Raw genomic sequence first — 72,089 nt, 5'->3', positions numbered from 1 at the left:
TTCTATTGTAATAATATAGTGTAACATGATTTTAGAACTGGAAGATCTGGACAGAGGAGGTAAATGAAATCCAACACAATTAAATGAGACTTGCTCTGGAGTCCCAGAGACTGATAGAAGCCAGACAGGGAATATCCTGGGAGTTGTTTATTTATCCTTTAATTCAGCACAGGCTAGCATGACCTCTTACTTTCCCATGATATTCAGTTCACTATGTCACCCACCATAAATTGCTGCTGCTTGAGCCCTGAAAAACCTAGTCCACCCGTAGGAAGTTGCAGCCTTGAAATGTCATCCAAGAATGTTCAGGCAGTTTTCATGAATCATATTTTTCATCAGGACCTACTGGGTTTCATCCATTAAAATTCAGGCAGTTTTCATGAATCATGTTTTCATTAGGGTCTATGAGGTTATAAAAGACCCTCAGTGATGCTCAGCAGCTCCCCAGTGACCACCTTGGCAATGCACAGGAAGCTCAAAAGCAGCACCAGAGGTGATGACACCTGACATTCTTATGAAAAATGTTTACAGAAACCAGACTTGGCTCAAGAACATGTTGCCATTCAGACTAAACAGGCCCGTAGATTTTTGATATGAGAAGAGCCCAGTCCTTTCCAATTTATTTCTAATACATGGCTGGCATGTTTGCACTGTTTCTGTCAAACACCCAAGTCATCTTTAATAATCTTTAAGGAATTGATATTGTACATTACGTGCAACGTTGTTAGCTTTAATGATCTTTAAGGAATTAATATTGTACATTACTTGCAATGTATAATGTTTATGTGTTTGATACTTTTCAACTACTCAGGACTTGTCACCAAAATACGATAGACAAGATTATGTGCCAGGTGTTATTACGACATTATTTTCTCATATTATGTGAACACTGCTCATTAAAACTTATTTTGAGTACTTGTAGCAGTATTGCTTTCTGGGATGCTGCTAGTTGTATATAATTTCTGTGTGCTCCACTGGCCCTGTGGTGGACACATAAAAATAATTTGTTGCATACATTGATTTTAATTCTTTCTTCTGCTACCATTCACTTTTCACAATTTGTTCCTGATCTTTCAGGATTGATTATCATTGCAAAAGAAATCACTACATGATAGAGACACAAAGTCATTCATATATCTAAGGATTCACTTAGGTTTGTCGTGGCAATATGGGTTAAGTAAAACATGCTTTAGATGTCCAAGGGATTTGGGGTAGTGGTCCACATTCCTGCAGACGAGGGTTGGGAACAATTTCCTTGGAAAAGAGGCTGTCTCTGTTTCCTGTGGCTATTGTAACAAAGTTCCAAAAATTTAGTGGCTTTGGACAGCAGAAATTTATTGCTTCACTTCTGAGGGCCACTGTCTGAAATCAAGGTGTCAGTGGTGCCATGCTTCCTATTCAGGTCCTAAGGTAAGGATCTGTTCAGTTCTCTCCAAGCTTCTGGAAGTTCCCTGGCTTGTGGCAATGTAACTCCACTCTTTCTGTGTCATTTTTCTCCCTGTGTACATCTCCAAATGTTCCCTTTTTCTAAATATACGTGTGCTACCCTTAGGGGCCCACCCTACTCTAAAATGACATCATCTGCAATGAACACCTCTATATGTAACCTCTCTTTCCAAATGAGGCCACATTCTGTGGTACTGCCACTTCAGACATCAACAAAGGGATTTTGGAGAGAATACACTTCAACCCATAACTGAGATGTTATTTCAAAACTATACATATGATTTTTAAAAAAAAAAAAAATTTATTATACTTTAATGTCTAGGGTACATGTGCACAACGTTCAGGTTTGTTACATATGTATATATGGGCCATGTTGGTGTACTGCACCCATTAACTCATCATTTACATTAGGTATATTTCCTAATGCTATCCCTCACGGCTTACCCCACCCCACGACAGGCCCCAGTGTGTGATGTTCCCCTTCCTGTGTCCAAGTGTTCGTATTGTTCAGTTCCCACCTATGAGTGAGAACATGCAGTATCTGGTTTTCTGTTTCTTCGATAGTTTGCTGAGAATGATGGTTTCCAGCTTCATCCATGTCCCTACAAAGGACATGAACTCATCCTTTTTTATGGCTACATAGTATTCCATGGCTTATATGTGCCACATTTTCTTAATCCAGTTTGTCATTGATGGACATTTGGGTTGGTTCCAAGTCTTTGGTATTGTGAATAATGCCATAATAAACATACATGTGCATGTGTCTTTATAGCAGCATGATTTATAATCTTTGGGTATATACCCAATAATGGGATGGCTTGATCAAATGGTATTTCTAGTTCTGGTTCCTTGAGGAATCCCCACACTGTCTTCCACAATGGTTGAACTAGTTTACACTCACACCAACAGTGTAAAAGTGTTCCTATTTCTCCACATCGTCTCCAGCACCTATTGTTTCCTGACTTTTTAAAGATCGCCATTCTAAGTGGTGTGAGATGGTATCTCATTGTGATTTTGATTTGAATTTGTCTGATGGCGAGTGATGATGAGCATTTTCTCATGTGTGTGTTGGCTGCATAAATGTCTTCTTTTGAGAAGTGTCTGTTCATATCCTTTGCCCACTTTTTGATGGGGTTATCTGTTTTTTTCTTGTAAATTTGTTTTAGTTCTTTGTAGGATCTGGAGATTAGCGCTTGTCAGATGAGTAGATTGCAAAGATTTTCTCCCATTCTGTAGGTTGCCTCTTGACTCTGATGGTAGTTTCCTTTGCTTTGCAGAAGTTCTTTAGTTTTATTAGATCACATTTCTCAAATTTGGCTTTTGTTGCTGTTGCTTTTGGTGTCTTAGACCTGAAGTGCTTGCCCATGCCTATGTCCTAAATGGTATTGCCTAGGTTTTCTTCTAGGGTTTTTATGGTTTTAGGTCTAAGATTTAAGTATTTAATCCATCTTGAATTAATTTTTGTGTAAGGTATAAGGAAGAGATCCAGTTTCGGTTTTCTGCATATGGCTAGCCAATTTTCCCAGCACCATTTATTAAATAGGGAATCCTTTCCCCATTTCTTCTGTTTGTCAGGTTTGTCAAAGATCAGATTGTTGTAGATGTGTGGTATTATTTCTGAGGGCTCTGTTCTGTTCCATTGGTCTATATCCCTGTTTGGGTTCCAGTACCATGCTGCTTTGGTTGCTGTAGCCTTGTAGTATAGTTTGAAGTGAGGTAGCGTGATGCCTCCAGCTTTGTTCTTTTGAGTTCGGATTGTCTTGGCAATGTGGGCTCTTTTTTGGTTCCATATGAACTTTAAAGTAGTTTTTTCCAATTCTATGAAGAAAGTCATTGGTAGCTTAATGGGGATGGCATTGCATCTATAAATTACTTTGGGCAGTATGGCCATTTTCATGATATTGATTCTTCCTATCAATGAGCATGCAATGTTCTTCCATTTGTTTGTGTCCTCTTTTATTTCATTGAGCAGTGGTTTGCTCCTTGAATAGGTCCTCCACATCCCTTGTAAGTTGGATTCCTAGGTATGTTATTCTCTTTGAAGCAATTGTGAATGGGACTTAACTCATGATTTGGCTATTTGTCTGTTATTTGTGTGTAAGGATGCTTCTGATTTTTGCACATTGATTTTGTATCCTGAGAATTTGCTGAAGTTGCTTATCAGCTTAAGGAGATTTTGGGCTGAGACAATGGGGTTTTCTAAATATACAGCCATGCATCTGCAAACAGGGACAATTTGACTTCCTCTTTTCCTAATCGAATACCATTTATTTCTTTCTCTTGCCTAAATGCCCTGGCCAGAATTTCCAACACTGTGTTGAATAGGAGTGGTGAGAGACAGCATCCCTGTTTTGTGCCAGTTTTCACAGGGAATGCTTCCAGATTTTGCCCTTTCAGTATGATATTGGTTGTGGGTTTGTCATAAATAGCTATTATTTTGTGATTCGTCCCATCAATACAGAATCTATTGAGCGTTTTTAGCATGAAGGGCTGCTGAATTTTGTCAAAGGCCTTTTCTGCATCTGTTGAGATAATCATGTGGTTTTTGTCTTTGGTTCTGTTTATATGCTGGATTACATTTATTGATTTGCATATATTGAACCAGCCTTGCATCCCAAGGATGAAGCCCACTTGATCATGGTGGATATGCATTTTGATGTGCTCCTGGATTTGATTTGCCAGTATTTTATTGAGGATTTTTGCATCGATGTTCATCAGGGATATTAGTCTAAAATTCTCTTTTTCTGTTGTGTCTCTGCCAGACTTGGTATCAGGAGTTAAATGTATATCAGGTATAAAATGAGTTACGGAGAATTTCCTCTTTTTCTATTGATAGGAATACTTTCAGAAGGAATGGTACCAGCTCCTCCTTGTACCTCTGGTAGAATTTGGCTGTGAATCCATCTGGTCCTGGAGTTTTTTTAGTTGGTAGGCTATTAATTATTGCCTTAATTTCAGAGCCTGTTATTTGTCTATTTAGGGATTCAACTTCTTCCTGGTTTAGACTTGGGAGGTTGTATGTGTCCAGGAATTTGTCCATTTCTTCTAGATTTTCTAGTTTATATGTTTAGAAGTGTTTATAGTATTCTCTGATGGTAGTTTATACTTCTGTGGGATCAGTGGTGATATCTCCTTTATCATTTTTTATTGCATCTATATGATTCTTTTCTCTTTTCTTCTTTTCTAGTCTTGCCAGCTGTCTATCAATTTTTGTTGATCTTGTCAAAAAGCAGCTCCTGGATTCATGGATTTTTTTGAAGAGATTTTTGTGTGTGTCTCTATCTCCTTTAGTTCTGCTCTGATCTTAGTTATTTCTTGCCTTCTGCTAGGTTTTGAATGTGTTGGCTCTTGCTTGTCTAGTTCTTTTAATTAGGATGTTAGGGTGTCAATTATAGATCTCTCCTGCTTTCTCTTGTGGCATTTAGTGCTATAAATTTTCCCCTACACATTGCTTTAAATGTGTCCCAGAGATTCTGGTATGTTGTATCTTTGTTCTCACTGGTTTCAAAGAACATCTTTATTTCTGCCTTCATTTCATTACGTACCCAGTAGTCATTCAGGAGCAGGTTGTTCAGATTCCATGTATTTGAGCAGTTTTGACTTAATTTCTTAATCCTGAGTTCTAGTTTTATTGCACTGTGGTCTGAGAGACTGTTGTAATTTCTATTCTTTTACATTTGCTGAGGAGTACTTTACTTCCAACTATGTGATCAATTTTGTAATACGTGCAATGTAGTGCTGAGAAGAATGTATATTCTGTTGATTTGGTGTTGATTTGGGGTGGAGATTTCTGCAGATATCTGTTAGATCCACTTGGTGCAGAACTGAGTTTAATTCCTGGATATCCTTGTTAACTTTCTGTTTCATAGATCTGTCTAATATTGACAGTGGGGTGTTAATGTCTCCCATTATTATTGTATGGGAGTCTAAGTCTCTTTGTAGGTCTCTAATGACTTGCTTTATGAATCTGGGTGCTCCTGTATTGGGTGTATATATATTCAGGATAGTTAGCTCTTCTTGTTGAATTGACCGCCTTACTATTATTTAATGGCCTTCTTTGTCTCGTTTGATCTTTGTTGGTTTAAAGTCTATTGTATCAGAGAGTAGGGTTTCAACTCCTGCCTTTTTGTTTCAATTTGCTTGGTAGATCTTCCTCCATCCATTTATTTTGATCCTATGTGTGTCTCTGCTCCTGAGACAGGTCTCCTGAGTATAGTATGCTGATGGGTCTTGACTCTATCCAATTTGGCAGTCTGTGCCTTGTAATTGGAGCATTTAGCCCGTTTACATTTAAGGTTAGTATTATTATATGTGAATTTGATCCTGTCATTATGATGTTAGCTGGGTATTTTGCTTGTTAGTTCATGCAGGTTCTTCCTAGCATTGATGGTCTTTACATTTTGGTATACTTTCACAGTGGCTGGTACTGGTTTTTCCTTTTCATGTTTAGTGCTTCCTTCAGGAGCTCTTGCAAGGCAGGCCTGGTAGTGACAAAAATCTCTCAGCATTTGCTTGTCTGCTAAAGGATTTCATTTCTCCTTCACTTCTGAAGCTCCGTTTGTCTGGATATGAAATTCTGGGTTGAAAAATCTTTTCTTTAAGAATGTTGAATATTGGTCCACACTCTCTTCTGGCTTGTAGAGTTTCTGCCAAGAGATCCGCTGTTAGTCTGATGGGCTTCCCTTTGTGGGTAACCTGACCTTTCTCTCTGTCTGCCCTTAACATTTTTTCCTTCATTTAAACTTTGGTGAATCTGATAATTTTGTATCTTGGGGTTGCCCTTCTTGAGGAGTATCTTTGTGGCATTCTCTGTATTTCCTGAATATGAATGTTGGCCTCCCTTGCTAGGTTGGGGAAGTTCTCCTGGATAATCTCCTGCCATGTTTTCCAACTTGGTTCTATTCTCCCCATCACGTTTAGGTACACCAATCACAGATAGATTTGGTCTTTTCACATAGTGCTGTATTTCTTGGAGGCTTTGTTCATTTCTTTTTACTCTGTTTTCTCTGAACTTCTGTTCTCACTTCATTTCATTCATTTGATCTTCAATCACTGATACTCTTTCTTCTAGTTGATCAAGTTGGTTACTTAAGCTTGTGCATTCATCACATAGTTCTCATGCCATGGTTTTCAGCTCCATCAGGTCATTTCGGGACTTCTCTACACTGGTTATTCTAGTTAGCCGTTTATCTATTCTTTTTTCAATGTTTTTAGCTTCTTTGTGTGGGTGTGAACTTCCTCCTTTATCTTAGAGAAGTTTGATCATCTGAAGCCTTCTTCTCTCAACTCATCAAAGTAATTCTCTGTCCAGCTTTGTTTCATTGCTGATGAGCAGCTACACTCCTTTGGAGGGGGAGAGGCACTCTGATTTTCAGAATTTTCAAATTATCTGCTATGTTTTTTTCCCCATCTTTGTTGTTTTATCTCCCTTTGGTCTTTGATGATGATGACGTACAGATGGGGTTTTGGTGTGAATGTCCTTTGTGTTTGTTAAGTTTTCCTTCTAACAGTCAGGACCCTCAGATGCAGGTCTGCTGAAGCTTGCTGGAGGTCCATTCCAGACCCTGTTTGCCTGGGTATCAGCAGCGGAGGCTGCAGAACAGTGAATATTGCTGAACAGAAAATGTTGCTGCCTGATTGTTCCTCTGGAATCTTCCTCTCAGAGGGGTACCTGGTCATGTGAGATGTCAATCTGCCCCTACTGGGGATGACTCCCAGTTAGGCTACTCAGGGGTCAGGGACCCACTTGAAGAGGCAGTCTGTCTGTTCTCAGATCTCAAACTCCTTGCTGGGAGAACCACTACTCTCTTCAAAGCTGTCAGACAGGGACATTTAAGTCTGTAGAGGTTTCTGCTGCCTTTTGTTCAGCTATGCCCTGTCCCCACTGGTGGAGTCTACAGAGGCAGGCCAGCCTCCTTGAGCTGTGGTGGGCTCCACCCAGTTTGAGCTTCCTGGCTGCTTTGTTAACCTACTTAAGCCTCAGTAATGGCGGGTGCCCTTCCCCCAGGCTCACTGCCAGCTTGCAGTTTGATCTCAGACTGCTGTGCTAGCAATGAGAAGTGCTGTCTGCTATGGTTTCCCTTGGCTAGGAAAGGGAATTCCCTGACCCCTTGCACTTCCTGGGTGAGGTGATGCCTCACCCTACTTTGGCTCTCGCTTGTTGCACTGCACCAACTCTTCTGCACCCACTGTCTGACATGCCTCAGTGAGATGAACTCAGTATCTCAGTTGGAAATGCAGAAATCACCCATCTTCTGTGTTGCTTACGCTGGGAGCTGTAGACTAGAGCTGTTCCTATAATTATAAAACTTGTTGTTTACTGCATACATAGCCATGTGTGGGCTACTATACTACCATGATTCTCAGAAATAACTAAAAGGGACTCACTCGTCCCCTTACTCTGGTCACAGTTGACTGTGAAACTAACAATTTAGCCTAAATGTGACATCAAAGCTCTTTTTATGAACAGTGAATCTATGATAAGCCCCTCTCTGCTCACAGCAAGCTCCGCTACAGGTGGTTGGAAATGGACAAGAGACCAAAGTTTGCTTGTTTCTGATAAAGCAAGATTTATACTTTAGGGTGTATATTTATGAGAGATACAATAGAGGTTAGTGTTGGGAGAGCAGAAAACTTTAGAGATATACCTGGGCCTACAAGAAGAACCAGGTTTAAGCTGTGCATGTTGGGCACTTTGGGAGTCTGAGTTGGGTGGATCACTAATTCAAGACCAATCTGAAAACCATACTAATCGCATTTCTACTAAAAACACAAAAATTAGCCAGGTGTGGTGGTGTGCACCTGTAAACTGAGATAGGAGGCTAAGGCAGCAGAATCCCTTGAACCTGGGAGGTGGAGGTTACAGTGAGTCAAGACCATACCCCTTCAATAATAGTAGTAAAAACTTACTTATCAATATTTATCTTGAATTTAAATTAATTAAATTATGCAATTAAAAGACGTACAGTGGGCCCAGCGTGGTGGCTCAAGCCTGTAATCCCAGAACTTTAGGAGGCCAAGACGGGTGGATCACGAGGTCAGGTGATCGAGACCATCCCGGCTGACACGGTGAAACCCCTTCTCTACTGAAAAATACAAATAACTAGCCAGGCAAGGTGGCGGGCGCCTGTAGTCCCAGCTACTTGGGAGGCTGAGGCAGGAGAATGGCGTAAACCCGGGAGGCGGAGCTTGCAGTGAGCTGAGATCCGGCCACTGCACTCCAGCCTGGGCGACAGAGAGAGACTCCATCTCAAAAAAAAAAAAAAAAAAAAAAAAAAAGGCATACAGTGACCGAATGGATTTTGAAAAATGAGATTCAACTACATGTTACCTATGACATCTGCTTAACCTTTAAGGACTAACACAGGCTGAAAGTGAGCAAATAGAAGAAAATAACCTATGCAAATGCTAATAAAAAATTAATGGTGGCTATACTTATGTCTGATAAAGGAGATTTCAAGTCAAAACCTGTCATAAGACTGAGAAGATCATCATTTAATAATAAAGCAATCCATTCATCAAAAGGGCATAGCAGTTATATGTATACACATATGCACTCAACATTGGAGGACCTAAATATTTACAGAAAAGATAAACTGAAATGAAGAAAAAAAGCCAATGAAATTACAGTAGGAAATTTCAGTACCTCAGTTACAAAAATGGAATAGAGAAACTCGACAGAAAATTAGTAAGGAAATGCCAGATTTGAATTCTCTTTTTAAATAAATTGACCCAACAGATATATACAGAACTTTTCATCCTGTAGCAGCAAAATACATTTTGCTGAAACATACATGGAAGATTCTCTAAGATATACCATATGTTAGGCCATAAAACAAATCTTAAGAAAAGTAAGATGGCTAAAAGCATATTTAATATTGTTTGAGATCATCATGGTAGCAAATCAAAAATCAGTAACAGGAGGAATCTTGAAAAAAAATGAATATATGAACATTTTTAAAACATTGCTCCTAAATAATCAATTGATGAAAAGAAAAAGAAAAAGAAAAATCAAAAAGATCTTGAGACAAGTGATAGTGGAAACCCTATATACCTAAACCTATGTTGTGCAGTGAAGCAGCATTATGATGGAAGATTATAGCAACAAATGCATATATTTAAAAAACCATAATGATTCCAAATAAGCAACATCTCATTGTACCTGAGGAAATAGAAGAAAAAACAACTAAATTCAAAATTAGCACAATGAATAAAATAATAATTGAAACAGACACAAATCAAATAGGGAATATAAACATCGTAGAAATAATCAGTAAAATTCAGAGTTGTTTTTTTTGGAAAAAATCAACAAACCCTTTGCTAGACTAAGAAAAAAATAAGTCTGAAAAACAATAAAAAATTAAATTATAGAAGTTGCCACTGGCAAGTTAGAAATATAAAAGAATCAAGGGGAATAATTCTGAACACATATAATAACAACTTTGGAAAACCTAGTGAAATGGATATATTAACAGAAAAATACAACCTGCAAAGATTGAACCAAGAAGAAATAGTCTAAACAAATCAATTACAAATGAAGAATGAAGAGTGGTTTTATAGAGCTTTCCAACAAAGAAAATCTAAACAACAGATGGCTTTATGGATGAATTCTACCACATTTTCAGAAAAAAAAATTAATGTGTTTCAAAGTTTTCAAAAATAGAAAAGAGTCAAATGTGAAGCTTCCAAACTTTTTTTATGAGGCCCTATATCACGTTGATATGAAGGCAAACAAAACTATCATGAGAAGCAAGAACTATATGCCAATCTTTATGATAAATATTTGAACAAAAATTCTCAATAAAATATTAGCAATGTGAATCCAATAACAGGCCAAAAATATTATACATCATGGCCAAGATTATACTTCTCTGGCATGGCCAAGATTATATATATCTGGCATGCAAGGCTGGTTATGTATACAAGTAAATCAATGTGATTCATCACATTAACAGAATAGAAGATTAAAAACATGTACATATCCCAAATAATGTGGAAAAAGAGTTTCAAATTTCCAACATCCTTTGTTAATTAAGAGACCCTAAACATTTTAAGTATAGAAAGTACGTTATTCTTTGTAACAAAAGTCATTTAAGAAATAAAAAAAAGGCCAGGCGCGGTGGCTCACACCTGTAATCCCAGCACTTTGGGAGGCCGAGGCGGGCGGATCACAAGGTCAGGAGATCGAGAGCACGGTGAAACCCCGTTTCTACTAAAAATACAAAAAATTAGCCGGGCGCGGTGGTGGGCGCCTGTAGTCCCAGCTACTCGGGAGGCTGAGGCAGGAGAATGGCGTGAACCCGGGAGGCGGAACTTGCAGTGAGCCGAGATCGCGCCACTGCACTCCAGCCTGGGCGACAGAGCCAGACTCCGTCTCAAAAAAAAAAAACTAACAATGTCATCAAAAGAAAAAATTGAATGCTTTTCAAAAGAGATATGGTATAATACAAAGAGACCCACTCTTTCCACTTGTGTTTAACATAATACTGAAACTATTGGCAAGAGTAATCCAACAAGAAAAAAAAAATGTGGCCAAATTATGAATCAAGAAGTAAAATTACATCTATTTGCAGATGATAGACTCTTATATGTAAAAACAATTCAAACATTCTATTTAAAAAACTGTTAGAACTAACAAATGAATTTAGTAAAGTCATTGTGGACATAATCACCTAACTGAAAAAAAATCATGAAACTCATCTCATTTATAAGCATATCAAAGAAATGGAATTCTTAAGAAAACATTTAACCAGAAAATAAAACATCTCTCCACTGAAAACTATGAAACTTTGATAAAAGCAATTGAAGAAAACACAAATATATGGAAAGATGGTGCATGCTTATGGATTGGGAGAGTTAATATTGATAAAATGTTTATAGTATCCAAAGCAATACACAGATTAAATGCTATCCAATCAAATTTTCAATGACATTCTTCACAGAAATAGAGCACAAAATATAAAATTTGTATAGCAATATAGAAGGCCCTAAATGCTCAAAACAGTTATTGAGAAAGAAATATGAACTAGAGAGAGTCATATTACCTTATTTGAAACTGGCATGAACACAGAAACACGGTCAAAGCAACATAACAGAGAGTCCAAAAATAAGTCCAAGCTTACATAGTCAGTTAATCTTTGAAATGTGCAGCAAAATGGTATCATGAGAATAGTATCATCTCTTCTGTGAGTAGTGCTGGGAAAACTAGGTTCCCACATGCAAAGGACAAAATAGGACCCACATTTTACATCATACACAAAAATATACAGAAGATGAGTTGAAAAATCCTAAATATAAGACCACAAACTCTAAAACACCTAGGAGAAAACACAGAAAAAGCTCTGGAATGTGGGTCTTAATAATAATTATTTTGGATACCATATTAAAAACTCAGTCTACATAAACAAAAATAAATGAGCAAGACTACATCAAATGAAAAAGCTTTTACACAATAATGGAACCAATCAACAAAATTTTCAAGCTATATATCTGATTATGGATCAAGATCTAAAATTTAAAAAGAATATGTACAACTCATTCATAGGAAAACAAATAAACTGATTACAAGACGAGCAGAAGCTCTGAATTGACATTTCTCCAAGGAATACATAAAAATGGGCAACAGGTATTTGAAACATATTTAATCATCAAAAAATTTAAATCAAAGGTATTGTGAGACATTACGTAACTCACATCAGGATGGCTATAATCAAAAACTCAAAAGATCACAAATGTGGGCTAGGATGTAGAGAAAATGAAACTCTTGGAGAATGTTGTTAGTAATGTATAGCCATTATAAAAATTGAGATGGAGTTTTCCAGAAAATTAAAAATAGAACGAACATAAGCCTCACCGACTCTTCCTTTAGACATATTATCAAAGGAAATCACTGCCTCATAGAGATATCTGCACTCTAATGTTCATTACAGTATTATTAACAATAGCTAAGATATGGAAACAACCTTATTGTCCAGTACAATGAAGTATTATTTAGCCCTAAACAAGAATGCAATCTTTCCACTTGCCAAAACGTGGAGGAGCTCATATGAAATTATGCTAAGTGAAATAAAGCAGACACAGAAAGAAAAATATTATATAGTCTCACATATATGCAACAGAAAGGAGGGTAGTGCCAGATGTTTTTTTCAAAATGAGCTCTCAAAAGCTAATAGAACAAGAACTCCCTCCTTATCACAAGGAAGACACAAAGCTCTTCACAAGGGATCCACCCCATGACCCAAGCATCTCCCACTCAACCTCACCTCCAACACTAGTGATCAAATTTCAGCATGAAATTTGAAAAGTCAGATATCTAAACTATAGCTGTAACTATGTGAGATTACAAATATGTTAATTTACTTCAGTATAGTAGCCTTTGAAATATTAAAATGTGTCCCATAGCATCATGTCATATGCATACAATGCACATTATAGGATACATTTTATTTATTTATTTATTTGTTTGTTTGTTTATTAGTAATACTTTAAGTTCTAGGGTATATGTGCACAACGTGCAGGTTTGATATGTAGGTATTCATGTACCATGTTGGTTTGCTGCACCTATCAACTCATCATTTACATTAGGTATTTCTCCTAACACTGTCCCTCCACTAGTCCCCTCCTCCCCAGCAGGCCCCGGTATGTGATATTTCCCCCACTGTGTCCAAGTTATCTACTTGTTCAATTCCCACCTATGAGTGAGAACAGGTTGTGTTTGGTTTCCTGTCCTTGTGATAGTTTGCTGAGATGTATATGCCACATTTTTTTAATCCAGTCTATCACTGATGGACATTTGGGTTGGTTCCAAGTCTTTGCTATAGTGAATAGTGCCACAATAAACATACCTGTGCATGTGTATTATAGTACCATGATTTATAATCCGTTGGGTATACACCCAGTAATGAGATTACTGAGTTAAATGGTAGTTCTAGTTCTAGATCCTTGAAGAATCACTACAGTCTTCCACAGTGGTTGAACTAATTTACACTCCCAACAACAATGTAAAAGTGTTGCCATTTCTCCACATGCTCTCCAGCATCTACTGTTTCCTGTGGTTTTAATGATTGCCATTCTAACTGGCGTGAGATGGTGCTCATGTGGTTTTGATTTGCATTTCTCTGAAGACCAGACATCATGAGCATTTTTTCATGTATCTGTCGGCTGCATAGTTGTTTTCTTTTGAGACGTGTCTGTTCATATCCTTTGCCCACTTTTTGATGAAGTTTTATTATTTTTTTTTCACATTGATTTGTTTGTGTTCTTTGTAGATTCTGGATATTAGCCCTTGTCAGATGGGTAGATTGCAAAAATTGTCTCGCATTCTGTAGGTTGCCTGTTTACTCTGATGGTAGGTTTTTTTGTTTTGTTTTGTTTTGTTTTGTTTTGCCATGCAGAAGCTCTTTAGTTTAATTAGATTTCTTTTATCTATTTTGGCTTTTCTTGTCATTGCTTTTGTTGTCTTAGTCATGAAGTCCTTGGCCATGCCTATGTCCTAAATGGTATTGCCTAGGTTTTCTTCTATGGTTTTATGGTTTCAGGTCTAACAGTTAAGTCTTTAATCCATCTTGAATTAATTTTTGTGTAAGGTGTAAGGAAGGGATCCAGTTTCAGCTTTCTACATATGGCTAGCCAGTTTTCCCAGCACCATTTATTAAATAGGGAATCCTTTCCCCATTTCTTCTTTTTGTCAGGTTTGTCAAAGATCAGATTGTTGTAGATGTGTGGTACTATTTTTGGGGGCTCTGTTCTGTTCCATCATTCTGTATCTCTGTTTTGGTTCCAGTACCATGCTGTTTCGGTTGCTGTAGCCTTGTAGTATAGTTTGAAGTCAGGTAGCGTGATGCCTACAGCTTTGTTCTTTTGGCTTAGGATTGTCTTGGCAATGCGGGCTCTTTTTTGGTTCCATATGAACTGTAAAGTAGTTCTGTAACTTAATGAAGATTGCATTGCATCTGTAAATTACCCTGGACAGTATGGCCATTTTCATGATATTAATTCTTCCTATCCATGAACATGAATTGTTCTTCAATTTGTTTGTGTTTTCTTTTATTTCATTGAGTAGTGGTTTATAGTTCTCCTTGAATAGGTCCTTCACATCCCCTGTAAGTTGAATTCCTAGGTATTTTATTCTCTTTGAAGCAATTGTGAATGGGTGTTTACTCGTGATTTGGCTGTCTGTTTGTCTGTTAATGGTGTATAGGAATGCTTGTGATTTTTGCCCATTTATTTTGTATCCTGAGACTTTCCTGAAGTATCTTATCACCTTAACGAGATTTTGGGCTGAGACAATGGGGTTTTCTAAATATATAATCATGTCATCGGAAAACACAGATAATTTGACTTCCTCATTTCCTAATTGAATACACTTTATTTCTTTTTCTTGCCTGATTGCCCTGGCCAGAACTTCCAACACTATGTTGAATAGGAGTGGTGAGATAGGGCATCCTTTTCTTGTGTTGGCTTTCAGAGGGAATCCTTTCAGTATTTGCCCTCTCAGTATGATATTGGCTGTGGGTTTGTCATAAGTAGTTTTATTATTTTGAGATATGTTCCATCAATACCTAACTTATTGAAAACTTTTATCATGAAAGGCTTTTGAATTTTATCAAAAGCCTTTTCTGCATCTATTGAGATAATATGTGGTTTTTGTCATTGGTTCTGTTTATTTGATGTATTACGTTTATTGATTTGAGTATGTTAAACCATGCTTGCATCCGAGGGATGGAGCTGATGTGATCATGGTGGATAAGCTTTTTGATGTGTTGCTGGATTCAGTTTGCCAGTATTTTATTGAGGATTTTTGCATCAATGATCATCAGGGATATCAGTCTAAAATTCTCTTTTTTTGTTGTGTCTCTGCCAGGCCTTGGTATCAGGATGATATTGGTCTCATAAAATGAGTTAGGGAGAATTCCCTCTTTTTTATTGATTGGAATAATTTCAGAAAGAATGGTACCATCTTCTCTTTGTACATCTGGTAGAATTCAAATGTGAATCCATCTGGTCCTGGACTTTTTTGGGTGGTAGGCTATTAATTATTTCCTCAATTTCAGAGCCTGTTATTTGTCTATTCAGAGACTCAACTTCTTTCTGGTTTAGTTTTAGGGGGGTATATGTGTCCAGAAATTGATCCACTTTTTCTAGATTTTCTAGTTTATTTGTGTAGAAGTGTTTGTGTAATTCTCTGATGTTAATTTATATTTCTGTGGGATTGGTGATGATATCACCTTTATCATTTTTATTGCATCCATTTGATTCTTCTCTCTCTTCTTCTTTATTAGTCTTGCTAGTGGTCTATCAATGTTGCTGATGTTTAAAAAAAAACAACTCCTGGGTTCATTTATTTTTTGAAGAGATTTTTGTGTCTCTATCTCTTTCAGTTCTGCTCTGATCTTAGTTATTTTTTGCCTTCTGCTAGCTTTTGAATTTGTTTATCCTTGCTTCTCTAGCTCATTTAAATGTGATGTTAGGGTGTCAGTTTTAGATATTTCCTCCTTTCTCTTGTGGACATTTAGTGCTATAAATTTCCGTTTACACACCGCTTTAAATGTGTCCCAGAGATACTGGCATGTTGTGTCTTTGGTTTCAAAAAACATATTTATTTCTACTTTCATTTCATTATTTACCTAGCAGTCATTCAGGAGCAAGTTCTTCTGTTTCCACGTAGTTGTGTGGTTTTGAGTGAGTGATTTAATCCTGAGTGCTAATTTGATTGCATTGTGTTCTGAGAGACAGTTTTTTGTGATTTATGTTCTTATACATTTGCTGAGGAGTGCTTTCAATTATGTGGTCAATTTTAGAATAAGTGTGATGTTGTGCTGAGAACAATGTTGTTTGTTGCAGAGCTGAGTTCAATTCCTGGATATCCTTGTTAACTTTCTGTCTAATTGATCTGTCTAATATTGACAATGGGGTGTTAAAGTCTCCCATTATTATTGTGTGGGAATCTAAGTCTCTTTGTAGGTCTGTAAGGACTTGCTTTATGAATCTGTGTACTCATATGTTGGGTATATATATACTTAGGATAGTTAGCTGTTCTTGGTGAATTTATCCCCTTATTATTATGTAATGGCCTTCTTTGTCTCTTGTTCTTTGTTGGTTAAAAGTCTCCTTTATCAGAGACTAGGATTGCAACCCTTGCTTTATTTTTATTTTTTTGCTTTCCAATTGCTTGGTAGATCTTCCATCCCTTTATTTGGAGCCTATATGCATCTTTGCTTGTGAGATGGATCTCCCGATGGGTTTTGATTCTTTATCCAATTTGCCGATTGTGCTTTCTCATTGGGGCATTTAGCCCATTTACATTTAAAGTTCATATTGTTATGTGTGAATTTGATCCTGTTATTATGATGTTCGCTGGGTAGTTTGCCTGTTAATTGAAGCAGTTTCTTCATAGCATTGACGGTCTTTACAATTTGGCATGTTTTCTCAGTGGCTGATACTGATTGTTTCTTTCCATGTTTAGCGCTTCCTTCAGGAGCTCTTGTAAAGCAGGCCTGGTGGTGCCAAAATCTCTCAGCATTTGTTTGTCTTTAAAGGATTTTATTTATCCGTCAATTATAAAGCTTAGTTTGGCTGGATATAAGATTCTGGATTGAAAATTCTTTTCTTTAAGAATGTGGAATATTTTCCCCACTCTCATCTGACTTGTAGGGTTTCTGCTAAGTCATCTGTTGTTAGTCTGATGGGCTTCCCTTCGTGGTTAACTCGACTTTTCTCTCTGGTGTCATTAATATTTTTTCCTTCATTTTAACCTTGGTGAACCTGACAATTATGTGTCTTGGGGCTGCTCTTCTCGAGGAGTATATTTGTGGTGTTCTCTGTATTTCCTGAATTTGAATGTTGGCATGCCTTGCTAGGTTGGGTAAGTTCTCCTGGGTAATATTTTGAGGGTGTTTTCCAACTTTGTACCATTCTTTCCATCATTTTCAGGTACACCAATCAAACATAGATTTGGTCTTTTCACTTAGTCCTGTATTTCTTGGAGGTTTTGTTTGTCTATTTTCACTCTTTTTATCTAAGTGTGTCTTCTCACTTTATTTTATTGATGTGATTTTCAGTCATTGATAGTTTTTATTCCACTTGATCGAATAAGCTATTGAAGCTTGAACCTATGTCAGGAAATTCTCGTGCTGTGGTTTTCAGCTCCATCAGGTCATTTAAATTCTTCTCTACACTGATTATTCTAGTTAGCCATTTGTCAAATCTTTTTTAAGGTTTTTAACTTCCTTGCAGTGGGTTCAGACATGCTTCTTTAGCTCGGATAAGTTTGTTATTACAGATGTTCTGAAGCCTACTTCTGTCAACTCGTCAGTCATTCTCTGTCCAGTTTTTTTCCATTACTTATGAGGAACTGGAATCCTTTGGAGGAGAAGAGGTGCTGTGATTTTTAGAATTTCAGCTTTTCTGTAATGGTTTCTTCCCATCTTTGTGATTTTTATCTACCTTTGATCTTTGATGTTGGTGGCCTACAGATGGGGTTTTGGTGCAGATGACTTTTATATTCACGTTGATGCTATTCCTTTCTGTTTGTTAGTTTTCCTTCTAACACTCAGGTCCCTCAGCTGCACATCTGTTGGAGTTTGGTGAAGTTCTATTCCAGATTCTCTTTGCCTAGGTATTACAAGTGGAGGCTCCAGAACAGCAAATATTGCAGAACAGTAAATATTGCTGCCTGATCCTTCCTTTGGAAGCTTTATCCCAGAGGGGCAGCCACCTATATGAGGTATCTATCTGCCCGTACTGTGAGGTGTCTCTTAGTTAGGCTACATGGGGGTAAGGGACCCATGTAAGGAGGCTGTCTGTCTGTTCTCAGAGTTCAAACGCCATGCTAGAAGAACCACTGCTCTCTTCAAAGCTGTCAGACAGGGACTTTTAAGTCTGCAGAAGTTGTCTGTTCCCTTTTAATTCAGCTATGACCTGCTCACAGAGGTGTAGTCTACAGGCAGTAGGCCTTGTTGAGCTGTGGTGGGCTCCATCCAGTTTGAGCTTCTGACTGCTTTGTTTGCCTACTCAACCCTTTGCAATGGTGGATGCTCCTCCCTCTGCTAGGCTGTCACCTCAGAGCTTGATGTCAGAATGTTGTGCTAGCAGTGAGCAATGCTCCATGGGTGTGGAACCCACCAAGTCAGGCAAGGGAGAAAATCATTTTGTTGACTGGTTGCTGAGACCTTGGGAAAACTGTAGTATTTGGTTGGGAGTGCCGTTTTTCCAGGTAGTCTGTCATGGCTTCCCTTGGGTAGGAAAGGGAAATCTCCCAACCACTTGCACATCCCAGGAGGGGCTATGCGCTGCCCTGCTTCAGCTCACCCTCTGTGGACTGCACCCACTGTCCCATGAGTCCCAATTAGATGAAACAGGTACCTCAGTTGGAAATGCAGAAATCACCCATCTTCTGCATCAATCATGCTGGGAGTTGCATACTGGTGCTCTTCCTATTCAGCCATCTTGGAATGCCACCAGAAAAAAGGTAGGATGCATTTTTATAGGTAATTTTTTTTTTTTTTGAGACAGAGTCTCATTCTGTCCCACAGGGTGGAGTGCAGTGATGTGATTTTGGCTCACTACAAGCTCCACCTCCTGGGTTCACACCATTCTCCTCCCTCAGCCTCCCAAGTAGCAGGAACTACAGGCATATGCCACCACACCCAGCTAATTTTTTGTATTTTTAGTAGAGACAGGTTTTCACCATGTTAACCAGGATGGTCTCAATCTCCTGACCTCATAATCCACCCGTGTCAGCCTCCCAAAATGCTGGGAATACAGTCGTGAGCCACTGCACCTGGCCCAAGGTAAATTTTGGATTTAAGTGCTCATACATATAGTTCTATTAAACACAATTTAAACCTGCGTTACTGAAAAACCTGAATTGCAGGATTTTCTTGCTTCTTCTACCCTGTGCCCGTAGGCTGGCCCATGTCTTGTCTGGCCTTCCCACCATGCGTACATTTGCTCCTCCTTTCTACATACCATTATGATGTTATTATCTTTGTTGACACCTCTTGTGCCTGCTTATATTTAGATCCTGTACTACCCAAGTGTAAGACCCTAGGTGTGTTCATGTGACTTTTCACCTGTAAAATAGAGATGGTGCAGGACCTGCCATGGGGATTGTTGCAAGGTTATATGGAGCTGCTTATCCAAAGCCTAAGAGTACCATTGAGACACAGTGAGCATTCACAAAATACCAATTCTTTGTTATCAACTGCTGTCTTATAGTTCTTCAGGATCAACCATCATTTATTCACATAACTATTACGCTTTTGTTAATTGTTTTCCTATTTTAAATACTGGAAAACAATACTTCATTGAAGGTCATTGTAAATAAAGTGGTTATGTATCATGGGTTTTCAGTAACAGGCTTTATTAAGTGCCTCAAGGGTGCCAGGTCAATCATAACCTGCCCCGAGTCTTTGCAGCCAGAGACAAAATGGTAAAGGCATTGAAATTTGTGATATTCTGGGGCCCACAAGCACCAGTGTCCAAGTTGAAACAGGAACCCACATTCCTGAGCTTGGCTTCAGTTTCTTTCCAAGTCCTACTGCTCTGGCCTGAGAGAGCCTGTGCCCACCAAAATATAGTGTTCTCTGTGTCCCCATGGTCACTGCAGGGTGGCAAGATGTACCAGTAGGGGCCTAACCATGATGTTGCCACCCTCTTCCTCATCTGTCCTGACCCTTTTCTCTGCCTTCTGGCTGCTTGCAGTACCATGTTGGATACTTCTATGGCTGCACCTGAATCATGGCTGATGCCTCTAGCACTGGCATACTCCAGAGAAGTTTCCTTCCAGACTAGGCAGTTGGTCTACAGTTAAAGGCTGGACTTCCTCATGCACAGTGCAGAAACCTTTGTGACTGTATCTATGGATACTCTTTTTGATGCTTACATGTGGATCTGCTTTGGTCAGATCTTGAGTTTCTGAGCTGGATGCAGTGATTACTTAGGTCTTGTTTGAGGGAGTGGAAGTGTGGGTAGAGCCAGAATTTTCTGCTGTAATATGTGGTGTTTAATTAGACTTGGAACCAGTTTAGCTGGAATAGAGTCTCTTTCTAGCCTCTGACACCACAAAGTATTTCTCATATAATATATTTTAAAAATAAAATGTATGCACATGACTGGAAAATAGAGAAGTGTGGTCAGAGTTACAAAGAAAGAGCTGCCACCATGTGAACCTCATCCTAGTCCCCTCAATTACCTGATAACACCAGGTACAACAGGGGAAGGCTGACCTTTTTGACTCCCTACCTTTCTTCCAACCTCAGCCAATTGTAGGAATATCATGATTTTAGTTTCTTTCTTAGTTACCATTGAAGCTGTAAGTAACTGTAGACTATATATATTTAGATATCTATTTTGTCAATCAATACAACAGAATCTTGTGACTTACCTCTTGTAGGGAATATATTGGCACTGTGAGTTCACCTACATTTCTTAGTATGCTATGGGTAAATACATGCTTTTTCTTTAGCTTTCTGTTTTCTTGGAGCTTCTAATGGCCTTTTCTTCTTTCTTTTTAAAAATAATTGTCTCCTTTTATCACATTCTTAGCATCTTCCAGCATGTCTAACTTCCCATCTGAAAAGTCAGTGCTGAACACATTGCTGTTTCCTGTTTCCATCCAACCAACATCTCTCTGTGCCTAGGGTTGAGCTCTCATTCCTAGAGATTTTATAACTACTTCCCTGGGTTTTCACATGTCAAATGCGATTTCACTATTACAACTCTGGGACCAATCTTTGAGAGCGCTAACCACTTTTCTTATGGTTTATTTTTTTAATTGTATGTGCTTTTGAAATTTTTTTTTATTGTGTTTTACATATTCTTGAGAGTTAAACATTTTAAGAAGATTGCAAGCTGTCTTTCCTAATCTCTGAATTTTCCTATCATTTTCCTAAATTTTGTTACTTTCTATGTATGCAATATTTTATACTTCTCTGAGACTGTAGGGAGCATGGGTTCTGAACTTTCCTTGAACAGAAGTCATGGAGCCAGAAGGAAGACGGAACTTAAAGACTTGTTTCTGTGGAAGCAAGTTGTCTGTTTGATCATATTTGTCTTTTATTTTTTGCATTTTTAAAAACTGCGGGATACTCATGTTTGCCTGTGCAGTTAGTAATAAGGCAGAAATGGGGATGGTCACAGGCTAATTTCACATTTGGACAAGAGGAAGTGGCCTTCAAACTAGGGGACTACACATGGGGAGGGTGATTTCCTCTGGGAATCTCTAAGCCAGTGGTTTATCCGTGTGAGTATTCCATTCACCACAAGGCCACAAGTGTGATGAAGGTCATGAAAATGTACCCTCCTCCGAACAATGACGAACTCTCCCTGGCCACCCTAGGACCACAGATTGTTTCACTAAAAATTCACTAAAAATTAGTGGTGTTTCATAGAATTACTTGTAAATATGCTATGTACTTGGGTATTTGTGCATCATTCTGATCTGGCTTCTTTTATTCAGTATAACTACTTTAAGAGTCACTCTGTTCTGAGTGCATCAACAGTCCATTCCTTTTCATGCTGAGCCACATGCCATGGTGTGGATGTGCCACAGCTTGTTCACTCTTCTTCTGTGTGTGGGCATCTGGGGCCTCCTGGTTTGGAACCATTATGCATAAGGATGTCGTTAATGTTTCTTTATTTATCAACCTGTGAACTTGCCTTCATTTCTCATGGTTCATTCCTAGGAGTGCAGTGGCCACATCATGACATGGTAGGTATACATTGACCTTGCTAGGGAACCATGGACCCTTGTCCTAAGTGTTTTGTTCATTCCCTGGTTTCTCTCTTGCTACCTCTAATTTAGTCATATTAACTTCTTATCTCCTTCACCCTACCTGGCAATAACTTCTTAGCATACCGCCCTTCCTATACACTTGGAGTCACCAGCTCCTTCTCCAAGTGCTGACTCTTATGCCCTCACTAAACTTGGCTTCTGTGACCCATGTGTAACACATTCCCTTTGAAACACACCATGTATGAGAGCGTTTTGGGATAAGATTCTGTTCTTGATGAGTATCAAATATCTACAATGGCTCTGAATGGGAGAAAGATGACTGGGTGGGTCTTGTCACCCATTGACTATGGAGCTCATTTTGGTTGATAGAAAGAAGACTGGGTGTGGCCTGGACATATGTTCAAGTGATTCACGAACCTTTTCTAAATGACAACAGGAAACCTTGCCATGGGGTGGAACCTAAGTATTAAGTTACCTGGAAGCTGTGTGATTGAAAGCGAGTCACTCAATTACCTGATCCAGGCCTTTTCCTCTACATGTGGGACTACCCATACCTTGCAGAGTTGCAGTGAGTTCACCTGAGCAAGACACCTGCACGTGGTGATGCTCAGAAAATGTTAATTTTCCTTTATTGAACTGGAACAACCCATGGATATTATGTGTTGAGTAGTGGATTACAATAGAATAAGATATAGACCTTGTAAGCCCCAAGGAGGCATCACTGATCACTGGGTGTCTGGAAAGACAGCAGAGAAAAAGTGACCTGGATCTGGAAATGCCCAGTGGGTCTTTTACAGGTAGTTAAACAGGCCATAGTGGGGCAGAAGAGAGTTTTCCTCATCCACCTACCAGTAATGTCAGGTCGTCGGATGATGGTTGGACAGCTTTCATATTGCTTCTCTAAAAATAATAATTTAGCAGCTGGAGCCCGGGATAGATGAATTTCTACTGATACATAGCTGGTAATATTAAAGTGTTAATTAAACTCACACTCCAGGGAGAAGGAAAAGGGGCTTCCAATAAAATCTCAGATATTAGGTGAGTGAACCCAGGCTTGCACATTAAGAGACGAAATGACAGAGTTTGACTTTCTGGGGTCAATCCACCAATAAAAGGGAGGAAGCGTCAGATGGGCATGCATATAAATGCTCAAACACACTTCCTAAGCTCACTTTCCAAAGGTAAGGAGGGCACTATGCCTGTGGGCAGCCCACACTAAGTGAAGAATCATGGGAGTGTGCACCAGATGCTGGAAGTAGGCCAGTCTAAAAAGTCCTAGAAGGGGCCGGGCGCGGTGGCTCAAGCCTGTAATCCCAGCACTTTGGGAGACCGAGGCGGGTGGATCATGAGGTCAGGAGATCGAGACCATCCCTGGCTAACATGGTGAAACCCCGTCTCTATTAAAAATACAAAAAATTAGCCGGGCGAGGTGGCGGCACCTGTAGTCCCAGCTACTCGGAGGCTGAGGCAGGACAATGGCGTGAACCCAGGAGGCGGAGCTTGCAGTGAGCCGAGATCGCGCCACTGCACTCCAGCCTGGGCGACAGAGTGAGACTCCGTCTCAAAAAAAAAAAAAAAAAAAAAAAAAGTCCTAGAAGGAAAGGTAATGGCCAAACTTGTTCTTCAGTTCACCCATTTGTGTCTCTTCCAAGTGCACTTTTCATTCTTTCCTGCTCTAAAGCTTTTTAATAAATGTCCACTTCTGCTGTGAAACTTGCCTTGGCATTTCTGTTGTTCTTGTTGTTTTTCCTTCTTTATGCCCATCACTTGAATTCTTTCACCTGAGGACAAAAGAATTGACATTGCTAAAGACCTGGATGGATTTGCTGCCAGTAACTCGGATACCTTCCACCAGTAACAGGTCTAGGAGCTGGTGGAAATACTTGCTGGAGTATGTATCCAGCATGTTCTCGCCCAGGTCACAGGGACTCCTGAACTGTGGAGGGACTGGAACCCCAGGCTAAGGGGACACCATGGAAAGAGAGTTCAGCCTGCTGTTGGAATCCTGTGTATAGGATTTTTTTTTTTTTAATTGAGGTATAATTCCCGTAAATGTTAAGTGTTTTTTCTATGTATAATTCAGTGACACAGGAATGTGCATGTTCTACTACCTCTTAATTCAAAGTATTTTCATCATCACAAAAGGAAATCCCATACCTCTTAAGGAGCTACTACCCAATCTGTCTTCATCCTGACCCCTGACAATTATCAATCTTCTTTCTTTCTGTATGAAATTATTTATTCTGGACATTTATATAAATAAAACCATATAGTATGAAATTTTTCTGTTTAGCTTCTTTCAACCCGTTGGTTTTGCATTATCTTCACATTGTAGTATGAGTGTTTCAATCCTTTTTCCAGATAAATATTATGCCATTATATGGATATACTACATTTTGTTTTCCAGTTATTTGTTGGTGGACATTTGGTTTGTTTCCACGTTTAGTCATTGTGAATAATTCTGCTATGAATATATTTGTACACTTTTTTTACTTCCTGCTTTCCACTGTTTTGTGCATGCACCTGGGAGTGGATTTCCGGGCTTCTTTGATAATTCTATGTTTAGCTTTTTGTAGAAACCAAAATATTTTCCAAAGCAGAGGATCTATTTCACCTTTGCGTTTCTCCATTTCCATGTCAATTCTTGTTATGGTTTTTAAATAATAATAATAATAATAATGATGGGTGTGAAGTGGTGTCTTATTCCGACTTTGATTTGCCTTTCCCCGAGGTGAGTGATGTTGTGCTACACTTATGTGGTTTGTGTGTGTGTATTTTTTGAGAAAAGTATTTTCAATTTCTCTAATTTTTTTTATTGTTTGTCTTTTTGTTCTTGAGTTGTAAGAATTCCTTCTATATCCTGGATAATAGACCCTTATTCTTATATATGACTTGCAAATATTTTGTCCAATGCTGTTGGTATTCTATTGACTATCCTGATAGTGTCCTTTGAAGTAAGATAGTTTTTAGTTTTAATAAATTTCAATTTATCTATTTTTTCTGTTGTTGTTTTCTGTGCATTGTCTGTCATACCCAGGAAACCGCTGACAAATTCAATGACAATAAACCCATAAAAATATGTTCGACATCACAAGTTGTTAGGTAAATGAATATCTAAACCACAATGAGATTACTATTTTATACCCACTAGAATGCCTTTTTTTTTTTTTTTTTTTTTGAAAAAGGGAGAGTTGGGGAGTTTGTGGAGAAAATGGAACCCTTTTCATTGCTGGTGAGAACGTGAAATGGTGGTGATGGTTGCACAATAACATAAACATACTTAATGACACTTAACTATACACCTACAAATGTTTAGATTGGTAAATTTTATGTTATGTTTCTTTTACCACCTACAACAAAGGCTTCCTGAGAACTGGTCCTGAAATAGTTTCATATGTAATGAAAGAAGACCCTTCTCTTCTAGAGTGAGTAGGAGCCTTTTTTCCCCCTTCTTGAGATAGAGTCTCACTCTGTCACCTGGCCTGGAGTGCAGTGGCACGATCTCAGTTCACTGCAAGCTCCGCCTCCCAGGTTCATGCCATTCTCCTGCCTCAGCCTCCTGAGTAGCTGGTGATACAGGCGCCCACCACCACGTCTGGCTAATTTTTTTGAATTTTTCAGTAAAGACGGGGTTTCACTGTGTTAACCAAGATGGTCTCTATCTCCTGACCTGGTGATCCACCCACCTCGGCCTCCCAAAGTGCTGGGATTACAGGCATGAGCCATCGTGCCTGGCCAAGTAGGAGACTTTTTATGCATTCTATTACTATACACTGCTGGACCAGAGGGAGCCCAATTCTAACTGACCCATTTGTACCTCTTTCCAATATCCTATTCCTCTATTCAACTCACTCCCAGCTCCCTACAAACAACTGTATATCACAGGTCTGTTTACCTTCTTTGCACACTTTTCTATAATGTCATATAAATGTGATCATAGAATATGTGATATCTTCAGACTGGTGCTTTTTGTTATTTTTTTTCTCATTATTCCATAAGAGCTGCCAAAAGAAGCATGCATGTGTTGAGCCACAGAAAACCAATTGTACTCTGAGCTCTACTTAGTAAAAACAAAAACAAAAACAAAAACAAAAAAACAAAGAAAAAAGAAAAAAAAGTACATATTGTGGCATTTGTCCTCTTTTTAAATTAATGATTTCTACAAAGAGGTAGTAAGCTGTAGCTAATGAGACAATGTGCTGAATTGGTGTGATACTTCACTATGTAGAGATCTCTTTCAACCAAGTGATTCCTTTACAGATGTCTGTGGGGGTCTGTACCAAGAACCTGACCCAATGATGGGTGAATAAAGTACACTGACACACAGATAATTCTGCTTTGCCAGTCCAGCTGAGCATCTGGGCTCCTTACAGACTCCAGGCTGAGGGTTGTAAACAGTTTTGACTGTGGCCCTGGCCAGCTAGTAAGACTGGCATTTATTCAGGAAAGATTAATTGATGAAGGCATGAGTCAGCACCATGAAAGGGTAATTGACAATGTGGATTTCCCGATTAGAAAGCAATTAGGCACCCATGGAAAGTCAAAGATTAGTCTTAAGACCACAGGTGTAAGCACACTAGTTACATAAACACTACACATTCCTTTGTTTCTACTCTAACGTATTTAATTAAAGGGAAAAGGCTGCCTTCAGCCAAGTTTATTATTGGAGCTTATGCCAACCTCCCAGGCATTTAAAGAAGTTTTGCATCTGTTAATTTTCCCACCATCCTGACTGAACCCTAACAGATGTCAAAGTAGCAACAGGAATTTTTAGAGTACAAATTAGTTTCTATGGGAATTGAAAAAAACATTGATTTATCTTTCAGTACATACATTGCAGTGCTTTATACTTGATACAGGATAGGACTCAAAGGTTCTCCTTCTTAAATCTGCTTTTTCAAAAGTGAGCCAAAATGTGAAATCACATGTTTTTGTCCGTTAGGTTTTCTTCACTTTTCACAACATTTCACTGCTTTTGATTGACATTTGAATAGAGAGACTAATTTATTAAAATATTTCTCACTGTTCTTTTCCTTTTTGCTGTTAGAAATTACAAGTGAAACTTCTTGTAATTTCAACAGTGCACACCTTAAATAAGAATTAAGACGTGTGGTCATCTGGCAAGATGGTTGAAAAGGAACAGCTCTGGTCTGCAGCTCACAGAGAGTCCAACGCAAAATACCGATGATTTTTGCATTTCCACCTGAGGTACCTGGTTCATCTCATTGGGACTGGTTAGACACTGAGTGCAGCCCAGAAAAGGCAGCAGAAACAGGGTGGGTGTTACCTTACCAAGGAAGTGCAAGGGGCTGGGAACTTCCTCCCCTTGCCAAAGAAAGCCATCGGGGGCTGTGCTATCAAGGCCATATTCAGCATATCTATCATGGTTTTTGTAAACCGCAGACCAGGATATTCCCTACTGCCTCCACAACCAAAACCCTGTGTTTCAAGCACAAAACTGGGTGGCTTTTTAGGCAGATGCTGAGATAGCTGCGAAAGATTTTTTTGTATTCCAGTGGCACCTGGATACCAGTGAGACAGAACCATTCATACTTCTGGAAAGGGGGCTGAAGCTAGGGAGCCAAGTCATCTCACTCAGCAGGTCCCACTCTCATGTAACACAGCAAGCAGAGATCCACTGCATTCAAATTTTCTCTACCAGCATAGAAGTCTGAAGTCCACCTGGAATGATCAAGCTTGGTGGGGAGAGGGTCGACCACCATTACTGAGACTTGAGTATAAGGGTTTCCCTTCACAGCGTTAAGAAAGCTGCCAGGAAGTTTGGACTGCTTGGAACTCACAGAAGCATGCAAAGCAGCTGTGGCCAGCTTGGTTGTCTAGATTCCTCCTCACTAAGTAGGGCATCTCTGAAAGAAAGGCAGCAACTCCAGTCAGGGGCTTATATGTAAAACTCCCATCTCCCTGGGACAGACCACCTGGGAAAAAGGATGGCTGTGAGTGCAACTTCAGCAAACTTAAACATTCCTGCCTGCCTGCTCTGAAGACAGCAGTATATTTCCCAGAAGAGTGCTCAAGCTCTGCTCAGGAACAGACTGCCTTTTCATGTGTGCCCCTGACCATGTGCCTCCAAACTAAGAGACACCTCCCAGTGAGGGTTAACAGAAACTTCATACAGAAACACTCTCGCTGACACCAGTAAGGTACCACCCTGGGACAAACCTTCTAATTATTGCTGTTCTGCAACCTCAGATGGTGGTACCCAGGCAAACAGCATCTGAAGTAGACCTCCAGCAAACTCCAGCAGACCTGCAGAAGAGATGCATGACTGTTAGAAGAAAAACTAACAAACAGAAAACAGTAACATCAACATTAACAAAAAGGACACACAAAAACCCAATTCAAAGACCATCATCATCAAAGATCCCAGGTAGATAAATCCATGAAAAATGAGGAATGACCAGCTCAGAAGTGCTGAAAATTCAAAAAACTAGAATGCTTCTTCTCGAAAAGACTGCAACTCCTCTCCAGCAAGGGCACAAAAATGGATGTAGAATGAGGTTGATGAAATCCAGAAGTAGGCGTCAGAAGGTTGGTAATAACAAAATTCCCTGAGCTATAGGAGTATGTTCTAACCCAATACAAGGAAGCTAAGAACCTGATACAATATTACAGGAACTGCTAGACTAAAATCACAAGTTTAGAGAAGAACATATATGACCTCATGGAGCTGAAAAACACAGCACAAGAAACTGTGAACCAAAAACAAATATCAACAGCTGAATCAATTAAGAGGAAGAAAGGATATCAGAGATTGAAGATCAGCTTAATGAAATAAAGCATGAAGACAAGATTGGAGAAAAATGAATGAAAAGGAACAAACAAAGCCTCCAAGAAATATTGGACTATGTCAAAAGACCAAACCTAAAATTCATTAGTGTACCTGAAAATGATAGGGATAATGGAACCAAGTTTGAAAACACACATCAAGGCATTATCCAGGAGAACTTTCCCAACCGAACAAGACAGGCCAACATTTAAATTCAGGAAATACAGACAACACCACTAAGATATTCCTCGGGAAGAGCACCATCAAGACATATAACTGTCAGATTCTCCAAGGTTGAACGACAAAAAAAAATTTAGGCCAATATCCCTGATGAACATCAGTGGGAATATCCACAATAAAATACTGGCAAACTGAATCCAGCAACACATCAAAAACTTATCCATCACTATCAAGTCAGCTCCATCCTTAGATTGCAAGGCTGGTATCAACATATGCGAAGCAATAAACGTAATCCATCACATAAAGAGAACCAATGACAAAAACCACATAATTATCTCTATAGATGTAGAAAAGGACTTTGACAAAATTCAACATCTCTTTGTTGCTAAAAACACTCAATAAACTGGGTATTGATGGAATGCATCAGAAACTACTAAGAATTATTTGTGACAAACCCATAGGCAATATTATACTGATTGGGCAAAAGCTGGAAATATGCCCTTTCAAAACTTAAAACACAAGGCACAAGACAAGGATGGCCTCTCTCACCACTCATATTGAACATAATACTGAAAGTTCTGGTCAGAACACTCAGGTAGGAGAAAGAAAGAAAGGGTATTCAAATAAAAATAAAGGAAATCAAATTGTCCCTGTTTGCAGATGACATAGTTGTATATTTAGAATACCCCATTGTCTCAGCTCTAATACTCCTTAACAATACACAAGGAACTTGTCTATTGTTTATGTTGCTTAAGCTTATAAGGAACTCCAGCGATCTCAGGCTACAAAATCAATGTGGAAATATTACAAGCATTTCTATACACCAATAACAGATATACAGAGAGCCAAATCATGAGTAAACTCAATTTCACAATTGCTCCAAAGAAAATAATATAACTAGGAATACAACTTACAAGGCATGTGAAGGACTTCTTTAAGGATAACTACAAACCACTGCTGAAAGAAATAAGAGAGGACTCAAAAATATGGAAAAAAATTCATGTTCATGGAAAAGAAGAATCAGTATCATGAAAATGACCATACTACTTAAAGTAATTCACACATCTACAACGATCTGATCTTCAACAAGCCTGACAAAAGCAAGCACTGGGGAAGGATTCCCTGGTAGTGGGAAAGCTGGATAGTCACATGCAGAAAGCTGAAACTGGAACCCTTTCTTATAGCACATAAAAAAATAACTCAAGATGAATTAAAATCCTTAAATGTAAAACCTAACACCATAAAAATCCTAGAATAAAACCTAGACAATACTATTCAGTCTATAGGCATGGACAAGACCTCATGACATAAACACCAAAAAAACTGCAACAAAATCTAAAATTGACAAAGAAACCTACCTAAATTAAAGACTTTCTCCACAGCAAAAGAAACTATCGTCAGAGTGAACAGGCAACATATAGTATGAGAGAACATTTTTTCAACTTATTCATCTGACAAAGTTTGATATCTCAAATCTCCAAGGAACTTAAAAAATTTACAAGAAAATAACAAATAAACCCTGTCGAAAAGTGTGCAAAAGATATGAACAGACACTTCTAAAACTAAGACATTTAATCAGAAAACACACATAGACAAAAAAGCTCAGCATCACTGGTCATTAGAGAAATGCACATCAAAACCACAATGAGATATCATCTCACACCACTCAGAATGGTGACCATTAAAAAGTCAATGAACAAGAAATGCTGGTGAAGATGTGGAGAAATAGGAATGCTATATACTGCTGTTGGACGTGTAAGTTAGTTCAATCATTGTGAAAGACAGTGTGGTGATTCCTCAAGGATCTATAACCAGAAATACCATTTGACCCAGGAATCACATTACACACCCAGAGGGTTATAAATCATCCTACTCTAAGGAAATATGTACATGTATGTTTATTACAGCCCTATTCACAGACAAAAAAAAGACATGGAACAAACCCAAATGCGTATCAATGATAGACTGGATAAAGAAAATGTGGCACATATACACCATGGAATACTATGCAGCCATTTAAAAGAGTAAGTTCATGTCCTTTTTCAGGGACACGAATGAAACTGTAAACCAGCATTCTCAGCAAGCTAACACAGGAACAAAAAAGCAAACCCTACCTGCTCTCACTCATAAGTGGGAATTGAACAATGAGGACACAGGGAGGGAAATATCACACAATGGGGCCTGTCAGGGAGTAGAGGGCAAGTGGAAGGAGATCATTAGGACAAATACCTAATTCATGCAGGGCTTAAAACTTAGATGATAGGCCGGGCGCGGTGGCTCACGCCTGTAATCCCAGCACTTTGGGAGGCCGAGGCGGGCGGATCACAAGGTCAGGAGATCGAGACCACGGTGAAACCCCGTCTCTACTAAAAATACAAAAAATTAGCCGGGCGCGGTTGTGGGCGCCTGTAGTCCCAGCTACTCGGGAGGCTGAGGCAGGAGAATGGCGTGAACCCGGGAGGCGGAGCTTGCAGTGAGCCGAGATCGCGCCACTGCACTCCAGCCTGGGCTGGGCGACAGAGCCAGACTCCGTCTCAAAAAAAAACAAAAAAAAAAAAACAAAAAAACTTAGATGATAGGTTGATGGGTGCAGCAAAACACCATGACACATGTACACCTAGGTAACAAATCTGCACTTTCTGCACATGTATCCTCGAACTTAAAGTGTAATTTAAAAAACAGTCAGGATAAATGACAGACTAAATAGTGTCCATGAATTTATGATGACTCCCTTTTTGGTTTTTACTAAATATTTTTTCTGCGTTTTGTGTCTTGAAGAAAGCAAAGTAACAATGCATTGTACCAAACATTTTAAAAGAATTCATCAAAATGCAATTGGAGTCAATTCTTTTATCTCTTTGTGAAAACAGGTGTGGGATAAAAACCAGCTCTTCTAATGCTTGCCAGTGCCTCAAGGTGCTTAGGATAAAAATAAAATTTCCAATCTAAGGATATGTGGCAGCCTCCAGAACTTTAAGAATAGCCGAGAAATAAAGTACCCAGCTTCCAGCTCTTTCTGGGAGATCATGCCCAGTCCTCTGGGACCCATGGACCTCGGAGGAGGGGCGAAGGTGGTGTAGGTGAGGGTGGTCTTTGGAGCCACTGCTACTGCCTATGGGATGGCTTGGAGTCTCAACGTTCAGTGGAAGCAGCAGGCTTTATGCAAGCAGTGTTTGATGTGCCTGCCTGTTTTCCATCTCTGTATCTTCCTTAGTAATGTGGCTCCTCAGGTTTTTATCTTGGAACTGGGTTGCTTATCCTTTTGAGTTTCAGAGTTTCTGTGAATTTTCTGCATACAAGTCAGTTTTTTAGATGAGTTTACTAAATTTTTCTAACTGTGGCTGGTTTCTTTATTCTCTTAACTGGATTTTATTTTATTATGATTTATTTTATTTTATTTTTACTTTTTGAGGTGGAGGTTCATCCTGTTGCTGAGGCTGGAGTGCAGTGACGCTTTATAGGATCACTGCAATCCATGCCTCACTAGTTCAAAGGATTCTCCTGAGGCTCCTGAGCAGCTGAGTTTACAAGCACATGCCAGAACTCCTAGTTAATTTTTTGCATTTTTAGTAGAGGTAGATTTTCATCATGTTTACCAGGCTGATCTGGAACACCTGACCTCAGGTGACCCACTTGCTTCGATCTCCAGAAGTGCTGAGATTACAGGCTTGAACTGCCATTCCCAACTGTAACAGGGTGTTTTACAGAGTAGACATTTCAGCTTTCAATAAAGTCCATATTATCCATTTTTTTCATGGACTTGCTCATAACTCATTACAAAACCCAAACCCACAAAGATATTTTCCAATTACAACTTTGCATTGAAAAATGTATGGGTATTTTTGACTTTTTTTTTTTTTTTGCTATGAAATTTGTGTCTATGTTCATTTGTTTCCATATAGTTTCCAGCTGTTTTCTTGCCACTTGTGGAATAGACTTATCATTTCCAAAGCATATTCTTTGCATTTTTGACAAAATCAGTTGACTGGGTCTGTTTTGGGACTGTCTATTCTGTGCCACTTATCTATTTGTCTATTAAATCATCAATGCCACACTCTTGTTTATTAAGCTAGCTTTAGTGTAAGTATTCATATCCATATGTGTAAGTCCTTTAACTTTGTTCTTCTTCAGTATTATTTCATCTATTCTAGGTATAGGAAGAGTTTGTTGATATATTTGCCTGGAATTTGATTGGGATATGGCTGAAATAGTAATAAATACACTTCTCCAGAAGAAGAAATGTCTCTTCCTGTATTTATATATTGAGAAAGAGTCTCCCTGTGTCACCCAGGTTGGAGTTCAGTGGCACGATCTCAGCTCACTAAGATTCTCCCACCTCAATGTGCCAAGCCGTACCTGAGACCACAGGCATGCACCGCCAAGTTCAGCCTTTTTTTTTTTTTCTTTTGTATTTTTAGTAGAGATGGTGTTTCACCCTATGTTACCCAGGCTGGTCCCCAATTCATGGGCTCAAGTGATCTGCCTGGTGCAGCGTGACAAAATGCTGGGATTACATGCACGTTCCACTGTGCCTAGCCTGTCTGCATTTACTAATATTTCTTTTGATTTCTCTCAATGGTAACTGATTGTTTTCTGAATTAATTTTGCATATTTTGTTACATTTATACTTAATGGATTCAGTTTTGCTGATACTATTGTATATGGTGTTTTAATATTTCAAATTCCAATTATTTTTATTTGTATTCATTATTGCTGATATAGATAAAATCAATTAAGTTTTGTCTATTGACCATCTTCTTTGTTTCTTTTTATCTCCATTCAAGGTATGGGAAGGTTGACTCTATTTCACTTCCACTTCCTGAGATTACCACCTGGATTAACCCACCCCGAATTTCACAGCTTTTCCAGGGCTACCACCAGGGGATGCACGGAGCTGACTCACTGAGCACGCAAGCCAACTCTCTGAGGAGCAGGGTGTCCTCACAGTGCCTCAGACAGAGCTTCCTTCCCTCAGGACACACCAGGGAGAAGCCATGTTTTCAGGGCAGCTGACACGTATGGCCACGTTTATGTTGAAGACTAAGCCTACTTCATCTGAGGATCCGCCCAAGAGTGGCTGTGGCTTTGGGACACCTGGGGTCACATCCACCATGAGGACGAAGCCTCTTTCTCTTCTGGACCTGCCCAGGACTGGCCATTGCTACAAGATACCTGGTGCTATGTCCAGGGTGAGAATAAAGATGTCTCCTCAGGACCCTCCCAGGAGAGGACATGGCATTTAGACATCTAGTGGCCAAGTGAGGAAAAGTCACCCTGTCTGCAGCACCCAGAACTGAGTAGGGGCACTACTCTGTACCTTACTTCCCAGTCCTGTCCTCCAATTCTGTTTTTACTAAAGTGTTCCTTGAGTGAGGCAATGACGACGCATTGTCACAATTGCCAAAGCGTGGTTTGCAGATTTTCTGGGCTTGTTTCTCTGGGGAGATTTTGGTACAGAGAAAGGAGAGGCACTGAGTGGAGCCACCTTGACAGGCTGAGGCCAGGGGAAACATCACAACCTCATTAACGCTGTTTTTCACACTTTAATGACTCATTTTACTTAGAGAACTAAAGCAGTTGAAACAATGTAGAAAAACTTTTAAGTAGACATATTAGAACTTTATTATTTAAGTTTAAATATATGATGGTTAGCAACACTTTTTTCTTTTCCTGAGACAGTCACAGTTTAATTGACAGTGCATTTGTAATGGTAATGAAAATGTGTTTTATATAGATTGACATCCTACATTAGCTGAGATACACTAACAATATCAAATTTTAATATTACACCATAAAACTAATTGAAGACTTTTGAGCCAAATATGAGTGAGAAATTACCCATTACACAGCCCTACTCAGGAGATCCTGAGAACATGTGCCCTAGGTTGTGTATTCACAGCCTACATTTATGCATTTTAGGGAGACATGAGACATCCATCAAACACATGTAAGATGTACATTGGTTTGGTCCAGAAAGGATGGTCGACTTGAAAATAGTGATTGTGCAGGTCTACGCTTTCAAGTTATAGGTAGATTTAAATATGTTTTAATTGGCAGTTGGCTGAAAGAGTTGTTATTATCTGAAAACATGGAATCAATAGATAGGAATGACTTGGTTACAATAAATAATAAGGGCTGCGGAGACCAAAGTTTTATCATGATGATGAAGCCTCCATTTAACAGGCTTGAGAGAATAGGAGGTAAATATTTCTTATCAGACTTAAGATATGTCTGGCTGTTAATGATGGTCAACTTTTACTAAAGTTCAAAAGGGAGGACCATGTAATGCAGCATGTTTGTCCCTCTTTCCTGTCAGGACTTGAACAAATTTTAGAATGCCGTTAGTCAAAAAGAGGGGTCCATTCAGATTGCTGTGGTGGGTTGCGGGGTGGGAGAGTTAATTTTTTTTTACAAGTGTTTCACCTCTATTTATAAAAATATAACCTACTAATTTGTTATAAATTATAATTAGTCTAAGAGATAAATGGGATTTCTTAAATCAAAAAAAAGAAAAAAAAAAGAATATTAGCAAACCTAAGCCATAATACCTTGCCGGATTTTCTTTTTCTTTCTATTTTGAAAGTTGCCAAGGATGCTTTGCTTGTAAGTCATATAGTTAACTCGTTGATCATCTGGGTATAGTTCTGTTGCTTCTTCAAAAATTGTACTCAGTAACCTTCCAAAATTGTTTTGAAGTAAAGTTCTTAAATTGTAGAAACAAACAATACTCGGGTTAATCAAAGGACATAAAAAATTTCACCTCTTCTTTCTTTTTTTTTGAGACAGGGTCTCACTTTGTTGCCCAGCCTGGAGTGCAGAAATGCCATCGTGGCTCAATGCAGCCTCTTGACTGCTGAGTTCAGTTGTTCCTCCGCCTTAGCCTCAGCCACCTTTTCATATTTTTTGGTAGAGACAAAGGTTTGCCATGTTGCCTGGGCACGTCTCAAACACCTGAACTCACATGATCTGCCTGCCTTGGCCTCTGAAAGTGCTGAGATTATAGGCTTTGAGAAAACATTTACATTATGGTTACATAAAAATCAATCTTTTAGTTAAGTTATGAACATATGTATAATGCATTTATTCATTTATGCCTAATTTTCATCATTTCCTTTGTCAACATTATGCATTTTAATAGTCATATTCAAGGGATGAGGCAAAACCACCTATGAATTAGCATATTTATTTATTTCTCTGTTTGTGAAAATGGCCTTAATTTCTTCACAATACAAACAAATTTCAACTCTTTTATGCAAAAAACAGAAGATAATATTTTTTAAATTGATTTTCTAGTTACCTTGCATACAGGGAATATGTTATCTATAAAAAATACTAACTGAACTACAGGTCTTAAACACTGAACAAATTATCAGTATATTATAGTTTATTTTATCCTATAAATCAATTGTATTTATATACAATCTAGAAAGTTCACAGCTGTCAACAGTTCTGGTGCAGTTTCAGGTGAAATGGGAATTTAGGAATCATTGTGGAGCTGTAGGTGTTGTGAAACATTTAGGTACAATATGTGCATACTTTTGGCAGCACTTGTGAAGGGATGTCTCTCAAATTGACCTCAATGCTTTCCTTCTCAGTAAAATGACCTGGGCCACTCCAAATGGCTTTCACTGTTACTGCTGCCTGCTCCCGTGGGCTCCAGGGAGGTTGGAGGACAGGCAGCTTGTTGTTTTTACAAATAAAATTGTTGTATCAAATTCATTTTCATATGGTTTATTGCTATGAATAAAAATAGATTTTAGTGTATTAATATTTTCTATTGTATGTTTAATTTGTTTACTAGAATTTGTTATTCCTTTTTGGTTTCTTATGATTTTCTGTGTATGAGACTGTGAGATCCAAAAAAATAGTTTTACTTTTATTTTTCCACATCCAAATAGCTTTGTATATATTTTTCTTTCCTAATTGTTTTGGATGGAACTTCTAGTACAATATTGAATACAATGATGAAAGTGAGCATCAATGCTGTGATCCTCACCTTAAAGCTTTGATTCCCAACAATTCAGATGCTGATTGTTGTGGATTTTGCATAAAGACATCTTACCAGGTGAAAGAAATTTGAAGCACAGTTTATTGGATGTTGTTATCATTAAATATGTTGACTAACTTGAAGTATTTTCTGTAACTGTTGAGATAAACATGTACTGTTTTCCCATCATTTAACTTACATGTTATATTGAAAAGGGATGGCTTCAGAATGTTGAAAAACCCTCAATTTTCTAAAAAAAGGAATTTAATCAACTTAATCATTGAGGTTCGTAAGGTCTTCCCCATGTAGCAAATTCCAGGTACTATTATTTGGTTAAAAATTATAATGTCCCTAATTATCAGATTTTTTTAACATTTAGTGTTTTTTTTTTCCCAGTTATATCATCTGTTTAATTCAATTTTCAATTGGAGTAAAAGAGAGGTAAGGTTTAGTGTACTCTTACGGGCATTAGGCGTTAGAGGTTAGAGTCATAGAGGATATATTTAAAATTCTTTTGTAGGATAATAGGATAATATTAAGAATGAGAGAGAAGATTGGGATTAGGGATAGGGGTTTATAATTGCAGAAAAATGGTTAGATTGAGGGTTAGGTCTGACGTTGGCTTAGAGGTTAGTGTTGTGGTAGGATTAGGGTTATTGTTAGGATTAGGATTTCAGTCAGGTGTCAAGGTTACAGTTATGTTTAGGGCTAGAGTTAGAATCAAGATTAGATGTTAGGTTTGGGGTCAAGTTATGCTTAGTTTTATGGTAATAAATAGTCTTACAGTTAGAGGTTGGGGTTAGTTTAGGGTTAGGTTCTGGGTTAACGTCATGGTAAGGGTTAGGGTTAGTACTAAGGGTGAGAGTTAAGGTGACAGTGAGGGTTAGGATAAGAGGGTTAGTCCATTAGTGTTAGGGTTTGGGTTTAGGGTTAGTGTTAGGATAAGAATAAGGATTTGGTTTAGGGTTTAGGGCTTGGGTCCTGGTTAGGGTTTCAGGTTAGCATTAGGGTTAGTGTTTAGGGTTCAGTATTATTTTTCAGGGTTATTGTTTAGCATTTAGGTTTAGGGTTAGTGTTAGTAGATGGTTAGGATAAGGGTTTAGGGTTTTGCCTAATGTTAGGGTGGGGTTAGGTTAAGGGTCAGAGTTTAGGGCTAAAGTTGGGATTGGGTTTATTGTATAGGATTATAGTTAGGGTTTAGATTTTAGTGTTAGAGTTAGAGTAAGATTAGGGTTAGGGTTACATGTTTGGTTTAAGGTTTATGATAGGCTAAGATCAAGATTGAGTGGTTTAGTGTTAGGGTTTAGGGTTTGGTCTAGGGTTAGTGTTAAGGGTTATTTGGGTTAGGGTTAGTGTTAGGGTTTTTTGGGGGTTAAGGTTAGTATTAGGGGTTACATTTAGGTTTCAGATTAGTGTTTGTTTTATGGTTATGGGTAGTTGTTAAAATTAGGGGAAGGTTTAACATTTCGGGTTCTGTTTAGGTTTAGGTTTAGTGGTAGACGTTTATCCTTAGGGTTAGTGTTAATTGTTAGTGTTAGGTTTAGGGTTTAGTGTGTATGGATAGGTGTAATATTAGGTTTTGTGTTAGCATTAATTCCTACTTTTAGTTTCAGGATTATGGTTATGATTATGTGAAGATTATGGTCAGGTTTATTGTTTAAGCAAGTGGTTTTGGTTATGGATAGTGTTAGGTTTTGGGTTGAGTTAAGGTTGGTGTATGGATGGGGTTGGGGTTAGTGTTAGTGTTATGGGTTAGGGATATCATTAGCGATTAGGGTTAGGGTTAGAGGGTTAGGGTTATGGCATACAGTTTATGTTTATCTTAGTAGTTAGGGTTAGTCTTAGATTTAGGCTTTAATTCGTGTTAGGATCAGTGTCTGGGTTTAGCATTAGAAGTTAGACTTTAGGGTTAGAGTTTTTTGTTATGGGTTATTCTGTAGGGTTTTTATTAGCTTTTGGGATTTGCAATTAGTGGTGTTTGCTTTGTGATTGGTGTTGTATTTGCAGCTAGAGTCAAGGGCAGTATTAGAGCTTAGGGTTAGCGTTAGAATTAGGGTTGGGTTAAGGGTCAAGATTACAAATTAGTATTTACAGTTAGAGTTTGGGTTGGGTTAGTGTTAGTGTTTGGTTTCAGTGTTTAGAGTTACGGCTGGCATTGCAGATACTTTAAGGTTAGAGTTAACGTTTTCGGGTTGAGGTTAGGAATAGGATTTACCGTTGGGGTATGGTTAAGGGGTAGCCTTGTGGTTAGGATTGTGGTAAGGTTGGAGTAAATTATGGTTAGGATTATGGCTTATTACTAGTATTCAGGTTAGGGTTTCTGAGTTTGGGTTAAATTTAGTGTTTGGGTTATTTTATAGTGTTACAGTTAGAATTATAGGGCTAGTTTTAGGGTTAGGATTTGGATGAGTGGTAGTGGTAGTGGCCGGGTTAGAGTTTAGCATTAGAGTTAGGACTTTTGTGTTAAGGTTTGAGTTTATTTTTCTGTTTGGGTTAAGATTGGCTCAGGGTTATGTTCAGCATCAGTGTCAGTGTCAGGTTTAGGGTTACGGGTTAGCGTTGGGTTTAGGGTTACGACTTAAGGTCTGGGTTGGATTTGGCATTGGGGTTAAAGTTAGGGTTATGGCTGGGGTTGTGTCTGAGGTTGTGGGTTACAATTAAAGTAGTGTTAGTATCAGTGTTTTAAGATTAGGGGTTTGGTTAGAATTAGGGTTTGGGGTAGAACTTTGGATTAGGGATATTGGTTAGGTGTTAGGCTTACATTTTTAAGGTTAGAGTTTTAGTTTTAGGGTTAGAGTTAAGTATACTTTTAGGGTTACATTTGAAGTTAGCTTTAGGGGTTAGATTTAGAGCTGAGGTTAGGGTTCACTGTTTAGAGTTAGTTTTAGATTTAGGATTTGGTTTAATATTTAGGTTAGGGTTTTGGTGAGTGTTAGGGTTTAGGGTAGATTTAGGCTTTGCATAGGTTTAGGGTTACAGTAGGTGTAGGGATAGTTTTAGGGTTATGGGTAGGGGTAGGATTACATTTAGGGTTAGTGATACATTTTGTTAATGGTTCAGGTTGAGTTTATGTGAGGATTAGGGTTTGGCCTTGACGGTTATTGTTAGTGTTTCAGCATTAGTATTATGTGTTATTTTTAGGGTTAGATGTCTTTTTCCTTTTCACTCATTCATATATATTTATATTTTTATGTATTTATTTTATTTTATGGTGACAATGTTTTGCTGTTGTTGCCATGGCTGGAATACTATGGTGTGACCTCGGCTCACTGCAACCTTCACCTCCCAGGTTCAAGCGATTGTCTTGTCTCCACTCCCCAGTAGCAGGGATTAAAGGAACGCACCATCACACCTGGGTGATTTTGTATTTTTATTATAAGAGATGATGTTACTCCATGTTTGTCAGGCTGGTCTCAAAACTTAAACCTCAAGTGATTCATCTGCCTTGGCCTCACAAAGTGCTAGGATTATAGACATGAGTCGCCATGCCCAGCATCAGATTTTGAAATAGCCTGACTTAAAGTGGATTTACCAACCATGTGCCACCTCTCCGCTGTGAGTTGTGCCCTTATTGGCATTACACAGATGCAAATAGATAGGTCTCCTCCAAACTTAACGCTGCAGGTACATCTCAACAACCTTCCTGCAGATAGAAGCTACCCACTCTGAAACTTCTCTCCACTGAGGGCTTCAGAGATGTTTTAACAACTTACTTTTCCACTGAAACTGGTCACTCTTGGTCCTGTTATCACTGAGTGTTACACGAATGTAGGTATATCCTGTTTTTGAAATGGAGTTTCCCACTTTCTGTCTCCTAAGAGCTGTACATTCAGTCAATAAAGCATCTATTTACATTGGTTATTCTCCTGTGATCCACATACCTCACTGTCCCTGGATATATGTCAAAAACTCAGGACCCACTCAGTAGTGAACCTGAAAGATTAGTAACAGAAACAGGGTTGAAACACACAAACTCACACTTACCATCTTGTTGTTCACAGGGATTTAAAAAAAAAGGATAGAAGAGTTTCAGGTAAATTATAGGTGACTTATCAATCTAGTTTTGATAAAATCATCTGTACACTAAATTTTTTAATATATCTTTAAAATACATAATTTATTTAATGTGTAATATTTAAACAACAGTAATATTCTAGCTGTCTTTCTTGGTCACTTTTATTATTATTATCCTAATAGATAAAGGTAAAAATTGTGACAGCAAAGACAGGCACTATATTATTTCATCTCTTAAGGTATAATTAACTTCTTATTACAAGAAGATTTATAATACATATAATCAAAATATAAAAATGAAGTCATCTCCTTGATTTAACAGTTCTTGAATGAAGCAAATGTCAAGTATATATTTTTAGCTGTATAGCTATTTTAATGCATCTCTAAAGATTTTTAAAAAATATATGACTAGGGCACTGTTATCACACATAATACAAATTATTTTACAAGCTTGGGAGAAGAGGCAAAACCCTGTCTCTACAAAAAAAAAATATATATATATATATATATGCAAAAATTATTCAGGTGTGGTGATATGAGCCTGTATTATCAGCTACTTGGAAATATAAAATACCATTCCGTTTACTGACTTTTGATATTTGTTTACAGTTTCTTCATCCTACTCTTCAAGTTAGATTAATGCATCAGTGATGTGTTTTATTTTCCATAGCAGCGTTTATTCTTGAGATTTTGTATAATAATCACCTCAAAAATCAACATTATTCATATCAAACCTTTTTATTATTGAATGAATATTTTAATCACTGAAAAAAGGTACTGCTTCGTAGTCCTTCAAAATATATATATACACACTTATATATAAATATATAATATGTAACTTTATATAATACATAATTTTTGCAACCTGAATGTAATCTTATAGTTTTTGAGCCTCTTACAAAAGTGACCAATAACACTTGGTCAGTTTTTAGATCTGGAAAATCTAAAAATCTCAGTTAGGTAGACCAGACCCTATCATGCCCACTGACAGCCTTAACACTTTGGGAAGCCAAGGCAGGCCGATTACTTGATTTCAGGCATTCAAAAACAGCCTGAGCAAAATGGTGATATCCCGTCTTTACTAAGATGCAATAAAGTAGCTGAGCGTAACAGTCTGCACAGGTAGTCCAATCTACCTGGGACACTGAGGTGAAAACATCACCTGAGCTGATATTGTGTTTCTGCTCTTCAAACTGAAGAGAAGCCATGCCACACACACACACACACACACAGGCACACACACACACATGCATACATGCATACATGCACAAACAACCACACATGCACACACAACTATACATGCACACAAGAGAGAAAGAGAGAGAGACAGAGACAGAGAGAAAAAAAATAGCTTAATGACATCATGATTTTGTTTTCTTTGTTTCACTCTTCTTCAAGGCCAAATTTGTTACATATATGGTAATAAAACACTCAGGCACAAGTTTTCACTATATACTCCAGTATATCGCTCTTTCTAGTTTGTAGAAGCTGCACCCCTTCGTAAGAGTTTATTGTTCTTTCAAGAAGGTACTTCATAGATAGCTCAGAGGTAGGAAGAAAAAAGGATCTTCTGGTTTCTGTGCTGCCTTCTGTTTCACTCATTGCAGTTCCCCTTCTGTGTATTAGCATATCAATTAGATTTCTTTTAAAAGTCAGTAGTGCACCTGTAATGCACTGATTCCCCATTATATCTTTTAGTATAAGTTGAGAAATTTCATAGCTAAACTGTAGCCTACGTTATAAATATGATCTGCATATATAATTCTAATTCACCTATTTCCATTCTCTATCCTCACATATCCCTCACTCTCATTTTTTGTGTCAACAATTTATTATCATTAGGTTTCTCTACTCAAAACATTTTATTTTCTGCAATCTAGTTAACACTTCTGTTCTTGTTCCTTGAAATTATGATAACACTTTGAACTCTGTCTTCAGAACTTTCACTCAAGTATTTATGTGTTCATGCACCTATGTATGACCATTTGCAACCATTTGGTACTAGGGCCAAGTTTCGTGAAAGACAAGATTTTCATGAACTGGGATTTTGGGGACAGTTTTGGAAATATTCGAATGCCCTACATTGATTTTGCACTGTATTTATGTTATTATTACATTATAATATTTAATGAAATAATTATACAACTCACCATAACGCAGAATCAGTGAGAGAACGCAGAATCAGTGAGAGACCTGAACTTCTTTTCCTGGAAGCTAGATGGTTCTATCTGTGGGTGATGGCAGATATTTACGGGTGATCAGTTTTTTGTTTTTTGTTTATTCTTCTAAGTAGTGCAAGAGCTAAATTTCTCACATGTGTAGTTTACAGTTGGGCCCTCGCTTCTATACAAATCTGATGCTGCCACTGATCTTACAGAAAGCGGATCTCCCACAGTAATGTTAACCATACATAGTGTTTTAAATAGAGATAGAGCTTCTGTGCTTGGTCACTGCTCACCTGCTGATGTGTAGCCCAGTTCATTAACAAGACACAGAGGAATAATGATTGGGGAAAACCCAGCTCAAGCCAAAGAGTTTGAGACCACAGTGAACTGGAATTGTGCCACTGCATTTTAGCTTCAGTGACAAAGAAAGAATCAGTTTTCACAGGAAAAATGTGTAGAATATATTTTATAATCTCTATTTTAAATAATGTCTTTTGATGCAAATGTGAGAAATCAAATGAACAGTCATTAAAATCTTGATTCTTTGGAACAGTATATCAAATGGAAAGTGCATATGCGTATCATTGTAAAATGTGCTAATAAGTATGTTTTGTTCAGTTTTGAAAAAAAATAATTATCTCATTGAATAGAACCAAAAGACATTAGAAGTGTTTGTGCTCAACCACAAAATGAACTTCTGCTTTATCCTTACTGTTTTAGTGGTATCAGAGAGGTAGTCAAGATGATAACTGGATTAAAGGGAAATGTTATTGACAAAATATAGTGACTGACTAGGAAAACATAGTTAGTCCTTTTAGGTGAATAATTTGGAATGTAAAAGAATCTCCCAGAATTTTTTTTCATCCCTACTCTAAAACAAATTGCAATTTACTGACTGAATCTTGAAGAGTTGATAGAAGAAAGACTTACACTTTTTCTACTATAGATATCTTTTGAAGCAAAATGTTTCTTTAATTTTATGGGGTTACAACAGATTTTAATAATCACTTGTAGTTTCACAAACAGATTGCTTTCTTTAGGCCTAACCAGATAATTTTATTTGTTTGAAATTTGATTGGGAGATGTAATGATAAAATGTCTTTGAAGGTCTTATGTGTTAAATAATATGTCTTTCTTGACCTTCATAATGTCTCACATCCAAGCTGGCTGCATTATTTTGCACCTGTCATTTAAATTGTGGTTTATTTTTAATATCATTCTGCTGCTATTTATACCTCTGAGACTTGGAAAAATTTAATCCACCTGCTACTCTTAATCCACACCTTTTAAAGTAATTATATATAGGTTTTACCTATTTATAAGACAGAGAGACCAGCCTTGCCAACAGGGTGAAGCCCCATCTCTACTGAAAGTATAAAAATTAGCCAGGTGTGGTGGCAGATGCCTGTAATACTAGCTGCTGGGGAGGCTGAGACAGGTGAATCGCTTGAATCTGAGAGGCATAGATTGAGGGAGCCAAGACCCTGCCATTGCACTGCAGCCTAGGTGAAGTGCATGAAACTCTGTCACACAAAAATAATGGGTGGTGACAACGAAATTTATTAACATGTGTGCAGCTCTTAATGTATTACCTAGTCTTTAAGCACTGTAAGTATTAGCTGCTACACTTATAGCATACTATGTATCTTTAGTTTACTCACACTAAATTCTGCTTAATCACATAACAGAATATATTAGAGAAGTAACACAGATAGTAGTGGCTATATGGAACCACACAGCCATCAGTGTCTGTGTCAGTAATGTTTTCTGATTTGCAACAAATAAGAGACCTTTTACATACACAGGTTCTGCAAACACAGATTTTTTCTAAACATGTATTAAATATGTGAAAACAAAAAAAATAACAATACTACAGTAAAATGTAACAAATGAAAAAGCTGTTAGAGTATAATATCTGTCTATATACCATTTACATTTTATTAATGAATTATGTACAGATAAAGTAAACTGCACAGGAGGATGGGTGTGCATTATATTTATGTACTGCACCATTGTAAATCAGAAGCTTGACCAGACACAAATTACAGTATTTAAGATGGTTCTGGAGCCAATCCCCTATCCATACCAAAAGATTACTGTATCTAATTATTGTAAGCTTTCATAAGAAAGTAATGCTTAATTTAGTCATAGCATAATTACCCCAATGATGTTAAAAATTATTTACTTATCTTTTTATAAATAATTTTAAAAAGATTATAAACTTTAAATTGTCACTAAATTGTTGTAATATTTGCTCAGGAAATGAAGACATTTGTACATGTTCTCTGTTTATGGTATGTTAACACAATTCAGCACTTGCTATTTAAATAATTTTCTTTTGTTTTGGTCAACACAAATGATGTGAGTATGACTAAAAAATATGCAATTACTCAGTGATTATTTTGAATTTCCTTGGAAGCTGGACATGGGACCTTACACAGTAGCAGGCGTTGCAAAGCTGGAACAATATAACATCAGATCAGAAAATCTGATTCATCAGAAAGAGTAACCTGAAAATAAAACTACAGAGATCACAAAATACAGACTTGTAGATGTGTTTGCACACAGTGGTCAGGCAAGCAGTGTGTATTATTATTCTTACATTATTCAAAAAATGGTAGGATAATGACTAAGATTCCTGATATAAATTTGATGATGAAGATTTAACAGAATTTAAAATGGATGATAAATAAATTTTAAAAATCAGTGTTTTGGTGGAGAGTACATAAATATATTTGATCACACGCTGAAGTGTATGTCATATATATAGCAGGAGAGGTGGTAAAATGCTTATATACTTAGTAAACAATAAACAAATGGACATGATAGATAAAGATGATGAGATGATAAGATATATATATTATGGCTAACTCTTGCAAGACCGCATCACATCATCATGTCACCAGCCTTTGAAAAAAGTGTATAGTAACAAAATGTGACATTTATGCATAAATGAAAGTAATAAAGTTGAGAATATTTGCAGTTTGTGAAAGAACTGCTTATATGTAATGGTGTTTATTTAAACCTTGCTCATGGAAATCTTTTAGATTAGCTTCTTTTTTTATTATTTTATTTTATTTTATTTATTTATTTATTTTTTGAGACGGAGTCTCGCTCTCTCACCCAGGCTGGAGTGCAGTGGCCGGATCTCAGCTCACTGCAAGCTCCGCCTCCCAGGTTCCCGCCATTCTCCTGCCTCAGCCTCCTGAGTAGCTGGGACTACAGGCGCCCGCCACCATGCCTGGCTAATGTTTTATTTATGTATTTATTTATTTATTTATTTTTAATTTTTAGTACAGACGGGATTTCACCATGTTAGCCAGGATGCTCTCGATTTCCTGACCTCATGATCCGCCCGCCTCGGCCTCCCAACGTGTTGGGATTACAGACCTAGGCCACCGTGCCTGGTCTAGATTAGCTTCTTAGTAATAAAAATAATGTGCGCTTGGCTTGTAGGATTCTTTACAAGGCATCAACATGTATTCCATACTTTTCTTCAGTCTTTTACCTATTTTCATGGAATCATTAGCCTTAATATATGTGAATGTGTTGCCTTTCTGGTTTAGTTGTTTTGAAGAATAAATAAATTGTTTTAAGATATCTATACCTTAGAATAATGGATTTAATATATGGAAATATGAAGAGCTTTTATTTATTACACAAATTACTATTTTTTACTTAAAGATTAGTTTGAAATATGGGTTAGTGAAGTGGCAAGATAATCACTAAAAATTATTCTTACCCAACAAAAATTTTAAGACAGAGCTTGAAAATACAAGTCTTTACTGTGTATGTGCTTTTTATTTAAAGAGGAGAATTATTTTTCTGCCTGATTCAAAATAAATGGCTATCATTAGTATACAGATTGCTGCTATATTCCTCACTAGCACAGGATTTTACATTAAGAAAAAAGTAGTTTGTGTTGCTGCCAGTGACTGGTATATGGCTTTAGATTTTATTCATGGGGAACTTATAATTGGTTTGGTTATCTATTATCCTGCCTTACATTTTCCTAACCATAAAAATATTATTTCAAATTTTAAATATACAATAAACTTTTTTTGTAGTAATTTTGTGAGAGAATTCTTAGTAAACTTAAAATTGTCTAATCTAAATGTGTGTTTATTGTTTTAAAATTGGCTCAAACTCCAATAAATTTGTATCACAACTTATTCCACTCTATCATTAAATATGATGCTTTACCTTGACTAGATAAAATATTAAGTGATAATTAAGAAGGTAAGGCATATTTTAGATTATGTTTTTTGGCTCATATTCACAATTCCAATAATTCTGAAAGCCAAGGCAGAAGAATGCTTGAGGCCAAGAATTTTGAACCTGGTTTGGCAAAATAGTGACCACCATCTCTACAAAAAGTTTTTTAAAATTAGGAAGATATGGTGGCTCATACTGGTAACCTTAACAATTTATATGTCCAAGGTGGGTGGATCACTTCAGGCCTATAATTTGAAGCCAGCCTGAACAACATAGCAAGATTCTGTCTCTAAAAATAGAAATTAAAATAATTAAAGAAATTGAATAATTGTCTCAGCCTGCTGGCCTTTTCCTGGAGAGCCAGCTAAATGGGAGGCTGAAGAAGAACATGGGTACCACAAGCTGTCACTAAGGAGATCAGACAAACATCTCATTTTTTTACGTAGCTAAGTGGATACAGCCTACTTTACATTTACGTTTTTTATATGAAATTGCTTATTTTATTGCCTTTTTATGACTAAAGGTACCCTTTCAGTTTGGAGGCAGGGATCAGCTTTAGCAGAGCCATCTGCCCCTGAAATGGTGAGCCATCTCACCAAAGCATTCTTTCTCCCTAAACAGTCACGCATCTTAGCTATGCAAAATGCTCAGCCATAATTTGACTTAGATTGTCCTGCATTAAATGTGATTTTGTCTTCTGATCCTCCCATTAACTCCCTCTTATCTCCACACCCATGTCCCATCTTTTGCTGCTGACAGTAATCATTCATCTGCTCCCATCACAAAAGAAGCCTGCACTCCCTTCAGATAGAGCAACATAAAAATTCCCCAGAAAAGAACAAAAAATTAAAAGATATTTTAATTTTGCACTTTGTAAATTTAAAAAACTGTCAAAATTGAGGAACCACAAGCATTTGATAGGAGCACCTGTTTTATCTTCTCAAAGAGTTTAATGATGTGAACATTTTTGTTATATAATGCTAATACGGAAAATTCTGAATTAAGCAAGCACAAAAAAACCCCACAAAACCTAAACTATATTAAATTAAGACAATCTTCTCACAATGATACCTCTTTCTAGTAGGAGAGAACTGCCCTCTACAGTATGAGAAATATCAATATTATATTTCTTTCTTCTACACATATTCAACACTTATCAATGCCAAGGAGTTCGAATGTTAATATATCAACTTTCAACCATGAACATATAAAAACTCTTACTGAAAATTAGGCATGGTTATTTTATTCAATACTAAAATTAGTTCATAAATTCAAGTCCTGTTTAATGATGATACCTTTATTTGTAGGACACAAAGATTATTCCTTACAAAACCTTTTTATCTGATAGAGATTTGGCCCTTGGAGCCAAATAAAAAACAATTTGCTGCTTGGACACACATACGTATTTACTTTTCTTAAAATATTTTCTTGTTTTTATTACTGTTATTGTTATTGCTATTTTTTCACATCTCCCACTCTTTGGGATCTCCTTACAAGAAAATCACCTGCTTTTAAAACTCTTTAATCATGACCATTTGTCAGATATTTACAGATATACCAAATAAAGTCAATATTTTTCTGATGTGACTAAAAAATGTTTTGAAGAGATATACATATAAATAACTTTTTATTCTGAAAGTAATCAGTTTTATTCACATTTGTTTTCTCCTTAATTTTTCAAGGTAAGTTTCACATAATACAAAATTAAGTTTGAGTGTACAATTCAATGGAAGATAATATGTTTTTGATGCTGTACAATCATCATCTATCTCTAGTTCCTAAATATTTCTATCGCCTAGCAGGAGACTCCATATCTACTAAACAGTTCTTTATTTTCCAGCCCCTAACAACCAGTAACCTAACTTTTATCTCTATGACTATGTCTTTTTACCACACAGGTTTACACTGCATCAGTTTTCAATCCAACATGCCAAAGTGATAGAGGTTTTAAAATTATTCATTTTTTCTTTCTCTTTCCTTTTTTTTTTTCTTCATTGTGCAATTACCAGGCCTTATGCTCCTCCAACGAATCTAGTAAGAGTGTATATGTCAGGGAGAAAATTACATTTATTTCGGGGATTAGGGACATTATTTTCTTATGTATTTAAATGATGCTGCAGGGATGAGATTTTTGCAGCTTAGAGTGTGTAAGTGAGCAGTCTAAATTTTATTTTCACTGGATACATTTCTCAGACTGGGAAGGAAACCCTTTTGGCCAGATTTCTGTTGGTTGCTAGGAGACCAAAGTCCTCTTGTGATGTCATTGCTACTTAGCTTGGGAACCAGTGTGATGGTCTAGATTACTTTACCTGCCTAGGCCTTCTGAAGCAGCATTTGAAGCTGCAATCTTGAAAACCATGCAGCCTGGAAGAGTAGCTCAGGAAATATTTACTTGAGATGGAACATGTTTCTTCAGAAACTCAAGATGTTTCTCCAGAAGATGAATTAACTGATTCAGAAGCTTCCAATAGGTCTCCATTGTGTGAACATACATTTCCTGAGGACTCAGACTTGAGGTCAATGATTGAAGAAAATGCTTTTCAGGTTTTGTCACAAGGATCCTCTTTAAAAAGGCCACGTTACACAGCTTGTGACTCTGAGCCAGATAAAGATAATGGTTTTTTTTCTCTGACCTTTCCCAGGAAACTTTGGAAAATAGTTGAAAGTGACCAATTCAAGTCTATTTCATGGGATGAGAATGGAACTTGCATAATGATTAATGAAGAACTCTTCAAGAAAGAAATTTTGGAAAGAAAGGCTCCTTACAGAATATTTCAAACTGACAGTATCAAAAGTTTTATTCGACAGCTCAATCTTTATGGATTTAGTAAAATTCAACAGAATTTTCAAAGATCTGCGTTTGTAGCCACCTTTCTGGCAGAAGAGAAAGAATCCTTCGTCTTAAGCAAGGTATTAACACATTTCAATTACCACTTTATGTAGAGTATATATATAATTTTACTTTGTACATCAGTAAATACGTTAATACAGGAAGCAATACCAGATTTTGAAAATTATATAAAATATTAAGGTAAAAATTATTTAATTTTTTGAAATTATTGAGTTCAGCTTGAGCATTAACCTTTCGGAGTTTTAACAAATTTTGCTAATAACTTTGAATCTTACCAATGAACTCCAAATAAATGTACCAAAGTCACCTAATGCAATGTTACTATTAATATATAACATGTTTTCAGTTGAAGGCTTAACAACTTGAGTGCTTTTTTCCCAAGAAGCACATTCTTAAAAATAGTAAACAATGTTTGTGAATTATTTTATGACATTAAGTTTCTGTGATGAAACTGAAATCTGCAATTTATTGTGTTATGTTTGTTATTGTCACTTGTCTCTTGGTTTAAAATGACACTAACGTTTTTCTTTGGTTTTAGTTAAAGTTCTATTATAATCCACATTTCAAACGTGGCTGTCCCCAACTTTTAGTAAGAGTGAAAAGAAGAATTGGTGTTAAAAATACTTCACTTATATCCACTTTATTCAATGAAGATTTCAACAGGAAGCATTTTAGAGCAGGGGCTAACATGGACAATCATAATTCTGCCTTAGCTGCTAAAGCTAGTGAAGAAAGTTTATTTTCGACCTCTAAAAATTTAAATATGCCTCTAACAAGGGAATCTTCAGTCAGACAGATGACTGCTAATTCATCTGGCCCAATTAGAAGTGGTTTCCCTCATCCTTCACCTTCAACCTCAGTTGGACCATCAGACGAAATTGCAACAAATCAACATTCTATTTTAAATCAGTTGACCACTATTCATATGCACTCTTATAGCACCTATATGCAAGCAAGGGGCCATATTGTGAATTTTATTACAACCACAACTTCTCATTACCACATCATATCTCCCTTACAAAACCGTTATTTGAGGCTGCTAGTGGAACCATCTGCTATTCCAAGAAGATGTCATGTGGTGTCAGTCAATGAGGCTCCATATCCTAACCTGCTACCAGCAGGCAACCCATGGTTGCAAATGCCTGTGAGAGCTGATACATTAACTGCCCCTTGTTCCAGGCCAGCTCTTCAACCATCACTACTGGACAAATATCACCCTAATTACAACTGATCTTCCATTAAAAGAGTACCAGATTATACATGACAACAGAAACTAACATTTACATTGACAAAAAAAAAAAAAAAACCTAAAAATTTCTGCAATTATCTTATTGAAAAATAAAATTGCATGTTTACCTTTATGTTTGCTTTTTCTTTATTCTAAAAGTGTGGTTAAGAGCAAAATGGTCTTTTATTTCAGTGGCAGTCTATTGTACGACTTTTTATAAAAATATATATGGGCTTTCTGATCATTTGAAAGGAAATTTGACATGTGCCTTTGTAAGTTAACTAATTTAGTTGTCTAAAGAGGAACAAGTAAAGTGTTTGGGTCCATTTGTTGCTGACCTGGGTAATTTGTAAAATGATTTATTTTGCTCATGATTCTGGAGGTGGGGAAGTCCGAAGGGCTGCCTTTGGTGAGATCCTCTTTCTATGTTACAACATGGCAGGATGGCCTCATGTGGTGAAGGGCATGCGATGAAAAGAAAATCGGGGCCAAACTCCTTCTTTTATCCAAAGTCCACTCACACAATAACTAACTTGTTCTCCAGATAATACCATCAATTCAGTCGTAACGTTGCACCCACATGGCTAATGACCTCTTAAAAGTCCTGCCTCCCAACACTATCACAGTGGACACAGGATGTCAATGTGAAATTTGGAGGGGACATATCAAACAATGTCAGCTGGCAAGGGAAAAGAAGTGACTGGAGTTAGGAAAAAGTAATAACTGACTTCTCAATTATATCTGCCATAAATCAAATGAGGGCATAAATTTGGATGGCACAAAGGGAATAGATGCTCACATAAACACACACAGAAAAACACACTGAGAAAATCTAGAGAAAGGTTAACACACAACATATACTTCAGTATTTTCTCAATCACATTTCCCCAGTTATTTTAAACTCGGATTTTAGTTGGCAAAGATTTTCTTCATTGCAGTTCTTGAGTCATCTCTTGAGTAATAAAGTAGATGGACCAGATTTACTTTCCCACTTGCATAAATACAATATCCCTGCCTGATAGATATAAAAAAAGATAAGACTGAAGGATGGAGCAAGAAGATAAACTACTGAGGAAATTTAAGACACAACAAGGGATAAGATGGGCGAGTTCCCTGCATTCTTTTTACCTGGTGTTATCACAGACTTGATCCTGAAGGAATTGGTACCCAAAAAATGTAAATAGGTAGGAACAAAAAAGTCCCCCTGAAGCCCAAATTCTATAGTCACAGGGCTAGGAAAAGAACACCTTACTAAGAAAAAAATCTTTTTACAATAGCCATTCTACATTAGTCAAACATTACCACACAAAACGAAGCAATCAAAAAAGCCAGCCAGGACAACAAAGTTTAAGTTAGAACATAGCACCAGACAGTAATGAAGCACCCCAACCCTCTGCTGGAGTGGAATCAGAGAAGGTAAAGTAGAGAGCTAGAGTTTTCATCCCTGCCATGTGGTAACAAGACACCCTTCCAATTCTATCCAGGAAGGTAAAAGTAATGCCCAGGTTGAAGCTGGAATCTCCATATTTATTTATCAGTAAAGAGGAGCACTGTCTTGGGTGTCAAATGAAGTGAAGAAGAGGATTTGGAATTGTGTCTCTACTTGACAAGCATACACTTTCCTCTGTTAGGGTGGTATCAGACAAAGCTAGGTACAACTGAACTAATAGGACATCATGATATGGTCCAGAGTCTCCTAATAGTCTTCCAAATGTTTTATTTTCAAATAACAGTCTCACACAGAAATGTTAGTGCTACTGCTAAGGAATTATTGTGGTGTCAATTTTTCTTGCCAGAAACCTCTGTGGCCATGACACCTTTCCTTGAGTTCTTGTCCTGTGTGCAGGAAGAATGAGGTGCACAGACAGGTGAAGGGTAAAGAAGAAGAGTTATACTTAGTGTTAAAATGGTTCAAAGTGCTGGGGTTCACTCAGGATAGTGGCAGAAATATTAAAGGGAACTATTAGGAAAAGATATAGAGAATAGTCACCAACCTTTTGGAAGGCTGTTACATAGCTTGTAATAATTGAACAGGCTGAAAGCAGCCAGTTCTCACCTTAGAGCATTAGGTCATAGGATAAATACTAGGTACAATAAAAGCAGCCCAGTTAAGCCTGTTTGCCCTACTTCCATTAAATTACCTTTAAGCCAGATTGCTCTCATGGCTTAAAGGTAATTTGAGGTTGACCAAAGTTATTGCCACTTAATGGAATTTACTTTTGACCACAGTACCTGAACTTTAATCTTTCATAGAAATACTCTCTTAGCCATGTTAATTATCCACAAGTGTGCTGACTCAGAGCTTCTGTTGTTAACTGTATACTAAATAAATGTCTGGAGTGTGAGCTGCTCAGAGTCAGCCGTGGTAACACTTTTCTTGGCATGCAGGTGCTCTACACTCAGCTGGACTGGCAAAGGAGAATATCTATGCGTCAGTTTATGCTTTATTCATCTGTCATTTGGGTCAGGGTCTGTCATCAGACCCCTACAGCTAGTGTCCTCTTTTGAGGAAGAATACCTCACAAAGGAGTGGGTAGCTCTTCTCTATAGGCAGGTCTTCCCATGGTATATTCACTCTAGAGAGGGAGGCTCCTCTCTGTAGGCGAGTAACTTTGCTTAGTCTGCAAAAATTCTTGCTGAGATATTGATAGGAATTGCATCAAATATGTAGATCAAACAGGGGAAAATTAACACGATATATTACATTTTCATATCCATGAACACAGTTCATCTCTCATTATTTCTGTTTTATTTCTTTTACTAGTGTTTTATATGTTTCAGCATACAGATCTTATACCTGTTTTCTTTTGTTTAAGTGCATATCAAAACGTTTGATATTCTTTGGAGCAGTTGTAGATGGTACGGGTGCTAATTTGGGGTCCTGCTGACCTGTAGTGTGGGGAAATAACAGAGTGATAACTAGTTTAGATTTACTTCAACTGTTCAGTTCCTAGGAGGGTGGGTGGTGGTAGACGTCTAACTCCCCACTGAAGCCTTCTGACAGGATAGGGTAGACGAGGGTAGTGAAGAGGGCAGGCAAGGGAGGTGCAGATTGCATACCATTGCACTACAGCCTGGCGAACAAAAGAGAAACTCCACGTCAAAAAAACAAAAAACAAAAATCAAAAAAAGAAAAAGATCTGTGGCCTTGTTTGACTTTACAGGGAATCACAGCATCCCTGACGTGTGAGACGATTGTCTCTGTACATCTCTCCACAGAAATGACAATACTAGTGTTTTTTGTTTTGTTTTCTGGTAGTGTTTGTCTGGAATAGCTTCATTATTACCCTTAGTTTTGTGCATTCGTGTGTGGTTAGGTCATCCTCTCCTGGTCCTTTGGCCGAGAAAGAATAGAATTTCCTTTATGACCTTTTTATTTGTGCCTATTGGAGATTCTGAATTAGAAGCTTCTACAGTCCATCATCTATCTAGGATATATGGAAGACACTAGGAAAACCCAGTAAACTGACCATGTTATCACTCTTCAAGGCCTAAATTCCCTAGAGAAACTGTCTTCCTCTTTCTACCTATCAAAGCCTGTCCTTGTTTTTTGTCATTACATCTGTGGTGTTTTAGTTGTTCAGAGGAAACACTGGGGTGTTGCATTGTTACTAGAAATCCTAGGAAGTGAACGTTTGAGAATGGCTTTTAAAGTACCATGCAAACCAAATCTCATAATGCAAAACATGGGAAGATATGATTACAGAGAATGACATGATCTAATTTATCTATAATAAAGTGACTTTTATAAAATAAAATATTCACCAAAATTAAATATTCTCAAAGAATTCTTCTGAGATCAGCTTGGTCATGGAGACCCTAACTCAGTGGCACTAGAGGAATTAAAGACACACACACACACACACACACACACACACAAATATCAACCGCAGAGTGGGAATCAGCTGCTTGACAGACTTCAGAGCTGAGAGCCATGAACACAGTTTACCCACATATTTATTGACAGCAAGCCAGTGATAAACATTGTTTCTATAGACTGTAGATTCAGTAAACTAGAAGACAAAGGGAAGGGTTCTCACTAGTTATCTGCAGAATACCTTTATTATATGATTTTATGTTTGATGTTAAAATCAATCTGACTTACACAGGTGTGACTTGGGCCAAGTTTACATGTTGATGACATGTACTAGTATCATACTGGAACTGGCAAGGAACAATACTCACTGGATCTTGCATTGGTTTTTCAGAGCTGGCCTGTGGTTTTCAAACTTCTCTTGCTCAGCTATGATAGCATTTTCTGCTTTCTGCAGTTCTTTGTGAAATAGCACAATTTCATGAGCCAGCTGAGCTAGACCTAAGAAGGTCAAAAGAAATCCTAGTCATTATCTACCTTAAGTTTTCTTATTTCATTTAACTAACATATTTAAAGCAGTTTTACATTGTTGTTTCTTTTCTTGGTACTGATGAAATAAATGTAATATTAATTCTATTTAATGAACTCAGAGTAATCCTGGAAATCAAATTTCAGAACAAACGAATTTAGTGCTTTTTAATGCAAATGTTATTACTCTTGGAGTCCTACTCCAAGTGAAAGAACTCTTTCAAATCCCAAATTAACCTAAAAGGCTGTTTCTCTCCTCTACCATGCACAGAAGGAGATCTCTATCTGGTCTACCTGTTGATGACATCCCCAAGATCCAATATAATCTGTGCATCTGTCAGCAGCAGTTGGAATCTTAGCAGAAAGCAGATGGTTCCCACAGTCAAAGTCATCTAAGGATCCTCTAATAAAGAGGGACTTATGCAGCATGCCCACAAATGATGGTGAAGTTCCCTGAGATAGTAACAGGGTAACTCTATTAGCATTCCTTGTGCCAGGAGAATCAGAGGAGGGAGAAATTCTCAGCACTAGAGAGAGAGGTGGTACAGAACACTGGGAAGAGGTCATCGCAGGCACGATGAACTCGCTTGGCTATGATGTACAATGGCCAATCTTGGGTCAGCGTACGTGGAGGCTGCTGTCCTCACTGGCTAAACCCAATCAGCAAGCAGAGGGCAAAGGATGCCTTGATGCCATCTAGAGGCATGTTTGCAAAGTTTAATCCAAGATTCTTAATTACATAAATCTTACAATTTTAACCCTCCCCTTACAGTTACAAAGCATAATTTTTTAAAACCACCTTAATATAAATTACTGAAACATAAAAATCAGGAAAAAAGATACATAGTTTAAGAAATGTAAGTTTTCATTTCTACTCTCTTTTAAGTAGTGAATAATCACTCATCTCTAATCTTTTCATTGAGCATAAGGTTTTGTTTTGTTATTGGCAATACTGGGCTTTGACACACTGGAACTCAATCTGAAATTTAAAAAGGAATATTTACAATTGAATAATGACTTTACAGTGCTGCAAAACTAGAATCTGGCATGCTCCTTTAAACATAGTGTCACAATTTAATAAAAGTCACTAAAGAGATGTCTGAATCTCTGCAATAAGGTCCTAACTATACTAACGAAAATTATCTTCTGCCCTGGAGTTGAGGCAGATAAAACTGACAGACCATATCCCATGAAGCAAGTTCCTTCCATGATTATCACCCCATTTTCCGAGACAACGAGGAACCAAACAACAATCATACATTATGGCAATATGTATTTTTTAAATATGAAAAGGTAAGTTTAAAATGGCCAGGCATGGTGGTCATCGTTGCTAATCCCAGTGATTTCAGAGTCTGAAGTGGGAGAACTGACTGAGCTCAGGATTTCAAGATCAGCCTGGGCAACATGGCAAAGCACCATCTCTACAAAAAAGATAGCCATACACGGTGGTTAGTGCCTGTCATTCCTGTACTTTGAGAGGCTGAGGCAGGAGGATCACTTGAGGTCAGAAATTCGAGAGCATCCTGGACAACATGGTGAAATCCCATCTCTACTAAAAATACAAAAATTAGCATGGCATGGTTCCAGGTACCTGTTACCTCAGCTACTTTGGAGGCTGAATCAGGAGAATCACTTGAAACCAAAAGGCAGAGTTTACAGTGAGCTGAGACCATGCCATTACACTCCAGCCTGGGTGACACAATGAGACTTCATCTCCTGCCTATGGGTAGGAGCGGGGAGAATACAAAAATTACCTGGTGTGGTGACACATGATTGTAACCTAAGCTACTTGGGAGAATGAGACACAATAATCAAGTGAAGCCAGGATGTGGAGGTTGCAGTGAGCTGAGATCATGCTGGTACACTCTAGCCTGGGTGACAGAATAACACTACCTTGTAAGACAGAAAAAAATAAAATATGAACATGTAAAGTACCTCCATTTTCTTAATATACTATATCTCATATTTGAGTATGAAAGCCTACAAAGTTCTCACATAAGTCAAAGTTGCAAAAATAAATTTTATATATGAAATATGTTGTAAGTACCTAAAGTTCTAGCTTAAAACAGCAAGCACAGGAAGGATGAGAAAGGGAAAGAAGCAATGGCATGTGAAAAATTCCCCTCATTTTGTTTTAATCTATAGGACAAAATGCAATGACAGAATTTTTACCTACTGCTGATGGAAAGAGTGAACAGGCTGACACAGAAAATAATAGTGTTGGCCACCTGCTTTGAACTATGCATGTCAGTTAGCTCACCAAATTCCCTCAACAACCCTATAATGTTCAAAACTTCCTAGAGTTTACAGCTCAGGAACCTAGAGTCACAGAATCTGCCCCAAATCACACAAGCAATTAGACACACAGGTAGATTTAAAGCAGGACTTCAGGACCCAAAGCACTACCTCTATATTTGTTTGTGACATTAATTGAATGTAAATATTTCTAAATTTACTTCAGCTATCATCCTCTTAACCATACAAATAGAAATCCAAACATCTCTAGGAGATGACTTAAGATAAATTATCAGTAAAATTTCATATATTGCTTAAAATCAATTTCAAAAACAATTAATTCTTCCTTTTACCTTCAATTAGTTGATTAGTACTAATGAGGTAGTCATTCTTTAGTTCAAGTTGTCACCTGAGAATCAGAATGAGTTTCTCAGTTATCTTTCTAGAAAGCCCAGTATCAATGCAGGAGCTTACATATGGCACAGCTGTAGTTGAGAGCACGTAACCTGACATTATGTGAACTTCAAAGTCCCTCAGTACTAAAGCCATGAATAAAAAGTACACTAAAACCCTGCTCCCATGCTATAAAACTCAAACACACAAAATGAATGGTAGTGTTGTCACAACGTTACTGAAATAGTCACTTTTCAGTTGGTCTCAACCGACACAAAGAGCAAAGAAGAAAATAAAATTTACACAGCATACAATAGACTCAATTGCAAATGATACATAGACAGTCACTTCCAGTCCTCCTGTCCTATCTGCCCACACACAACCAACATAAGAATTTTTGTGTGAAGGGAATAAGAACGATCTTGAGATGCAAGTGCCAACAGCATTATATTTGAATTAGAAATACCCAAAGACACATTTTTTCAGTTTTGCTTCTCTTTCGCCACTGTTATAAGCTGTCCTTTTGCTTCCAAAGGGAAAAAGAAACTCTTGTGGTGAGCAGCCTCCAAACTCTAATGCTTGCTAAAATGATATGAAGATTCCCAAAACCAGTCAGACAGCATGCAACCTGTGGAAGCTGTCACAATGGTACCAAATAATTCACTAGCTCCATAACTATGTAAAATTGACACATACTTTATTCATTTCTTAATATTTAGTAACTACAGCAACTTACATGTTAGTTATTCTAGTATAAGAATCAACATAGAAGATGTGGGTAAAATACATCATTTAAAAATCAATTTAAAGAAAGTTGATGTATTTTTTTAAAAAATAGAGTTTGTTTAAAGAACAACCTTAAGAAACCTTTGCACCTACTATGAAATATAATATTTTTTTATTGTCAAATCATTTCTGGAAGACAATAAAAACAGGCCAAATAAATGCTCAAAAACCTGAGTTGATTCACTTCCTCGTGGCACATATTCAACCAATATTAACTGGGCAATTTTTATGTGTCAGATCCTTCTCCACCCACTGAAATGTTCCCATATGGGTACCATGTCTTACTCCTGTGATATTATCACTGATACACAAAACTTAAAGAGAAGCCAAAGAAACTGTAGTTGCCCTTATTTTCCTTTCCCTATATCACATTTCCCTCACATAGTTAATTTTAGCTCTTTTCTTTTCATTCCTGCTTTGCAGAATCATGAAGGAATAAAAGGCACATGCTCCCTGACAAATACTATGATCACTAATATAATTTTTATATTGTTAGATATCTCCTTCTTTGTGGCAGTATGAGTGCAGAGGAGAAAAGAAAAGTCACTAAAAGTGACTGTAATCCCAATTTTACAGCTTATCAGCTGGGCAAGCTGAGTTAGTAACAAGGTGCCCTGAAAACTAAAGCAAATCACAGCTCTCAATAAATGTATTTTTAGTAGAGAGGTAGTTTTGCTTTTTTGTGTGTGTGTGTGTGTATGTGTGTGTGTGTGTGTGTGTGTGTGTGTTTTTATTAGAGACATAAGCCTACTACATGTCTGCTACATGTCAATCAGGCTTGTCTGGAACTCCTGACCTCAAGTGATTCACCTGCCTCAGCCTCCCAATATTCTGGAATTACACGCATGAGCCACAATGTCTAGCCCAGATAGGTTGCTCTTAATGTAACAACCCAAAAATCAATGTCACAGTCTAGATCTGGTAGACAGATTCAAAACAATAATATTCTGCAGTTGGGAACAAAATATGATAGTATGTATATTTACATTACCTTGTTTATACATTCAAAGATGCTATAAAATATGTAGCAGGATACACAGCAGTACTCAAGAAGCCAAAAACACACTTGCGCAGTGCTTAATGTCACATGTCTGCCTCTGCCAATAGCTAGGAACAGTGGTCCTGCTATCTTGTGAGAATCTAGATCCATGTTTGTAAAATAGGAGGCTGTGAGCAGTTGTAGGCCACAGTGAAGTGTGCTGCATCTGTCATTTTATATTCTATTTCCTTTCCCTCAGACAGTAAACTGTTGATACTCATACTTGTGAAATGTTGTAAGGCAATTTTTAGGATAGTTGTCAAATAAAAAGTTGGATTACATTGACATTTGTACTCAGGCTTTTAGATGCTTCAAAGGAGCCATTTAAGGCAGAGAAAAAATTAAGCAGACCATGAATAGGCACTGATGCCAACACAGGTACTTTGGTTATGGCAGTTGCATTATTTGTATTATATATTGGAATTCTAATTAATACTTGTTTTGTAAGTGAAGGAAAGCGGGAGAAAGTGGCAGTAGCTTTATAAAACATTTGGAATATGCCTGGACATGGTGGCTCATGCCTGTAATGTCAGCACTTTTAGAGGCTGTGACAATAAAACAGAAAGGGATGAGAATGATTTCTTTTTTCTTATGATAAGATCTTATTATAAATTCATTAATGTTCATTGAAAAGCAGGTAATACCACCTGTGATATTGATGAGAACTTGAAAAATTTAGTTCCAATCTGAATTGCCTTTCAGCAAGTAGTTCTAAGCTTTTTCTTGTGTACTTGTGTTAAATTGCTACCATCATTTTTACTTAATTTATTTGATTTCTTCAATAAAGATATTTGTTCAAGATTGTGGTAGTTTAATATCCGTTTTTGCTTGTTTGTTTGTTTTGTAATGGAGTCTCACTCTGTCACTCAGGCCGAATAAATAAAAGTGCAGTGGCATGATCTCAGTTCACTGCAACCTCCTCCTCTCAAGTAAAAGCGATTCTTTTGACTCAGTCTCTAAGTAGCTGAAAATATGGGTGCCTGCCACCAAGCTCAGCTAACTTTTGTATTTATAGGAGAGAAAATGTTTTACCATATTGTCCAGGCTGGTTGCGAACTCCTGGCCTTGTGATCCACCTGTCTTGGCCTCCCAAACCACTGGGATTACAGGCATGAGCCACCGCATTCGGCCTTATATATATGTGTGTGTGTGTGTGTGTGTGTGTATGTGTGTGTGTGCCCCATATAGATATACAGAATATATAATATAGTGTGTGTGTATATATATTTGTATACCTCAAAAAATGTCTTTTTCACACCAATATTTTAATCTTCTCTCAATTTTCTATTTCTACAAAATAAAAAACTATTTCTATAAAAACATATACACTCTTAATTCTCATTCCTAAACATGTCTATCCCATGGATTTCACAAGGACTTCACTCGCAGAATTGGTGTCAAATTCTGGAATTTTGTGAAAGGTTTATATTTGCTGGCTTAATCATCCCCTCAGTGAATATTTATTGAGAGTTATTCTGTATCAAGCACTGTGCAACATGCTAAAGATACAGCATTTAAAAAGCCAACATTAATGTGGCTAAAGAGGTAAGTGGAGTCTATGAGGCAAGGAGGCAGGTCAACAGGTAGTGATAATTCAGTGAGATAAATTAATGCCATCAACAAACAACACAGTACACAATGGTCTTGTGGTAACCTCATTTATACAAACTGGGAGAGGTACTGGGGTTATCCTGGTCAAATTTTTTAATTTAATGTGTTAAAAAATCCTGTAACATAAAAATAAATTATGTGGCCTCACACATCTGCTCTAAAAACAAAACTCCAGAATATTTGGCAATGTCTAAAGAATTCTTGGTAAAAAATATGGCATGAACCAAAATTTCATATATCTAAATTTTTAACCTTGTGGAAAATTAGTGGAAGGACAACTTTACATATACCAGAGGTTGGAAAGTGTATCCCATGCTACCCCATGGAAAAAAAAGTTAATATAAAAGCACATTGCCATTGAACCAGAGATTGACTAAAATAATGAATAGAAAGATTGGATTATAAAAAGATGTGATTCAAAAGAAATTATAGTTCACAAACAAAAGTAATACACATACACACATACACACACACACACACACGTATGCTGCACATGGTTATGTGTGCCTGTAATTCCAGCCCAAGCATTTGAACCCAGGAGTTCAAGCCTGCAGTGAGCTATGATGATGTCAATGAAATCCAGTGTGGACAACAAAGTGAGACACTATCTCAAAAAAAAGAAAAAGAAAAAAAAAGAAACAGAAAAATGATAACTGCCTTAATTGAAGGATCCCATGTCTATTATTTATATATTTGTTTATTTTTATATTTCTTTTTGAGTTGAAGTCTCACTCTGTCACCCAGGCTAGGGTGCATAGTGAAATCTCAGCTCACTGCAGACTCAGCCTTCCAGGTTCAAATGATTCTCTTGCCTCGGCCTCTCAAGTAACTGTAAGGTACTACAGGCATGCACCATCATGTCCATTAATTTTCTTATTTTTGGTAGAGACAGGTTTTCCTGGCTTTGGTTAGGCTGGTCTCGACCTTCTAGCCTAAAGTGATCTGACTTTCTTGGCCTCCAAAAGTGCTGGGGGGGGTTACAAACTTGACACAGCTCCCGACCTTTGTTTATTTTGTAGAGTGGCAAATGACTTTGTGCTGGAGATTTTGCCGTGAAGACTGCTTTCTTCATCACTTGAGAACTGGGCAATGTTTACTTGTTTTATTTCGCACTTTATATTCTCTAACTGTCCTGTTTATATTAAACATGTACAAGTGTACCTGCATGTAGCTGCGTGACTATCAACATAAAGTCCACACTTAACAATTTTCCTTGTACATTATGAAAGTGGACATGCAGAAGAGTTATCTGAAACAATATTTAATGGCAAAATGTAAGAAATCACCTAAGTGTGCACATACAAAAAAACGGCCAACAGAAAAAAGAGCACCCATAGGCTATGCCATTAATACTAATGTTAAATTTAAACTATTTACATTAAATTGCATATAAATGTAGTAAAAGTATATGGACACTCACAGTATTAAAGATGACCAAATTTTACTTAGCTTTACTTTGAAATTTAGAAGCCAATGTGGTATTTTTCTTCTTTTTAAATTGTCTTATAGTATAAACAAGCAAGTACAGCCTTGTTACTGGAAATAGCAGTAATACTGAGATAAGTAAATTCTAACAGGTTAGAAAATAAAACAAAGCTGAAAAGATTAAAATCCACCATCTCAATCCATCACACTAAGGGGAGAAGAACTGAAAAGCCAGCTCCTGACTTAATGGAAATCAATATTTCTGCAAAGTCTGGGTATAGCTATGAAGGGTCACAAAAATTATTATATCTGAATGACTTCTGCTTTCTTACTCACTGAGAAACTTTACGTTCTAAAATTATAAACAGAGTATTTGCTGTTTGAAATGTTATCCCCATAAAACTTAGCACTTTTGACCAGCTGATTTATATCACTTTCCACAGAAGAAAAACTGATTTCCAGTCTAGGTGCACAGCTTCAAATAACAAGCATTTGCACTCAAAATTATACACAAATGTCAACTTGTGATCTACAAAGCATAAAGACACTGGGTTCTCTCACAGCCTAAACATGATGTTTTGGCCTTTCACACACAGGTGTACTTTACCTTGAACCTGTAGAAATTCTGCTCTGTTTAAATATCTATTCACTACCTTTCCCATAAATCCAATAGCACCTAGTTTTATTACTGTAGTTGCCCCAGAGGCATGGTCTACCTTACTCTACCAAGTCAATGCAATTTTATCAGACTGTGGATTTGTCCCATGTAGTCGTAGACTAGCTGGATTAAGTCACAGAATTTGTCTGTCTAGTTCTTTTCCCCATAGTAAATGCAACTGGAAAAAATGCCTAATAGGCCTAGAATCCCCAAAAATAAAACACATTTTCTGATTTGACGAAGTTGATTCCTGTATAAAATACTCATTTGAGAGAAGAGTCATTTTTTCAAGTGACTGATATAAAAATGGTAAAGTCCATAATAATTTCTATTCTATTTTAATTTAAAATGTGGATTGTTTATTATTTATTTATTTATTTATTTTTATTTTTTCCAGGCAAGGTGGCTTACGTCTGTAATCCCAGCACTTTGGGAGGCTGAGACAGGTGTATCTCAAATGAGACCAGCCTGGCCAACATAGTGAAAGCCCATCTTTACTAAAAATATAAAAATCTTTGCCAAGTCTGGTGTCATATGCTGGTAGTCCCAGCTACTCAGGAGGCAGGAGAATCACCTCCAGGAGGCAGAGGTTGCAGAGAGTCAAGGTCATGCCATTGCACTCCAGCATGGCCCAGAGAACTGGACTCTGTTTCAAAAAAGTAAAATACAATAAAATAAATGTGGATTTTTTGGAAAATATAATAAGCCAGTTTTTTAATGTTCTTTCTCAAATTATTATCTACATATATTATTTTGGCACAGAAAGTAGTATATAGACAAGCTTATACAAATATTTCAACTGTATTTTAATTTATTTGCACAACTAACTGAATAATTTTCATACCCCAGATTAAAGTTAGAAAATGTATATTTTACCATTTGTTCTGTGTTTTTTTTTTAATTCCTTTTAAGTCTGAACATAATAACTCACTAAAAAGATTTCTGTAGGGCCTGGTTTCTGCTAACATTATTTTCTTGGCAGTATTATTTTCTTGGCTGTATTTTATCTAAGTTCACTGCAAACAGAGTTCAAATTCAAACAGAATTTGCGTTGTGTCTTCAAAAATGATGTCTGAAAGACTTCCATGGCCCCTGTTATGCCACTAACAGTAATAGGGTAATAGGGACCACATTTACCCTCCCTGGTTAAGTAACTTATAAAACTAGACCAAAATATGAAACAAAGATTTTTCTACATTCAGTTATAGGCAGCAACAAACAATAATTTCTCAGAAAAGATGAACAAAGACAGTGTTAGGATGAACCCAGCTTATCACCAGGCCATAACTTAGAGGGTGTTATTAGATTGAGAAGACTAAACTCAGAGTTCAAATATACCAAGAAAGCTAGAATTTGTAGAGCAAAATGCCAGAAAACAAAGAGGACTTACACAAAAAGAAAACCCCAGAGAAGCAAAAGAGTTCATGCAGGTCTTCTGCTGGCTGTTATTCTGCATATTCATGTAAGATAATTATCTGAAGTTTAAAAGAAAGCCCTGGAAGAAAATTATTCCATGTACGTGCATCTATAATGCTGACTGGGCAGAGTACTTTGACTTTGGTTCTGGGTAAATAGCATAGCATGGTCTTTCTATAATTTCTTACCTATACTCAATATCAGAAATGTATGAGAGTACCTTAAAGGCTTATGTAGTAGTTGTTTTAAGAGCCTGTGGTGAGACTTGGCTGGGGTTTAGTATACTGGGCCGGTCTGTACTCAGGTTCCTGGGGTAGCATCAGAAAACACCATGAGCTGTGGCAGCTGCATTGGGCGGGTCAGTCCTATGGGTCCCAGGCAGCATGGAAGGGCCCCACTGTGATGGTTGTGGGGCTAGGTGGGCCAGTTTTGGACCCCATGTGGTATATGTGGTATATGTGGGTGGTAGTATATGTGGTATATGTGGGGCTAGGTGGGCCAGTTTTGGACCCCAGGTGGTATATGTGGTATATGTGGGTGGTAGTATCAGCTTAGGTTCTGGGTTGTGGGTACTGACGTGACACTCACTGGTGTGTGGTTGTCTTGCTGCTGAGGGGTTGGGAGGAGTTGGTGCCTCAGTGGCAGTATCCTCAGGCAGGTATTTCCCATGCTTTATGGATCTCGCATTTTTGTTCCCAATGTTTTCGAGCAGCCTCTCAAATATGCTGGAATGCCAATTCCCTGGGGTATAGGATGTTGCATGATTTCCGTTACCATGGAAATCATGCCACATCGCTGCATCCAGCTGACATTGTGACACTGAGGCCTCTGGGTAGACAACAGGGCATGTCAGCAAGCAAACAGGATATGGAGATGCAGGGGATATTGGACCCCTGGGCAGAAGACTCTCTGATGTAGGTTCTAGACAGTCTTTTCCCTATATCACCCTCAATATTGGGCCATGCACCAGCAGTGTGGGCCTCTGTGGGCATGGGGTCTTGCATGAGTTCCCTCTCTGGGACAATGTAGTTGTGTGGGCATCAGGCAGGTCTCTGTATTTGGCTTAGGATCTGTCCTCACAGGGTCAAAAGGATTCTCTACATCTAGGATTGCAAATGTAGTCTTGCTTTCTCCCACAGTGGAGAATTCCTTTTGGTTTTAAGCCAGTTCCAACTGGCTGCTTTGGTACCTCTCTATACTGCTGCCATCCCCAGTTTTCATGCCTCAGAGAGTCACAGTCACTTCCCTGCTGAATTTCAGCATTCTCCCAAAGATGTTCAATTCAACGCATTGTTATCTATTTGCTATTTTGGACCTTCTTTGTAGAAGAGGTGAGTCTTCATTGACTCTAGCAGCCATCTTTACCCTTTTGTTGTTGTTGTTTTATATTTTATTATTTATTTATTTATTTATTGAGATGGAGTCTTTATCTGTTGCCCAGGTTGGAGTGCAGTGGTGTGATCTCAGCCCACCTCCACCTTCCAGGTTCAAGCAATTCTCCTCTCTCAGCCTCCCAAGTAGCTAGGATTACAGGCCCATACCACCAAGCCTGGCTAACTTTTTGTAATTTTGGTAGAGATTGGGTTTCACATATTGGCCAGGCTGTTCTCAAACTCCTGACCTCAGGTGATCCACCAGCCTCAGCCTCCAAAAGTACTCAGATTATAGGCTTGACCCACTGTGCCCAGCTTTTTATTTTGCATTTGTTTAAAAATACATGTTATTTTCCTGTCCTTTTATCTTTGTCATATCCTTATAGTATTCCATACATTATCATCCCGCTTCATAACGTTCCATAAGTTCCTTAGGCAGTCTTCATGATTCCTTATTTTTCTCTTTCATTTTTATCCTCCATTTTGATTATTTTCAATGACTTGGCTTAGTTTTGCTTATCCTTTGTTCTCCTTGATTCAGTTTAATATTCGGCCCCTTTAATTTTTGACTTAGGTTCCTGTATTTTTTACTTCTTTGATTTCTGTTTGATACCTTGAAATATTTTCTACCACTTTGTTAAACTTCTCCGTATTTAAATGCGTTGCTTTCCTGACTTCTGTTAATATGTTAGTGCTTTTTGTTTTGATTTCCCTGTCAGGGACATTACATACTTTCATCTTATCAGAGTCCAATTCTATTTATTTCTTTTGTTCTTTACCTCTGAACATATTTTCATCTTCACTGCAGTCCCTTCCCACCCTGCCCTCCTCCCTCTACCACCAACCCAATTTTTCTTGATGATGATTTGGTTTCTGCAAGTCAGTGAAAACAACTATCTTTCTCTGTTTTCCTTAACCTATCTTATGTAGGAAATTTCATTTCCTTATCAGTGCGACCAGATATTCCAAGTGCTTCTCATTTCTGTGATTGCCCACCTAACTGTCTTTCTTCCTATGCCCCCCGGGATTGTACGATGTGCGAAATCACACTATTCCTTTGGCATAGTCAAGATAGTAGCCAGCCCTATGATATGCAGCTAAAAGGTCTTGGGATTAGATGTATATTACTTGTGGAGAAGCTTAGATTCAGAGTTTATGTACAACAGTTCTGTCCTATGCCAAGAATAGTGTCCATGACTGACACCTGTACAGTCATTCATTATGCTCACTCTGAATCTGGAAAGATAGCCACTGAATATTTACAACTTAGACAATCTTGTTCTCTGTGATATAGGAGACTCAGGAATACAGAGTCCCTTTCACTTCCAGAAGCAGATAATTTAGGACTAGTCCCTTAGGTACAGACTGTAAAATTTGTGACACATGATGTATGCAGAAGCTACTTCAAAGGAGGGTCTACAGACCTTGATTTCTCACCAGAGAAAGCCAGGGAGGAGATCTTGTAGATTGCCTGCTTCCTCATTCTGCATTGCAGAAGTCACACAAGTTTCTTCTTCTCTGCAAGACAAAGAAGAAGGACAGAAGGCCTGAGAGGTGTTCACTCTCACATTTATACTTTACCGAAAATGTGTCCGGGGAGAGTAGCAGGTGGGATTTGTTGCTAGAACAAGCCTGTGAAGCAAGAATGCTATATCTGGTGACAGAAGGGAAGTGCTCTCTCTTCCATTCAGGAGTTCACAGATCTAACTCCCTGATTTTTTCTGGCAAGTGATGGCAGAAATTTGCTATTAGAGCAAGCCAGGGAAGTGAGTGTGGGAAGTTATTTTCTTCTCATTTGTACTTGGAAGTATTCTGACTCTCTGCCTCCTTCCAGACACAGACTGCAGGAAATTTTGCTGGAGCAAGTCAGGGAAAATGTCTTAGGGAGAGCTGTCTCTCTGTGTTTGGCTCATAGAGGTCTGTCTCTACCCTACTTTGAGAAAATAATTGCAGGGATCACTGAAGGAAGTGAAAGAAGGCACAGTGATTGCCATTATTCTCGTTTAGGCTTTCAGTAGTATTTGTTGTGGCCTCCTTCCAAAAACAGATTTCAGAGATATATTACTAAAGTAAGCTAGGGAAGAAGGAATTAAAAGTGCTGAGACTTTTATTCCTGCTCCTGAAGACTTTAAACCTCTTTCCAGGGAGAGAAAAAAGGCTTTCCTCATCACTGAAGGAAGCCAGGGAAGAAGTCTCTGGGGTTCCATGCCCTTCCCATTAGGCTCAACAAAGTTTATTGTTTGTTTGTTTGTTTTGAGTAGAGATTACAACCTTGGTTACAACTCCCTTGGGTTGTAATTCTCTTCACCCTGATACTCTTTTTTGAGAGAGAAATATATTCTTCAGTGTGAAATGTTTCTTCCTAGCCTGGTGTGAGAGTCAGCTCTATTTAACTCTTTTGTTCTGTTTTGGTTTGGTTTGGTTTTAGTAAACATTAGTCCTTTACTCCTGATCTGAAACTCTCTTCTTCATGGCTGTCTTTCTTTATAGGACACCCATTTCCTTGTGTGTAGGTTGGATATCTATTCTTCCTGACTCCCCTACTAGCAGAAATTATTTTCTGGCTTACTGGAATTAAGTCAGGAATTCCTGACTTCCTGATATCCCCGAGTAGGGAACTATTTTCTTACTTCATAGGATAAAATGATTTTTCTTTAGATTTGCTTTCACAATAGAGATTATTCCCTAACTTTCTGAGCTTAAAGCATCTTTTTTTGTTATCACCTCTTGGTAGGAATTATTCCCTGACTCCTTGAGTGAAGGTCTCTTCTACCTTTTCTGTCCTTACCTACTAGGGATTGTTCTCTGACTCTGTGCTAAACATCAAATCTTTTCATTGTTGTTGTTTTACTGGTGATTAATACCAGACTTTATGGGATAGAGGTATCTTTTTAGTGGATATCTTATCTAAACAGAAATTCTTCCCTGATTTCTGCCATAGTACTTTTTTCTCGCTATTTTACTTCAATGGGAGGTATTCCCTGCCTCCTGGGGTAGAAAACTCTTGTTCTTGATTGTTTTTCTGATGGAAAACTTTTCCCTGGACTCCTAGTTTGGAAATTTCTGGACTTCTTTGCTGAGTAGGAAAAAAAAATCCTGGTTCTATTTCCTGTGTAGAAATGTCCTGACTCCTGGAGTGAAAACCTGTTTTTCCTGGCTCTGTTTCACAAGAGAAATTATTTTCCTGATTGGACATCATGTCTTTCCAGTCCTCTCCCTTTAGCAAAAATTATTCTCTCTCACTTCTTCCTTTGAAAGACCTTCCTCCTGGCTCTTTTATCATATGGAATTTATTCCCTGGAACCAGAGCTGTAAGTCACTTCTTATCAGCTCTCTTTTCTGACTCTCTGGCTAGATAGCTCTTCTTTCTGGTCTCTTCGTTAATGGGTAAAATTTTCTGACTACTTGATTGTCACTCTCTCCTAAGTGAGAATAATTCCTACGTGATTGAGTGCAAAGTCAGTTATTTTTGGTTTTCTGTCCTAAACTGCTATTATTCTCTGATTTATTGCACTGAACTTCTTTTTTTCCCTTTATTCCCTTTAAAGGAAATAGAAAATTATTTCAAGGAAATAATAGAAGATTATTTCCTAACTCCCTGCGATAGGTGTTTGTCCTCCCTCACTCTTTTTCCTAATTTGAAATTTTTCTCCAACATTTGGAGTCAAAATTCTTCTTCCTGACCCTATTTTCTGATGGGGTTATACCTTGACTTCCTTTAAAATCCTTGCTTTTCTTTCTAAAAAAATAATTATTATTATTCTAACTTTCTTAGGTAGAAGTTACTTCTTACGGACTCTCTCTTTCCCAAGTGCCATTTATTCCTAATGTGCATGAAGTATTTTCCTCCTGGTGTTTCCCTTACTAGGGATTACGGTCTGACTCCAGGAAATAGACATTTTCTTGTTTTGCTTTGTTTTTCTTAACATTTTTCCCCTTATTACAGATGATTTTCTGAAGATTATTTTCTGCTACATTTGTTGGAAATCTCTTCTTCCTGGCTCTTTCTTTATTGGGTATTATCCCGTCTCCTAGGGTGACATTTTCTTTTCCAAGGTTATCATTTTTCTTATGATTATTTCCTGACTCCCTGGGGTTGCAAGTCTCTCTTGCCTTGTGCTCTAATCTGACTAGAAATTGTTTCCTAACTTTCAAGTATGGAGCTCTTTTTTTTTTTTTTTTTTTTTTTTTTTGGTCAGCTGTGCTTTATGTTTGGGATTATTCCTTTAGGTTCTGTGTTGTATACCCTTCTTCTTCCCAAGACAGGCTCATTCTCTGACATTTTTGGCTGGAATTGTTCTTTTAGGTAAGATTTTTTTTCTCTGATTCTCTATGCTAAACGTCTGTTTTCCTTGCTACTTTCTGAGTGGGGTTTTCCCTGACTCCATTGACTGGGTTCCCCTTTTTCTAGTCTCTTTCCTGAGTGGGGATTATTTCCTGATTACCTACGTTGGAGACCTTTTTTCTTTAATGGAATTTTTTTTCCCATCTTTCTGGCCTGTCAGGAAGTTTATCTCTATCCTTATCTATCTCTATCTCTATCTATCTCTATTTGTCTTTCTGTCTCACTATCTCTATTTCTAATCGCCTTTAAAGCTCTTTGACACCTCTCTATTCTTTATTTGGATTCTTACCTCTCCCATGGAAGTCTCATAGCCAACTAAAACCCACCTTCTTGAACCCTTGTGGACTTTAGGCTTTTCTAACTCTACATCCTTGTTTGTGGCATGCATTTTTCAAGGATAATTTGGAACTTAATTATCATTGAGAAACTTAACATCTCCCTACACTGGTGCATCTTTGACATCTTCCTTCTTATTACTCATGTTTCTTGTTTCTCTTCTCACTACCTTTGATCTTCCCTTTACCTTCTTGAATCCTTTGACATATCCTCCTTCAAACCTCTCATCATCCATTCTGCTATCTACCCCTAAACAAACATTTCCCTTCTTCTTTCAGCCTTTCAACTCTCTATAGTCAACAGAAAGTTAGGCCTGCTAAATCAGAGGCTCTTGAAAGACTCGAGTATCTTCCCCCCAAAAAATATCAGTGGCCTGAAGTCGAAATGAAAAACGGCTAATTAGAAGAGACTGAGTATTTTATTCTTAGCCTTTGGAGACACCCAGACTGCAACTAGGTGTATTATATGCCTAAAATGTAGTCCTATGGCTCCATAGATTAAATATTAAGGTGAAATAATATCA

The 72,089-nt window shown here is 37.7% G+C and overlaps 1 protein-coding gene and 1 pseudogene across 3 annotated transcripts; both read left to right on the top strand.

Annotated features, from left to right (window-relative positions):
* Positions 21,359 to 34,474, top strand: LOC106995422 (PTPN13 like Y-linked pseudogene; annotated as a pseudogene).
* LOC106995433 (heat shock transcription factor, Y-linked-like) lies at positions 49,858 to 51,740 on the top strand. 3 transcript variants are annotated; one of them, XM_077989724.1, is made up of 3 exons: positions 49,858 to 50,072; positions 50,171 to 50,438; positions 50,918 to 51,740. In XM_077989724.1, exons 1-3 carry the CDS (start codon positions 50,062 to 50,064, stop codon positions 51,608 to 51,610), a joined length of 972 nt encoding a protein of 323 aa, XP_077845850.1. In that variant the 5' UTR covers positions 49,858 to 50,061; the 3' UTR covers positions 51,611 to 51,740.
* Positions 51,741 to 72,089: the final 20,349 nt, after the last annotated feature.

This window comes from Macaca mulatta, chromosome Y, assembly GCF_049350105.2.
Source record: "Macaca mulatta isolate MMU2019108-1 chromosome Y, T2T-MMU8v2.0, whole genome shotgun sequence".
Lineage (NCBI taxonomy): Eukaryota > Metazoa > Chordata > Mammalia > Primates > Cercopithecidae > Macaca > Macaca mulatta.
Note: the sequence above shows the minus strand (reverse complement) of the source record. Positions and strands in the feature narration are given on the sequence as shown.

Coding starts and splice junctions, on each gene's coding strand:
- LOC106995433 (XM_077989724.1), top strand. Junction 50,439..50,917: donor AATCCTTCGTCTTAAGCAAG/GTATTAACACAT, acceptor CTTTGGTTTTAG/TTAAAGTTCTATTATAATCC.